The following is a 72,089-nucleotide window of genomic DNA, read 5'->3' as shown; positions in this document are numbered from 1 at the left end:
AAGCTTGGCAACCCCTTTCCATGAAAGTGATTTGTGCCAGTCTCTGCTTAGGGCTACATCAATAGGCAACAATCCATAGAGATAGAACTTGGAACTATTTTATTGTGTCAAGTTTCAAAGAGCTAGCACAAACCGTGTTTGATTTAGAGTTCCAACTACATGTATCCATATAGGAGAAAACAGAGTGATCCCTAATATTAAAACTGTTAATGCCAAAGAACGGTTTAACCTAGAAAAACGAAATTTGGTGACCAAGTGGGATTGGGGTACTGATCATTACCTGAAAGTGTCATCAAGTTTGGGTGAAACAATGTGTGCTGAGATTTCAGAAAACTCGTAGTTTTTTGGAAGCTTGGCAACCCCTTTCCATGAAAGTGATTTGTGCCAGTCTCTGCTTAGGACTATAGCAAGGGGAAACAATCCATAGAGATAGAACTTGGAACTATTTTATTGTGTCATGTTTCAAAGAGCTAGCACAAACTGTGTTTGATTTAGAGTTCCAACTACATGTATCCATATAGGAGAAAACAGATTGAAACCTAAAAATTAAAACTGTTACTGGAACGAATGGGTTAACCTAGAAGGACAAAATTTGGTGAGCCAAGTGGGATTGGGGTACTGATCATTACCTGAAAGTGTCATCAAGTTTGGGTGAAACAATGTGTGCTGAGATTTCAGGAAACTCGTAGTTTTTTGGTAGCTTGGCAACCCCTTTCCATGAAAGTGATTTGGGCCAGTCTCTGCTTAGGACTACATCAATAGGAAACAAACCAGAGAGATAGAACTTGGAACTACTTTATTGTGTCAAGTTTCAAAGAGCTAGCACAAACCGTGTTTGATTTAGAGTTGCAACTACATGTATCCATATAGGAGAAAACAGATTGAAACCTAAAAATTAAAACTGTTACTGCCAACGAACCGTTTAACCTAGAAGAACGAAATTTGGTGAGCCAAGTGGGATTGGGGTACTGATCATTACCTGAAAGTGTCATTAAGTTTTGGTGAAACAATGTGTGTTGAGATTTCATGAAACTCGTAGTTCTTTGGAAGCTTGGCAACCCCTTTCAATGAAAGTGATTTGCGCCAGTCTCTGCTTAGGGCTACATCAATAGGAAATAAACCATAGAGATAGAACTTGGAACTACTTTATTGTGTCAAGTTTCAAAGAGCTAGCACAAACCGTCTTTGATTTAGATTTCCAAATATATGTATCCATATAGGAGAAAACAGATTGAAACATAAAAATTAAAATTGTTACTGCCAATGAAAAGTTTAACTTAGAAGAACGAAATATGATGAGCCAAGTGGGATTGTGGTACTGATAATTACCTGCAAGTGTCATCAAGATTGGGTGAAACAATGTGTGCTGAGATTTCAGGAAAATCGTAGTTTTGGGGAAGCTTGGCAACCCCTTTCCATGAAAGTGATTTGCGCCAGTCTCTGCTTAGGGCTACATCAATAAGAAACAAACCTTAGAGAAAGAACTTGGAACTACTTTATTGTGTCAAGTTTCAAAGAGCTAGCACAAACCGTGTTTGATTTAGAGTTCCAACTACATGTATCCATATAGGAGAAAACAGAGTGAAACCTAAAAATTAAAACTGTTACTGCCAACGAATGGTTTAACTTAGAAGAACGAAATTTGGTGAGCCAAGTGGGATTGGGGTACTGATCATTGCCTGAAAGTGTCATCAAGATTGTGTGAAAAAATGTGTGCTGAGATTTCAGGAAACTCATAGTTTTTTGGAAGCTTGGCAACACCTTTCCATGAAAGTGATTTGCGTAGGTCTCTGCTTAGGGCTACATCAATAGGAAACAATCCATAGAGATAAAACTTGGAACTATTTTTGGTGTCAAGTTTCAAAGAGCTAGCACAAACCTTGTTTGATTTAGTGTTCCATCTACATGTATCCATATAGGAGAAAACAGAGTGAAACCTAAAAATTAAAACTGTTACTGCCAACGAACGGTTTAACCTAGAAGAACGAAATTTGGTGAGCCAAGAGGGAATGGGGTACTGATCATTTCCTGAAAGTGTCATCAAGATTGGGTGAAAAAATGTGTGCTGGGATTTCAGGAAACTCGTAGTTTTTTGGAAGCTTGGCAACACCTTTCCATGAAAGTGATTTGCGCCAGTCTCTGCTTAGGTCTACATCAATAGAAAACAAGCCATAGAGATAGAACTTGGAACTACTTTATTGAGTCAAGTTTCAAATAGCGAGCACAAACTGTCTTTGATTTAGAGTTCCAAATACATGTATCCATATAGGAGAAAAGAGAGTGAAACCTAAAAATTAAAACTGTTACTGCCAACGAACGGTTTAACCTAGAAGAACGAAATTTGGTGAGCCAAGTGGGATTGGGGTACTGATCATTATCTGAAAGTGTCATCAAGATTGGGTGAAAAAATGTGTGCTGAGATTTCAGGAAACTCGTAGTTTTTTGCAAACTTAGCAACCCCTGACCATGAAAGTGATTCGCGCCAGTCTCTGCTTAGGGCTACATCAATAGGAAAAAATCCACAGAGATAGAACTTGGAACTACTTTATTGTGTCAAGTATCAAAGAGCTAGCACAAACCGTGTTTGCTTTAGAGTTCCAACTACATGAATCCATATAGGAGAAAACAGAGTGAAACCTAAAAATTAAAACTGTTACTGGCAACGAACCGTTTAACCTAGAAGAACGAAATTTGGTGAGCCCAGTGGGATTGGGGTACTGATCATTACCTGAAAGTGTCATCAAATTGGGTGAAAAAATGTGTGCTGACATTTCAGGAAACTCGTAGTTTTTTGGAAGCTTGGCAATCCCTTTGCATGAAAGTGATTTGCGCCAGTCTCTGCTTAGGTCTACATCAATAGGAAACAATCCATAGAGATAGCATTATTCTGTCAAGTTTCAAAGAGCTAGCACAAACCGTCTTTGATTTAGAGTTCCAACTACATGTATCCATATAGGAGAAAACAGAGTGAAACCTAAAAATTAAAACTCTTACTGCCAACGAACGGTTGAACCTAGAAGAACGAAATTTGGTGAGCCAAGTGTGATTGGGGTACTGATCATTACCTGAAAGTGTCATCAAGATTGGGGGAAAAAATATGTGCTGTGATTTCAGGAAACTCGTAGTTTTTTGGAATCTTGGCAACCCATTTCAATGTAAGTGATTTGCGCCAGTCTCTGCCTAGGGCTACTTCAATAGGAATCAAACCATAGAGATAGATCTGGGAACTATTTTATTGTGTCAAGTTTCAAAGAGCTAGCACAAACCGTGTTTGATTTACAGATCCAACTACATGTATCTATATAGGAGAAAAAAGAATGAAACCTAAAAATTAAAACTGTTACTGCCAACGAACCGTTTAACCTAGAAGAACGAAATTTGGTGAGCCAAGTGGGAATGGGGTAGTGATCATTACCTGAAAGTGTCATCAAGATTGGGTCAAAAAATGTGTGCTGTGATTTCAGGAAACTCGTAGTTTTTTGGAAGCTTGGCAACCCATTTCCATGTAAGTGATTTGCGCCAGTCTCTGCCTAGGGCTACTTCAATAGGAATCAAACTAGAGAGATAGAACTTGGAACTACTTTATTGTGTCAAGTTTCAAAGAGCTAGCACAAACCGTGTTTGATTTACAGTTCCAACTACATGTATCCATATAGGAGAAAACAGAGTGAAACCTAAAAATTAAAACTGTTACTGCCAACGAACAGTTTAACTTAGAAGAACGAAATGTGGTGAGCCAAGTGGGATTGGGGTACTGATCATTACCTGAAAGTGTCGTCAAGATTGGGTGAAAAAATGTGTGCTGAGATTTCAGGAAACTCGTAGTTTTTTGGTAGCTTGGCAACCCCTTTCCATGAAAGTGATTTGCGCCAGTCTCTGCTTAGGACTACATCAATAGGAAACAAACCATAGAGATAGAACTTGGAACTACTTTTTTGTGTCAAGTTTCATAGAGCTAGCACAAACCCTGTTTGATTTAGAGTTGCAAATACATGTATCCATATAGGAGAAAACAGAGTGAAACCTAAAAATTAAAACTGTTACTGCCAACGAACGGTTGAAACTAGAAGAACGAAATTAGTTGAGCCAAGTGAGATTGGGGTACTGATCATTACCAGAAAGTGTCATCAAGTTTGGGTGAAAAAATGTGTGCTGTGATTTCAGGAAACTAGTAGTTTTTTGGAAGCTTGGCAACCAATTTCCATGTAAGTGATTTGCGCCAGTCTCTGCCTAGGGCTACTTCAATAAGAATCAAACTATAGAGATAGAACTTGGAACTACTTTATTTTGTCAAGTTTCAAAGAGCTAGCACAAACCTTCTTTGATTTAGAGTTCCAAATACAAGTATCCATACAGGAGAAAACAGAATGAAACCTAAAAATTAAAACTCTTACTGCCAACGAACGGTTGAACCTAGAAGAACGAAATTTGGTGAGACAAGTGAGATTGGGGTACTGATCATTACCAGAAAGTGTCATCAAGATTGAGTGAAAAAAATGTGTGCTGTGATTTCAGGAAACTCGTAGTTTTTTGGAAGCTTGGCAACGCATTTCCATGTAAGTGATTTGCGCCAGTCTCTGCTTAGGGCTACATCAATAGGAAACAAACCATAGAGATCGAACTTGGAACTACTTTATGGTGTCAAGTTTCAAAGAGCTAGCACAAACCCTCTTTGATTTAGAGTTCCAACTACATGTATCCATATAGTAGAAAGCAGAGTGAACCTAAAAATTTGAACTGTTACTGCCAACGAACGGTTTAACCTAGAAGAACGAAATTTGGTGAGCCATATGTGATTGGGGTACTGATCATTACCTGAAAGGTTCATCAAATTGCGTGAAAAAATGTGTGCTGACATTTCAGGAAACTCGTAGTTTTTTGGAAGCTTGGCAATCCCTTTGCATGAAAGTGATTTGCGCCAGTCTCTGCTTAGGGCTACATCAATAGGAAACAAACCATAGAGAGAGAACTTTGAACTACATTATTGTGTCACGTTTCAAAGAGCTAGCACAAACCGTGTTTGATTTACAGTTCCAACTACATGTATCCATATAGGAGAAAACAGAGTGAAACCTAAAAATTTAAACTGTTACTGCCAACGAACGGTTTAACCTAGAAGAACGAAATTTGGTGAGACAAGTGGGATTGGGGTACGGATCAATACCTGAAAGTGTCGTCAAGATTGGGTGAAAAAAATGTTTGCTGAGATTTCAGGAAACCCGTAGTTTTTTGGTAGCTTGGCAACCCCTTTCCATGAAAGTGATTTGCTCCAGTCTCTGCTTAGGGCTACATCAATAGGAAACAATCCATAGAGATAGAACTTGGAACTCTTTTATTGTGTCAAGTTTCAAAGAGCTAGCACAAACCGTGTTTGATTTAGAGTTTCATCTACATGTATCCATATAGGAGAAAACAGAGTGAAACCTAAAAATTTAAACTGTTACTGCCAACGAACGGTTTAACTTAGAAGAACTAAATTTGGTGAGCCAAGTGGGATTGGGGTACTGATCATTACCTGAAAGTGTCATCAAGATTGGTGAAAAAATGTGTGCTGAGATTTCAGGAAACTGGTAGTTTTTTGGAAGCTTGGCAACCCCTATCCATGAAAGTGATTTGCGCCAGTCTCTGCTTAGGCCTACATCAGTACGAAACAAACCATAGAGATCGAACTTGGAACTACTTTATGGTGTCAAGTTTCAAAGAGCTAGCACAAACCGTCTTTGATTTAGAGTTCCAACTACATGTATCCATATAGGAGAAAGCAGAGTGAACCTAAAAATTTAAACTGTTACTGCCAACGAACGGTTTAACCTTGAAGAACGAAATTTGGTGAGCCATGTGGGAATGGGGTACTGATCATTACCAGAAAGTGTCATCAAGATTGGGTGAAAAAATGTGTGCTGACATTTCAGGAAACTCGTAGTTTTCTGGAAGCTTGGCAATCTTTTTGCATGAAAGTGATTTGCGCCAGCCTCTGCTTAGGGCTACATCAATAGGAAACAAACCATAGAGATAAAACTTGGAACTAATTTATTGTGTCAAGTTTCAAAGAGCTAGCACAAACCGTGTTTGATTTACAGTTCCAACTACTTGTATCCATATAGGAGAAAACAGAGTAAAACCTAAAAATTAAAACTGTTACTGCCAACGAACGGTTTAATCTAGAAGAACGAAATTTGGTGAGCCAAGTGGGATTGCAGTACTGATCATTACCTGAAAGTGTCGTCAAGAATGGCTGAAAAAATGGGTGCTGAGATTTCAGAAAACTCATAGTTTTTTGGTAGCTTGGCAACCCCTTTCCATGACAGTGATTTGCGCCAGTCTCTGCTTAGGACTACATCAATACGAAACAAACTATAGAGATAGAACTTGGAAATAATTTATTGTGTCAAGTTTCAAAGAGCTAGCACAAACCGTGTTTGATTTAGAGTTGCAACTACATGTATCCATATAGGAGAAAACAGAGTGAAACCTAAAAATTAAAACTGTTACTGCCAACGAACGGTTTAACCTAGAAGAACGAAATTTGGTGAGCCAAGTGGGATTCGGGTACTGATCATTACCTGAAAGTGTCATCAAGATTGGGTGGAAAAATGTGTGCTGAGATTTCAGGAAACACATAGTTATTTGGAAGCTTGGCAACCCCTTTCCATGAAAGTGATTTGCGCCAGTCTCTCCTTAGGGCTACATCAATAGGAAACAATCCATAGAGATAGAACTTGGAACTATTTTATTGTGTCAACTTTCAAAGAGCCAGCACAAACCGTGTTTGATTTAGAGTTTCATCTACATGTATCCATATAGGAGAAAACAGAGTAAAACCTAAAAATTAAAACTGTTACTGCCAACGAACGGTTTAACTTAGAAGAACTAAATTTGGTGAGCCAAGTGGGATTGGGGTACTGATCATTACGTGAAAGTGTCATCAAGATTGGGTGAAAAAATGTGTGCTGAGATTTCAGGAAACTGGTAGTTTTTTGGAAGCTTGACCACCCCTTTCCATGAAAGTGATTTGCGCCAGTCTCTGCTTAGGGCTACATCAATAGGAAACAAACCATAGAGATCGAACTTGGAACTACTTTATGGTGTCAACTTTCAAAGAGCTAGCACAAACCGTGTTTGATTTACAGTTCCAACTACATGTATCCATATAGGAGAAAACAGAGTGAAACCTAAAAATTAGAACTGTTACTGCCAACGAACGGTTTAACCTAGAAGAACGAAATTCGGTGAGCCAACTGGGATAGGGGTCCTGATCATTACCTGAAAGTGTCGTCAAGATTGGGTGAAAAAATGTGTGCTGAGATTTCAGGAAACTGGTAGTTTTTTGGAAGCTTGACCACCCCTTTCCATGAAAGTGATTTGCGCCAGTCTCTGCTTAGGGCTACATCAATAGGAAACAATCCATAGAGATAGAACTTGGAACTACTTTATTGTGTCAAGTTTCAAAGAGCCAGCACAAACCGTCTTTGATTTAGAGTTCCATCTACATGTATTCATATAAGAGAAAACAGAGTGAAACCTAAAAATTTAAACTCTTACTGCCAACGAACGGTTGAACCTAGAAGAACGAAATTTCGAAAGCCAAGTGAGATTGGGGTACTGATCATTACCAGAAAGTGTCATCAAGATTGGGTGAAAAAATGTGTGCTGTGATTTCAGGAAACTCGTAGTTTTTTGGAAGCTTGGCAACCCATTTCCATGTAAGTGATTTGCGCCAGTCTCTGCCTAGGTCTACTTCAATAGGAATCAAACTATAGAGATAGAACTTGGAACTACTTTATTGTGTCAAGTTTCAAAGAGGTTGCACAAACCGTGTTTGATTTACAGTTCCAACTACATGTATCCATATAGGAGAAAACAGAGTGAAACCTAAAAATTAAAACTGTTACTGCCAACGAACGGTTTAACTTAGAAGAACGAAATGTGGTGAGCCAAGTGGGATTGGGGTACTGATCATTACCTGAAAGTGTCATCAAGATTGGGTGAAAAAATATATGCTGACATTTCAGGAAACTCGTAGTTTTTTGGTAGCTTTGCAACCCCTTTCCATGAAAGTGATTTGCGCCAGTCTCTGCATAGGACTACATCAATAGGAAAGAAACCATAGAGATAGAACTTGGAACTACTTTATTGTGTCAAGTATCAAAGAGCTAGCACAAACCGTGTTTGATTTAGAGTTGCAAGTACATGTATCCATATAGGAGAAAACAGACTGAAACCTAAAAATTAAAACTGTTACTGCCAACGAACGGTTTAACCTAGAAGAACGAAATTTGGTGAGCCAAGTGGGATTGGGGTACTGATCATTACCTGAAAGTGTCATCAAGATTGGGTGAAAAAATCTGTGCTGAGATTTCAGGAAACACATAGTTATTTGGAAGCTTGGCAACCCATTTCCATGAAAGTGATTTGCGCCAGTCTCTGCTTAGGACTACATCAATAGGAAACAACCCATAGAGATAGAACTTGGAACTATTTTATTGTGTCAAGTTTCAAAGAGCTAGCACAAACCGTGTTTGATTTAGAGTTTCATCTACATGTATCCATATAGGAGAAAACAGAGTGAAACCTAAAATTTAAACTGTTACTGCCAACGAATGGTTTAACCTAGAAGAACGAAATTTGGTGAGCCAAGTGGGATTGGGGTACTGATCATTACCTGAAAGTGTCATCAAGATTGGGTGAAAAAAATGTTTGCTGAGATTTCAGGAAACCCGTAGTTTTTTGGTAGCTTGGCAACCCCTTTCCATGAAAGTGATTTGCTCCAGTCTGTGCTTAGGGCTACATCAATAGGAAACAATCCATAGAGATAGAACTTGGAACTCTTTTATTGTGTCAAGTTTCAAAGAGCTAGCACAAACCGTGTTTCATTTAGAGTTTCATCTACATGTATCCATATAGGAGAAAACAGAGTGAAACCTAAAAATTAAAACTGTTACTGCCAACGAACGGTTTAACGTAGAAGAACAAATTTGGGGAGCCAAGTGGGATTGGGGTACTGATCATTACCTGAAAGTGTCATCAAGATTGGTGAAAAAATGTGTGCTGAGATTTCAGGAAACTGGTAGTTTTTTGGAAGCTTGGCAACCCATTTCCATGAAAGTGATTTGCGCCAGTCTCTGCTTAGGGCTACATCAGTAGGAAACAAACCATAGAGATCGAACTTCGAACTACTTTATGGTGTCAAGTTTCAAAGAGCTAGCACAAACCGTCTTTGATTTAGAGTTCCAACTACATGTATCCATATAGGAGAAAGCAGAGTGAACCTAAAAATTTAAACTGTTACTGCCAACGAACGGTTTAACCTTGAAGAACGAAATTTGGTGAGCCATGTGGGATTGGGGTACTGATCATTACCTGAAAGTGTCATCAAATTGGGTGAAAAAATGTGTGCTGACATTTCAGGAAACTCGTAGTTTTTTGGAAGCTTGGCAATCCCTTTGCATGAAAGTGATTTGCGCCAGCCTCTGCTTAGGGCTACATCAATAGGAAACAAACCATAGAGATAGAACTTGGAACTAATTTATTGTGTCAAGTTTCAAAGAGCTAGCACAAACCGTGTTTGATTTACAGTTCCAACTACATGTATCCATATAGGAGAAAACAGAGTAAAACCTAAAAATTAAAACTGTTACTGCCAACGAACGGTTTAATCTAGAAGAACGAAATTTGGTGAGCCAAGTGGGATTGCAGTACTGATCATTACCTGAAAGTGTTGTCAAGATTGGCTGAAAAAATGGGTGCTGAGATTTCAGAAAACTCGTAGTTTTTTGGTAGCTTGGCAACCCCTTTCCATGACAGTGATTTGCGCCAGTATCTGCTTAGGGCTACATCATAGGAAACAAACCATAAAGATAGAACTTGGAACTACGTTATTGTGTCAAGTTTCAAAGAGCTAGCACAAACCGTCTTTGATTTTGAGTACCAACTACATGTATCCATATAGGAGAAAACAGATTGAAACCTAAAAATTTAAACTGTTACTTCCAACGAAACGTTTAACCTAGAAGAACGAAATTTGGTGAGCCAAGTGGGATTGGGGTACTGATCTTTACCTGAAAGTGTCATAAAGATTGGGTGAAACAAGGTGTGCTGAGATTTCAGGAAACTCATAGTTTTTTTGGAATTTGGCAACCCCTTTCCATGAAAGTTATTTGCGCCAGTCTCCGCTTAGGGATACATCAATAGGAAACAATCCATAGAGATAGAACTTGGAACTTTTTTATTGTGTCAAGTTTCAAAGAGCTAGCACAAACCATGTTTGATTTAGAGTTCCAACTACATGTATCCATATAGGAGAAAATAGAGTGAAACCTAAAAATTAAAACTGTTACTGCCAACGAACGGTTTAACCTAGAAGAACAAAATTTCGTGAGCCAAGTGGGAATAGGGTACTGATCATTACCTGAAAGTGTCATCAAATTGGGTGAAAAAATGTGTGCTGACATTTCAGGAAACTCGTAGTTTTTTGGAAGCTTGGCAATCCCTTTGCATGAAAGTGATTTGCGCCAGCCTCTGCTTAGGGCTACATCAATAGGAATCAAACCATAGAGATAGAACTTGGAACTAATTTATTGTGTCAAGTTTCAAAGAGCTAGCACAAACCGTCTTTGATTTTGAGTACCAACTACATGTATCCATATAGGAGAAAACAGATTGAAACCTAAAAATTTAAACTGTTACTTCCAACGAAACGTTTAACCTAGAAGAACAAAATTTGGTGAGCCAAGTGGGATTGGGGTACTGATCTTTACCTGAAAGTGTCATAAAGATTGGGTGAAACAAGGTGTGCTGAGATTTCAGGAAACTCATAGTTTTTTTGGAATTTGGCAACCCCTTTCCATGAAAGTTATTTGCGCCAGTCTCCGCTTAGGGATACATCAATAGGAAACAATCCATAGAGATAGAACTTGGAACTTTTTTATTGTGTCAAGTTTCAAACAGCTAGCACAAACCATGTTTGATTTAGAGTTCCAACTACATGTATCCATATAGGAGAAAACAGAGTGAAACCTGAAAATTAAAACTGTTACTGCCAACGAACGGTTTAACCTAGAAGAACAAAATTTCGTGAGCCAAGTGGGAATAGGGTACTGATCATTACCTGAAAGTGTCATCAAGATTGGGTGAAAAAATATGTGCTGATTGTTCAGGAAACTCGTAGTATTTTGGAAGCTTGGCAACTTCTTTCCATGAAAGTTATTTGCGCCAGTTTCTGCTTAGGGCTATATCAATAGGAAACAAACCATAGAGAAAGAACTTGGAACTACTTTATTGTGTCAAGTTTGAAAGATCTAGCACAAACCGTCTTTGATTTAGAGTTCCAACTACATGTATCCATATAGGAGAAAACAGAGTGAAACCTAAAAATTAAAACTGTTACTGGCAACGAATGGTTTAAACTAGAAGAACGAAATTTGGTGAGCCAAGTGGGATTGGGGTACTGATCATTACCTGAATGTGTCATCACGATTGGATGAAAAAATGTGTGCTGATTGTTCAGGAAACTCGTAGATTTTTGGAGCTTGGCAACCCCTTTCCATGAAAGTGATTTGTGCCAGTCTCGGCTTAGGGCTACATCAATAGGAAACAAACCATAGAGATAGAACTTGGAACTATTTAATGTGTCAAGTTTCAAAGAGCTAGCACAAACCGTGTTTGATTTAGATTTCCAACTACATGTATCCTTGTAGGAGAAAACAGAGTGAAACCTAAAAAATAAACTGTTAATGCCAATGAACGGTTTCACCTAGAATAATGAAATTTGGTGACCAAGTGGAATTGGGGTACTGATCATTACCTGAAAGTGTTTTAAAGATTGGGTGAAAAAATATGTGCTGAGATTTCAGGAAACTCGTTGTTTTTTGGAAGCTTGGCAACCCCTTTCCATGAAAGTGATTTGTGCCAGTCTCTCCTTAGGGCTACATCAATAGGAAACAAACCATAGAGATAGAACTTGGAACTACTTCATTGTGTCAAGTTTCAAAGAGCTAGCACAAACCGTGTTTGATTTAGAGTTCCAAATACATGTATCCATATAGGAGAAAACAGAGTGAAACCTAAAAATTAAAACTGTTACTGCCAACGAACGGTTTAACCTAGAAGAACGAAATTTGGTGAGCCAAGGGGGATTGGGGTACTGATCATTACCTGAAAGTGTCATCAAGATTGGGTGTAAAAATGTGTGCTGAGATTTCAGGAAAATCGTACTTTTTTGGAATTTGGCAACCCATTTCCATGAAAGTGATTTGCGCCAGTCTCTGCTTAGGTCTACATCAATAGGAAACAAACCATAGAGATAGAACTTGGAACTACTTTATTGTGTCAAGTTTCAAAGAGCTAGCACAAACCGTGTTTGATTTAGAGTTGCAACTACATGTATCCATATAGGAGAAAACAGAGTGAAACCTAAAAATTAAAACTGTTACTGCCAACGAACCATTTAACCTAGAAGAACGAAATTTGGTGAGCCAAGTAGGATTGGTGTACTGATCATTACCTGAAAGTGTCATAAAATTGGGTGAAAAAATGTGTGCTGAGATTTCAGGAAACTGGTAGTTTTTTGGAAGCTTGGCAACCCCTTTCCGTGAAAGTGATTTGCGCCAGTCTCTGCTTAGGGCTACATCAATAGGAAAAAATGCATAGAGATAGAACTTGGAACTATTTTATTGTGACAAGTTTCAAAGAGCTAGCACAAACAGTGTTTGATTTAGATTTCCAACTACATATATCCATATAGGAGAAAACAGAGTGAAACCTAAAAATTAAAACTGTTACTGCCAAAGAACCGTTTAAACAAGAAGAACGAAATTTGGTGAGCCAAGTGGTCTTGGGGTACTGATCATTACGTGACAGTGTCATCAAGATTGGGTGAAAAAATGTGTGCTGAAATTTCAGGAAACTCGTAGTTTTTGGAAGCTTGGCAACCCTTTTCTATGAAAGTGATTTGCGCCAGTCTCTGCTTAGGGCTACATAAATAGGCAACAAACCCTAGAGATAGAACATGGAACTATGTTATTGTGTGAACTTTCAAAGAGCTAGCACAAACCGTGTTTTATTTAGAGTTCCAAATACATGTATCCATATAGGAGAAAACAGAGTGAAACCTAAAAATTAAAACTGTTACTGCCAACGAACGGTTTAACCTAGAAGAACGAAATTTGGTGAGCCAAGTGGGATTGGGGTACTGATCATTACCTGCAAGTGTCATCAAATTGGGTGAAAAAATGTGTGCTGAGATTTCAGGAAACTCGTAGGTTTTTGGAAGCTTGGCAACCCCTTTCCATGGAAGTGTTTTGTGCCAGTCTCTGCTTAAGGCTACATCAATAGGAATCAATCCATAGAGATAGAACTTGGAACTACTTTATTGTGTCAAGTTTCAAAGAGCTAGCACAAACCGTGTTTGATTTAGATTTCAAAGTAGATGTATTCATATAGGAGAAAACAGAGTGAAACCTAAAATTTAAAACTCTTAATGCCAACGAACGGTGTAACCTAGAAGAATGAATTTTGGTGACCATGTGGGATTGGGTTTCTGATCATTACCTGAAAGTGTCATCAAGATTGGGTGAAACAATGTGTGCTGAGATTTCAGGAAACTCGTAGTTTTTTGGAAGTTTGGCAACCCCTTTCCATGAAAGTGATTTGCGACAGTCTCTGCTTAGGACTACATCAATAGGAAACAAACCATAGAGATAGAACTTGGAACTACTTTATTGTGTCAAGTTTCAAAGAGCTAGCACAAACCGTCTTTGATTTAGAGTTCCAACTGCATGTATCCATATAGGAGAAAACAGAGTGAAACCTAAAAATTAAAACTGTTACTGCCAACGAACGTTTTAACCTAGAAGAACGAAATTTGGTGAGCCAAGTGGGATTGGGGTACTGATCACTACCTGAAAGTGTCATAAATATTGGGTGAAACAATGTGTGCTGAGATTTCAGGAAACTCATAGTTTTTTTGGAATTTGGCAACCCCTCTCCATGAAAGTGATTTGCGCCAGTCTCTGCTTAGGGCTACATCAATAGGAAAGAATCCATATAGATAGAACTTGGAACTATTTTATTGTGTCAAGTTTCAAACACCTAGCACAAACCGTGTTTGATTTAGAGTTCCAACTACATGTATCCATATAGGAGAAAACAGAGTGAAACCTAAAAATTAAAACTGTTACTGCCAACGAACGCTTTAACCTAGAAGAACGAAATTTGGTGAGCCAAGTGGGATTGGGGTACTGATCATTACCTGAAAGTATCATCAAGATTGTGTGAAAAAAGTGTGCTGAGATTTTAGGAAACTTGTTGCTTTTTGGAAGCTTGGCAACCCCTTTCATTTTAAGTGTTTTGTGCCAGTCTCTGCTTAGTGCTACATCAATAGGAAACAATCCATAGAGATAGAACTTGGAACTACTTTATTGTGTCAAGTTTCAAAGAGCTAGCACAAACCGTGTTTGATTTAGAGTTCCAAATACATGTATCCATATAGGAGAAAAAAGAGTGAAACCTAAAAATTAAAACTGTTACTGCCAACGAACCATTTAACCTAGAAGAACGAAATTTGGAGAGCCAAGTGGGATTGGGGTACTGATCATTACCTGAAAGTGTCATCAAGATTGGGTGAAAAAATGTGTACTCAGATTTCAGGAAACTCGTAGTTATTTGGAAGCTTGGCAACCCCTTTCTATGAAAGTGATTTGCGTCAGTCTCTGCTAAGGGCTACATCAATAGGAAACAAACCATAGAGATAGAACTTGGAACTACGTTATTGTGTCAAGTTTCAAAGAGCTACCACAAACCGTGTTTGATTTAGAGTTGCAACTACATGTATCCATATAGGAGAAAACAGAGTGAAACCTAAAATTTAAAATTGTTACTGCCAACGAACCGTTTAACCCAGAAGAACGAAATTTGGTGAGCCCAGTAGGATTGGTGTACTGATCATTACCTGAAAGTGTCATAAAATTGGGTGAAAAAATGTGTGCTGAGATTTCAGGAAACTGGTAGTTTTTTGGAAGCTTGGCAACCCCTTTCCATGAAAGTGATTTGCACCAGTCTCTAATTAGGGCTACATCAATAGGAAAAAATGCATAGAGATAGAACTTGGAACTATTTTATTGTGACAAGTTTCAAAGAGCTAGCAAAAACCGTGTTTGATTTAGATTTCCAACTACATGTATCCATATAGGAGAAAACAGAGTGAAACCTGAAAATTAAAACTGTTACTGCCAACGAACGGTTTAACCTAGAAGAACAAAATTTCGTGAGCCAAGTGGGAATAGGGTACTGATCATTACCTGAAAGTGTCATCAAGATTGGGTGAAAAAATATGTGCTGATTGTTCAGGAAACTCGTAGTATTTTGGAAGCTTGGCAACTTCTTTCCATGAAAGTTATTTGCGCCAGTTTCTGCTTAGGGCTATATCAATAGGAAACAAACCATAGAGAAAGAACTTGGAACTACTTTATTGTGTCAAGTTTGAAAGATCTAGCACAAACCGTCTTTGATTTAGAGTTCCAACTACATGTATCCATATAGGAGAAAACAGAGTGAAACCTAAAAATTAAAACTGTTACTGGCAACGAATGGTTTAAACTAGAAGAACGAAATTTGGTGAGCCAAGTGGGATTGGGGTACTGATCATTACCTGAATGTGTCATCACGATTGGATGAAAAAATGTGTGCTGATTGTTCAGGAAACTCGTAGATTTTTGGAGCTTGGCAACCCCTTTCCATGAAAGTGATTTGTGCCAGTCTCGGCTTAGGGCTACATCAATAGGAAACAAACCATAGAGATAGAACTTGGAACTATTTAATGTGTCAAGTTTCAAAGAGCTAGCACAAACCGTGTTTGATTTAGATTTCCAACTACATGTATCCTTGTAGGAGAAAACAGAGTGAAACCTAAAAAATAAACTGTTAATGCCAATGAACGGTTTCACCTAGAATAATGAAATTTGGTGACCAAGTGGAATTGGGGTACTGATCATTACCTGAAAGTGTTTTAAAGATTGGGTGAAAAAATATGTGCTGAGATTTCAGGAAACTCGTTGTTTTTTGGAAGCTTGGCAACCCCTTTCCATGAAAGTGATTTGTGCCAGTCTCTCCTTAGGGCTACATCAATAGGAAACAAACCATAGAGATAGAACTTGGAACTACTTCATTGTGTCAAGTTTCAAAGAGCTAGCACAAACCGTGTTTGATTTAGAGTTCCAAATACATGTATCCATATAGGAGAAAACAGAGTGAAACCTAAAAATTAAAACTGTTACTGCCAACGAACGGTTTAACCTAGAAGAACGAAATTTGGTGAGCCAAGGGGGATTGGGGTACTGATCATTACCTGAAAGTGTCATCAAGATTGGGTGTAAAAATGTGTGCTGAGATTTCAGGAAAATCGTACTTTTTTGGAATTTGGCAACCCATTTCCATGAAAGTGATTTGCGCCAGTCTCTGCTTAGGTCTACATCAATAGGAAACAAACCATAGAGATAGAACTTGGAACTACTTTATTGTGTCAAGTTTCAAAGAGCTAGCACAAACCGTGTTTGATTTAGAGTTGCAACTACATGTATCCATATAGGAGAAAACAGAGTGAAACCTAAAAATTAAAACTGTTACTGCCAACGAACCATTTAACCTAGAAGAACGAAATTTGGTGAGCCAAGTAGGATTGGTGTACTGATCATTACCTGAAAGTGTCATAAAATTGGGTGAAAAAATGTGTGCTGAGATTTCAGGAAACTGGTAGTTTTTTGGAAGCTTGGCAACCCCTTTCCGTGAAAGTGATTTGCGCCAGTCTCTGCTTAGGGCTACATCAATAGGAAAAAATGCATAGAGATAGAACTTGGAACTATTTTATTGTGACAAGTTTCAAAGAGCTAGCACAAACAGTGTTTGATTTAGATTTCCAACTACATATATCCATATAGGAGAAAACAGAGTGAAACCTAAAAATTAAAACTGTTACTGCCAAAGAACCGTTTAAACAAGAAGAACGAAATTTGGTGAGCCAAGTGGTCTTGGGGTACTGATCATTACGTGACAGTGTCATCAAGATTGGGTGAAAAAATGTGTGCTGAAATTTCAGGAAACTCGTAGTTTTTGGAAGCTTGGCAACCCTTTTCTATGAAAGTGATTTGCGCCAGTCTCTGCTTAGGGCTACATAAATAGGCAAACCCTAGAGATAGAACATGGAACTATGTTATTGTGTGAACTTTCAAAGAGCTAGCACAAACCGTGTTTTATTTAGAGTTCCAAATACATGTATCCATATAGGAGAAAACAGAGTGAAACCTAAAAATTAAAACTGTTACTGCCAACGAACGGTTTAACCTAGAAGAACGAAATTTGGTGAGCCAAGTGGGATTGGGGTACTGATCATTACCTGCAAGTGTCATCAAATTGGGTGAAAAAATGTGTGCTGAGATTTCAGGAAACTCGTAGGTTTTTGGAAGCTTGGCAACCCCTTTCCATGGAAGTGTTTTGTGCCAGTCTCTGCTTAAGGCTACATCAATAGGAATCAATCCATAGAGATAGAACTTGGAACTACTTTATTGTGTCAAGTTTCAAAGAGCTAGCACAAACCGTGTTTGATTTAGATTTCAAAGTAGATGTATTCATATAGGAGAAAACAGAGTGAAACCTAAAATTTAAAACTCTTAATGCCAACGAACGGTGTAACCTAGAAGAATGAATTTTGGTGACCATGTGCGATTGGGTTTCTGATCATTACCTGAAAGTGTCATCAAGATTGGGTGAAACAATGTGTGCTGAGATTTCAGGAAACTCGTAGTTTTTTGGAAGTTTGGCAACCCCTTTCCATGAAAGTGATTTGCGACAGTCTCTGCTTAGGACTACATCAATAGGAAACAAACCATAGAGATAGAACTTGGAACTACTTTATTGTGTCAAGTTTCAAAGAGCTAGCACAAACCGTCTTTGATTTAGAGTTCCAACTGCATGTATCCATATAGGAGAAAACAGAGTGAAACCTAAAAATTAAAACTGTTACTGCCAACGAACGTTTTAACCTAGAAGAACGAAATTTGGTGAGCCAAGTGGGATTGGGGTACTGATCACTACCTGAAAGTGTCATAAATATTGGGTGAAACAATGTGTGCTGAGATTTCAGGAAACTCATAGTTTTTTTGGAATTTGGCAACCCCTCTCCATGAAAGTGATTTGCGCCAGTCTCTGCTTAGGGCTACATCAATAGGAAAGAATCCATATAGATAGAACTTGGAACTATTTTATTGTGTCAAGTTTCAAACACCTAGCACAAACCGTGTTTGATTTAGAGTTCCAACTACATGTATCCATATAGGAGAAAACAGAGTGAAACCTAAAAATTAAAACTGTTACTGCCAACGAACGCTTTAACCTAGAAGAACGAAATTTGGTGAGCCAAGTGGGATTGGGGTACTGATCATTACCTGAAAGTATCATCAAGATTGTGTGAAAAAAGTGTGCTGAGATTTTAGGAAACTTGTTGCTTTTTGGAAGCTTGGCAACCCCTTTCATTTTAAGTGTTTTGTGCCAGTCTCTGCTTAGTGCTACATCAATAGGAAACAATCCATAGAGATAGAACTTGGAACTACTTTATTGTGTCAAGTTTCAAAGAGCTAGCACAAACCGTGTTTGATTTAGAGTTCCAAATACATGTATCCATATAGGAGAAAAAAGAGTGAAACCTAAAAATTAAAACTGTTACTGCCAACGAACCATTTAACCTAGAAGAACGAAATTTGGAGAGCCAAGTGGGATTGGGGTACTGATCATTACCTGAAAGTGTCATCAAGATTGGGTGAAAAAATGTGTACTCAGATTTCAGGAAACTCGTAGTTATTTGGAAGCTTGGCAACCCCTTTCTATGAAAGTGATTTGCGTCAGTCTCTGCTAAGGGCTACATCAATAGGAAACAAACCATAGAGATAGAACTTGGAACTACGTTATTGTGTCAAGTTTCAAAGAGCTACCACAAACCGTGTTTGATTTAGAGTTGCAACTACATGTATCCATATAGGAGAAAACAGAGTGAAACCTAAAATTTAAAATTGTTACTGCCAACGAACCGTTTAACCCAGAAGAACGAAATTTGGTGAGCCCAGTAGGATTGGTGTACTGATCATTACCTGAAAGTGTCATAAAATTGGGTGAAAAAATGTGTGCTGAGATTTCAGGAAACTGGTAGTTTTTTGGAAGCTTGGCAACCCCTTTCCATGAAAGTGATTTGCACCAGTCTCTAATTAGGGCTACATCAATAGGAAAAAATGCATAGAGATAGAACTTGGAACTATTTTATTGTGACAAGTTTCAAAGAGCTAGCAAAAACCGTGTTTGATTTAGATTTCCAACTACATGTATCCATATAAAAGAAAACAGAGTGAAACCTAAAAATTAAAACTGTTACTGCCAAAGAACCGTTTAAACTAGAAGAACGAAATTTGGTGAGCCAAGTGGTATTGGGGTACTGATCATTACCTGAAAGTGTCATCAAGATTGGGTGAAAAAATGTGTGCTGAAATTTCAGGAAACTCGTAGTTTTTTGGAAGCTTGGCAACCCCTTTCCATGAAATTTATTTGCGCCAGTCTCGCTTAGGGCTACATAAATAGGAAACAAACCCTAAGATAGAACTTGGAACTACTTTATGGTGTCAAGTTTCAAAGAGCTAGCACAAACCGTGTTTGATTTAGAGTTTTAAATACATGTATCCATATAGGAGAAAACAGAGTGAAACCTAAAAATTAAAACTCTTACTGCCAATGAACGGTTTAAACTAGAAGAACGAAATTTGGTGAGCCAAGTTGGATTGGGGTTCTGACCATTACCTGAAAGTGTCATCAAGATTGGGTGAAAAAATGTGTGCTGAGATTTCAGGAAACTTGTAGTTTTGTGGAAGCTTGGCAACCACTTTCGATGAAAGTGATTTGCGCCAGTCTCTGCTTAGGGCTACATCAATAGGAAACAAACCATAGAGATAGAACTTGGAACTACGATATTGTGTCAAGTTTCAAAGAGCTAGCACAAACCTTGTTTGATTTAGAGTTCCAACTACTGTATCCATATAGGAGAAAACAGAGTGAAACCTAAAAATTAAAACTGTTACTGCCAATGAACGGTTTAACCTAGAAGAACGAAATTTGGTGAGCCAACTGGGAATATGGTACTGATCATTACCTGAAAGTGTCATCAAGATTGGGTGAAAAAATATGTGCTGATTCTTCAGGAAACTCGTAGTTTTTTGGAAGCTTGGCAACCCCTTTCCATGAAAGTGATTTGCGCCAGTCTCTGCTTAGGGCTATATCAATAGGAAACAAACCATAGAGAAAGAACTTGGAACTACTTTATTGTGTCAAGTTTCAAAGTTCTAGCACAAACCGTCTTTGATTTAGAGTTCAAACTACATGTATCCATATAGGAGAAAACAGAGTGAAACCTAAAAATTAAAACTGTTACTGCTAACGAACGCTTTAACTTATAAGAACGAAATTTGGTGAGCCAAGTGGGATTGGGGTACTGATCATTACCTGAAAGTATCATCAAGATTGTGTGAAAAAAGTGTTCTGAGATTTCAGGAAGCTCGTAGGTTTTTGGAAGCTTGGCAACCCATTTCCATGGAAGTGTTTTGTGCCAGTCTCTGCTTAAGGCTACATCAATAGGAAACAATCCATAGAGATAGAACTTGGAACTACTTTATTGTGTCAAGTTTCAAAGAGCTAGCACAAACCGTGTTTGATTTAGATTTCAAACTACATGTATCCATATAGGAGAAAACAGAGTGAAACCTAAAAATTAAAACTGTTAATGCCAAAGAACGGTGTAACCTAGAAGAACGAATTTTGGTGACCAAGTGGGATTGGGTTTCTGATCATTACCTGAAAGTGTCATCAAGATTGGGTGAAACAATGTGTGCTGAGATTTCAGGAAACTCCTAGTGTTTTGGAAGCTTGGCAACCCCTTTGCATGAAAGTGATTTGCGAGAGTCTCTGCTAAGGGCTACATCAAAAGGAAACAAACCATAGAGATAGAACTTGGAACTACTTTATTGTGTCAAGTTTCAAAGAGCTAGCACAAACCGTGTTTGATTTAGAGTTCCAAATACATGTATCCATATAGGAGAAAAAAGAGTGAAAACTAAAAATTAAAACTGTTACTGCCAACGAACCGTTTAACCTAGAAGAACGAAATTTGGTGAGCCAAGTGGGATTGGGGTACTGATCTTTACCTGAAAGTGTCATCAAGATTGGGTGAAAAAATGTGTGCTGAGATTTTGGGAAACTCATAGTTATTTAGAAGCTTGGCAACCCCTTTCTATGAAAGTGATTTGCGCCTGTCTCTGCTTAGGGCTACATCAATAGGAAACAAACCATAGAGATAGAACTTGGAACTACGTTATTGTGTCAAGTTTCAAAGAGCTACCACAAACCGTATTTGATTTAGAGTTCCAACTACATGTATCCATATAGGAGAAAACAGAGTGAAACCTAAAAATTAAAACTATTACTGCCAAAGAACAGTTTAACCTAGAAGAAAGAAATTTGGTGAGCCAAGTGGGATTGGGGTACTGATCATTACCTGAAATTGTCATCAAGTTTGGGTGAAAAAATGTGTGCTGAGATTTCAGGAAACTCGTAGTTTTTTGGTAGCTTGGCAACCCCTTTCCATGAAAGTGATTTGCGCCAGTCTCTGCTTAGGACTACATCAATAGGAAACAAACCATAGAGATAGAACTTGGAATTACTTTATTGTGTCAAGTTTCAAAGAGCTAGCACAAACCGTGTTTGATTTAGAGTTACAACTACATGTATCCATATAGGAGAAAACAGAGTGAAACCTAAAAATTAAAACTGTTACTGCCAACGAACAGTTTAACCTATAAGAACGAAATTTGGTGAGCCAAGTGGGATTGGGTTACTGATCATTACCTGAAAGTGTCATCAAAATTGGGTTAAAAAATGTGTGCTGAGATTTAGGAAACTCGTAGTTTTTTGGATTCTTGGCAACCCCTTTCCATGAAAGTGATTTGCGCAGGTCTCTGCTTAGAGCTACATAAATAGGAAACAATCCATAGAGATAGAACTTGGAACTATTTTATTGTGTCAAATTTCAAAGAGCTAGCACAAACCGAGTTTGATTTAGAGTCTTATCTACATGTATCCATATAGGAGAAAACAGAGTGAAACCTAAAAATTAAAACTGGTACTGCCAACGAACGGTTTAACCTAGAAGAACGAAATTTGGTGAGCCAAGTGGGATTGGGGTCCTGATCATTACCTGAAAGTGTCATCAAGATTGGGTGAAAAAATGTGTGCTGAGATTTCAGGAAACTCATAGTTTTTTGGAAGCTTGGCAACACCTTTCAATGGAAGTGATTTGCGCAGGTCTCTGCTTAGGGCTACATCAATAGGAAACAATCCATAGAGATAGAACTTTGAACTACTTTATTGTGTCAAATTTCAAAGAGCTAGCACAAAATGTGTTTGATTTAGAGTCTTATCTACATGTATCCATATAGGAGAAAACAGAGTGAAGCCTAAAAATTAAAACTGTTACTGCCAATGAACGGCTTAACCTAGAAGAACGAAATTTGGTAAGCCACGTGGGACTGGGGTACTGATCATTACGTGAAAGTGTCATCAAGTTTGGGTGAAAAAATGTGTGCTGAGATTTCAGGAGACTGGTAGTTTTTTGGAAGCTTGGCAAACCCTTTCCATGAAAGTGATTTGCGCCTGTATCTGCTTAGGGCTACATCAATAGGAAACAAACCATAGAGATAGAACTTGGAACTACTTTATTGTGTCAAGTTTCAAAGAACTAGCACAAACCGTGTTTGATTTAGAGTTGCAACTACATGTATCCATATGGGAGAAAACAGAGTGAAACCTAAAAATTAAAACTGTTACTGCCAACGAACGGTTTAACCTAGAAGAACGAAATTTGGTGAGCCAAGTGGGATTGGAGTACTGATCATTACCTGAAATTGTCATCAAGATGGGGTGAAAAAATGTGTACTGAGATTTTAGGAAACTCGTAGTTTTATGAAATTTGGCAACCCCTTTCCATGAAAGTTATTTGCGCCAATCTCTGCTTCGGGCTACATCAATAGGAAACAATCCATAGAGATAGAACTTGGAACTACTTTATTGTGTCAAGTTTCAAAGAGCTAGCACAAACCGTGTTTGATTTAGAGTTCCAACTACATGTATCCATATAGGAGAAAACAGAGTGAAACATAAAAATTAAAAGTGTTACTGCCAACGAACGGTTTAGACTAGAAGAACGAAATTTGGTGAGCCAACTGGGATTGGGGTACTGATGACTACCTGAAAGTGTCATCAAGATTGGGTGAAAAAATGTGTGCTGAGATTTCAGGAAACTCGTAGTTTTTTGGAAACTTGGCAACCACTTTCCATGAAAGTGATATGCGCCAGTCTCTGCTTAGGGCTACATCAATAGGAAACAAACCATAGTGATAGAACTTGGAACTACTTTCTTGTGTGAACTTTCAAAGAGCTAGCACAAACGGTGTTTGATTTAGAGTTGCAACTACATTTATCCATATAGGAGAAAACAGAGTGAAACCTAAAAATTAAAACTGTTACTGCCAACGAACGGTTTAACCTAGAAGAACGAAATTTGGTGAGCCAAGTGAGATTGGGGTACTGATCATTACCTGAAAGTGTCATCAAGATTGGTTGAAAAAATGTGTGCTGAGATTTCAGGAATCTCGTATTTTTTTGGAAGCTTGGCAACCCATTTCCATGTAAGTTATTTGCGCCAGTCTCTGCCTAGGGCTACTTCAATAGGAATCAAACCATAGAGAAAGAACTTGGAACTATTTTATTGTGTCAAGTTTCAAAGAGCTAGCAGAAACCGTGTTTGATTCAGATTTCCAACTACATGTATTCATATAGGAGAAAACAGTGAAACCTAAAAATTAAAACTGTTACTGGCAACGAACGGTTTAAACATGAAGAACGAAATTTGGTGAGCCAAGTGGGATTGGGTTACTGATCATTACCTGAATGTATCATCACGATTGGGTGAAAAAATATGTGCTGATTGTTCAGGAAACTCGTAGATTTTTGGAGCTTGGCAACCCCTTTCCATGAAAGTGATTTGTGCCAGTCTCGGCTTATGGCTACATCAATAGGAAAAAAACTATAGAGATAGAACTTGGAAGTATTTAATGTGTCAAGTTTCAAAGAGCTAGCACAAACCGTGTTTGATTTAGATTTCAAACTACATGTATCAATATAGGAGAAAACAGAGAGTAACCTAAAAATTAAAACTGTTAATGCCAACGAACGGTGTAACCTAGAAGAACGAATTTTTGTGACCAAGTGGGATTGGGTCTCTGATCATTACCTGAAAGTGTCATCAAGATTGGGTGAAACAATGTGTGCTGAGATTTCAGTAAACTCGTAGTTTTTTAGAAGTTTGGCAACCCCTTTCCATGAAAGTGATTTGCGCCAGTCTCTGCTTAGGACTACATCAATAGGAAACAAACCATAGAGATAGAACTTGGAACTACTTTATTGTGTCAAGTTTCAAAGAGCTAGCACAAATCTTGTTTGATTTAGAGTTCCAACTACATGTATCCCTATAGGAGAAAACAGAGTGAAACCTAAAAATTAAAACTCTTACTGCCAACGAACCGTTTAACCTAGAAGAACGAAATTCGGTTAGCCAAGTGGGATTGGGGTACTGATCATTACCTGAATGTGTCATCAAGATTGGGTGAATAAATGTGTGCTGAGATTTCAGGAAACTCGTAGTTTTTTGGAAGCTTGGCAACCCCTTTCCATGAAAGGGATGTGCGCAGGTCTCTGCTTAGGGCTACATCAATAGTAAACAATACATGGAGATAGAACTTGGAATTTTTTATTGTGTCAAGTTTCAAAGAGCTTGGACAAACCGTGTTTGATTTAGAGTTCCATCTACATGTATCCGTATAGGAGAAGACAGAGTGAAACTTAAAAATTAAAACTGTTACTGCCAACGAACGGTTTAACCTAGAAGAACGAAATTTGGTGAGCCAAGTGGGATTGGGGTACTGATCATTACCTGAAAGTGTCATCAAGATTGGGTGAAAAAATGTGTGCTGACCTTTCAGGAAACTCGTAGTTTTTTGGAAGCTTGGCAACCCCTTTCCATGAAAGTGATTTGCCCCAGTCTCTGCTTAGGGCTATATCAATACGAAAGAAACCATAGAGAAAGAACTTGGAACTACTTTATTGTGTCAAGTTTCAAAGATCTAACACAAACCGTGTTTGATTTAGAGTTACAACTAAATGTATCCATATATGAGAAAACAGAGTGAAACCTAAAAATTTAAACTCTTACTGCCAACGAACGATTGAACCTAGAAGATCGAAATTTGGTGAGCCAAGTGGGATTGGGGTACTGATCATTACCTGAAAGTGTCATCAAGATTGGGTGAAAAAATATGTGCTGAGATTTCAGGAAATTCGTAGTTTTTTGGTAGCTTGGCAACTCCTTTCCATGAAAGTGATTTGCGCCAGTCTCTGCATAGGACTACATCAATAGGAAACAATCCATAGAGATAGAACTTGGAACTACTTTATTGTGTCAAGTTTCAAAGAGCTAGCACAAACCGTGTTTGATTTAGAGTTGCAACTACATGTATCCATATAGGAGAAAACAGAGTGAAACCTAAAAATTAAAACTGTTACTGCCAACGAACGGTTTAACCTAGAAGAACGAAATTTGGTGAGCCAAGTGGGATTGGGGTACTGATCATTACCTGAAAGTGTCATCAAGATTGGGTGAAAAAATGTGTGCTGAGATTTCAGGAAACACATAGTTATTTGGAAGCTTGGCAACCCCTTTACTTTAAAGTGATTTAGACCAGTCTCTGCTTAGGGCTACATCAATAGGAAACAATACATAGAGATAGAACTTGGAACTATTTCATTGTGTCAAGTTTCAAAGAGCTAGGACAAACCGTGTTTGATTTAGAGTTCCATCTACATGTATCCATATAGGAGAAAACAGAGTGAAAACTAAAAATTAAAACTGTTACTGCCAACGAACGTTTTAAACTAGAAGAACGAAATTTGGTGAGCCAAGTGGAATTGGGATAGTGATCTTTACCTGAAATTCTCATCAAGATTGGGTGAAAAAATGTGTGCTGAGATTTCAGGAAACTCGTAGTTTTTTGGAATTTGGCAACCCCTTTCCATGAAACTGATTTGCGCCAGTCTCTGCTTAGGGCTACATCAATAGGAAACAAACCATAGAGATAGAACTTGGAACTGCTTTATTGTGTCACGTTTCAAACAGCTAGCACAAACCGTGTTTGTTTTAGAGTTGCAGCTACATATATCCATATAGGAGAAAACAGAGTGAAACCTAAAAATTAAAACTGTTACTGCCAATGAACGGCTTAACCTAGAAGAACGAAATTTGGTGAGCCAAGTGGGACTGGGGTACTGATCATTACGTGAAAGTGTCATCAAGATTGGGTGAAAAAATGTGTGCTGAGATTTCAGGAGACTGGTAGTTTTTTGGAAGCTTGGCAAACCCTTTCCATGAAAGTGATTTGCGCCTGTATCTGCTTAGGGCTACATCAATAGGAAACAAACCATAGAGATAGAACTTGGAACTACTTTATTGTGTCAAGTTTCAAAGAACTAGCACAAACCGTGTTTGATTTAGAGTTGCAACTACATGTATCCATATGGGAGAAAACAGAGTGAAACCTAAAAATTAAAACTGTTACTGCCAACGAACGGTTTAACCTAGAAGAACGAAATTTGGCGAGCCAAGTGGGATTGTGGAACTGATCATTACCTGAAAGTGTCATCAAGATGGGGTGAAAAAATGGGTACTGAGATTTTAGGAAACTCGTAGTTTTATGAAATTTGGCAACCCCTTTCCATGAAAGTGATTTGCGCCAATCTCTGCTTCGGGCTACATCAATAGGAAACAATCCATAGATATAGAACTTGGAACTACTTTATTGTGTCAAGTTTCAAAGAGCTAGCACAAACCGTGTTTGATTTAGAGTTCCAACTACATGTATCCATATAGGAGAAAACAGAGTGAAACGTAAAAATTAAAACTCTTACTGCCAACGAACCGATTAACCTAGAAGAACGAAATTCGGTTAGCCAAGTGGGATTGGGGTACTGATCATTACCTGAATGTGTCATCAAGATTGGGTGAAAAAATGTGTGCTGAGATTTCAGGAAACTCGTAGTTTTTTGGAAGCTTGGCAACCCCTTTCCATGAAAGTGATTTGCGCAGGTCTCTGCTTAGGGCTACATCAATAGTAAACAATCCATAGAGATAGAACTTGGAATTATTATTGTGTCAAGTTTGAAAGAGCTAGGACAAACCGTGTTTGATTTAGAGTTCCATCTACATGTATCCGTATAGGAGAAGACAGAGTGAAACTTAAAAATTAAAACTGTTACTGCCAACGAACGGTTTAACCTAGAAGAACGAAATTTGGTGAGCCAAGTGGGATTGGGGTACTGATCATTACCTGAAAGTGTCATCAAGATTGGGTGAAAAAATGTGTGCTGACCTTTCAAGAAACTCGTAGTTTTTTGGAAGCTTGGCAACCCCTTTCCATGAAAGTGATTTGCCCCAGTCTCTGCTTAGGGCTATATCAATACGAAAGAAACCATAGAGAAAGAACTTGGAACTACTTTATTGTGTCAAGTTTCATAGATCTAGCACAAACCGTGTTTGATTTAGAGTTACAACTACATGTATCCATATAGGAGAAAACAGAGTGAAACCTAAAAATTTAAACTCTTACTGCCAACGAACGATGGAACCTAGAAGATCGAAATTTGGGGAGCCAAGAGGGATTGGGGTACTGATCATTACCTGAAAGTGTCCTCAAGATTGGGTGAAAAAATATGTGCTGAGATTTCAGGAAATTCGTAGTTTTTTGGTAGCTTGGCAACCCCTTTCCATGAAAGTGATTTGCGCCAGTCTCTGCTTAGGACTACATCAATAGGAAACAATCCATAGAGATAGAACTTGGAACTACTTTATTGTGTCAAGTTTCAAAGAGCTAGCACAAACCGTGTTTGATTTAGAGTTGCAACTACATATATCCATATAGGAGAAAACAGAGTGAAACCTAAAAATTAAAACTGTTACTGCCAACGAACGGTTTAACCTAGAAGAACGAAATTTGGTGAGCCAAGTGGGATTGGGGTACTGATCATTACCTGAAAGTGTCATCAAGTTTGGGTGAAACAATTGTGCTGAGATTTCAGGAAACTCGTAGTTTTTTGGTAGCTAGGCAACCCCTTTCCATGAAAGTGATTTGTGCCAGTCTCTGCTTAGGACTACATCAATAGGAAACAAACCATAGAGATAGAACTTGGAACTGCTTTATTGTGTCACGTTTCAAACAGCTAGCACAAACCGTGTTTGTTTTAGAGTTGCAGCTACATATATCCATATAGGAGAAAACAGAGTGAAACCTAAAAATTAAAACTGTTACTGCCAATGAACGGCTTAACTTAGAAGAACGAAATTTGGTGAGCCAAGTGGGACTGGGGTACTGATCATTACGTGAAAGTGTCATCAAGATTGGGTGAAAAAATGTGTGCTGAGATTTCAGGAGACTGGTAGTTTTTTGGAAGCTTGGCAAACCCTTTCCATGAAAGTGATTTGTGCCTGTATCTGCTTAGGGCTACATCAATAGGAAACAAACCATAGAGATAGAACTTGGAACTACTTTATTGTGTCAAGTTTCAAAGAACTAGCACAAACCGTGTTTGATTTAGAGTTGCAACTACATGTATCCATATGGGAGAAAACAGAGTGAAACCTAAAAATTAAAACTGTTACTGCCAACGAACGGTTTAACCTAGAAGAACGAAATTTGGCGAGCCAAGTGGGATTGGGGAACTGATCATTACCTGAAAGTGTCATCAAGATGGGGTGAAAAAATGTGTACTGAGATTTTAGGAAACTCGTAGTTTTATGAAATTTGGCAACCCCTTTCCATGAAAGTGATTTGCGCCAATCTCTGCTTCGGGCTACATCAATAGGAAACAATCCATAGAGATAGAACTTGGAACTACTTTATTGTGTCAAGTTTCAAAGAGCTAGCACAAACCGTGTTTGATTTAGAGTTCCAACAACATGTATCCATATAGGAGAAAACAGAGTGAAACATAAAAATTAAAAGTGTTACTGCCAACGAACGGTTTAGACTAGAAGAACGAAATTTGGTGAGCCAACTGGGATTGGGGTACTGATGACTACCTGAAAGTGTCATCAAGATTGGGTGAAAAAATGTGTGCTGAGATTTCAGGAAACTCGTAGTTTTTTGGAAGCTTGGCAACCACTTTCCATGAAAGTGATTTGCGCCAGTCTCTGCTTAGGGCTACATCAATAGGAAACAAACCATAGTGATAGAACTTGGAACTACTTTCTTGTGTGAAGTTTCAAAGAGCTAGCACAAACCGTGTTTGATTTAGAGTTGCAACTACATTTATCCATATAGGAGAAAACAGACTGAAACCTAAAAATTAAAACTGTTACTGCCAACGAACGGTTTAACCTAGAAGAACGAAATTTGGTGAGCCAAGTGGGATTGGGTCTCTGATCATTACCTGAAAGTGTCATCAAGATTGGGTGAAACAATGTGTGCTGAGATTTCAGTAAACTCGTAGTTTTTTAGAAGTTTGGCAACCCCTTTCCATGAAAGTGATTTGCGCCAGTCTCTGCTTAGGACTACATCAATAGGAAACAAACCATAGAGATAGAACTTGGAACTACTTTATTGTGTCAAGTTTCAAAGAGCTAGCACAAACCTTGTTTGATTTAGAGTTCCAACTACATGTATCCATATAGGAGAAAACAGAGTGAAACGTAAAAATTAAAACTCTTACTGCTAACGAACCGATTAACCTAGAAGAACGAAATTCGGTTAGCCAAGTGGGATTGGGGTACTGATCATTACCTGAATGTGTCATCAAGATTGGGTGAAAAAATGTGTGCTGAGATTTCAGGAAACTCGTAGTTTTTTGGAAGCTTGGCAACCCCTTTCCATGAAAGTGATTTGCGCAGGTCTCTGCTTAGGGCTACATCAATAGTAAACAATCCATAGAGATAGAACTTGGAATTATTATTGTGTCAAGTTTGAAAGAGCTAGGACAAACCGTGTTTGATTTAGAGTTCCATCTACATGTATCCGTATAGGAGAAGACAGAGTGAAACTTAAAAATTAAAACTGTTACTGCCAACGAACGGTTTAACCTAGAAGAACGAAATTTGGTGAGCCAAGTGGGATTGGGGTACTGATCATTACCTGAAAGTGTCATCAAGATTGGGTGAAAAAATGTGTGCTGACCTTTCAAGAAACTCGTAGTTTTTTGGAAGCTTGGCAACCCCTTTCCATGAAAGTGATTTGCCCCAGTCTCTGCTTAGGGCTATATCAATACGAAAGAAACCATAGAGAAAGAACTTGGAACTACTTTATTGTGTCAAGTTTCATAGATCTAGCACAAACCGTGTTTGATTTAGAGTTACAACTACATGTATCCATATAGGAGAAAACAGAGTGAAACCTAAAAATTTAAACTCTTACTGCCAACGAACGATTGAACCTAGAAGATCGAAATTTGGGGAGCCAAGAGGGATTGGGGTACTGATCATTACCTGAAAGTGTCCTCAAGATTGGGTGAAAAAATATGTGCTGAGATTTCAGGAAATTCGTAGTTTTTTGGTAGCTTGGCAACCCCTTTCCATGAAAGTGATTTGCGCCAGTCTCTGCTTAGGACTACATCAATAGGAAACAATCCATAGAGATAGAACTTGGAACTACTTTATTGTGTCAAGTTTCAAAGAGCTAGCACAAACCGTGTTTGATTTAGAGTTGCAACTACATATATCCATATAGGAGAAAACAGAGTGAAACCTAAAAATTAAAACTGTTACTGCCAACGAACGGTTTAACCTAGAAGAACGAAATTTGGTGAGCCAAGTGGGATTGGGGTACTGATCATTACCTGAAAGTGTCATCAAGTTTGGGTGAAACAATTGTGCTGAGATTTCAGGAAACTCGTAGTTTTTTGGTAGCTAGGCAACCCCTTTCCATGAAAGTGATTTGTGCCAGTCTCTGCTTAGGACTACATCAATAGGAAACAAACCATAGAGATAGAACTTGGAACTGCTTTATTGTGTCACGTTTCAAACAGCTAGCACAAACCGTGTTTGTTTTAGAGTTGCAGCTACATATATCCATATAGGAGAAAACAGAGTGAAACCTAAAAATTAAAACTGTTACTGCCAATGAACGGCTTAACTTAGAAGAACGAAATTTGGTGAGCCAAGTGGGACTGGGGTACTGATCATTACGTGAAAGTGTCATCAAGATTGGGTGAAAAAATGTGTGCTGAGATTTCAGGAGACTGGTAGTTTTTTGGAAGCTTGGCAAACCCTTTCCATGAAAGTGATTTGCGCCTGTATCTGCTTAGGGCTACATCAATAGGAAACAAACCATAGAGATAGAACTTGGAACTACTTTATTGTGTCAAGTTTCAAAGAACTAGCACAAACCGTGTTTGATTTAGAGTTGCAACTACATGTATCCATATGGGAGAAAACAGAGTGAAACCTAAAAATTAAAACTGTTACTGCCAACGAACGGTTTAACCTAGAAGAACGAAATTTGGCGAGCCAAGTGGGATTGGGGAACTGATCATTACCTGAAAGTGTCATCAAGATGGGGTGAAAAAATGTGTACTGAGATTTTAGGAAACTCGTAGTTTTATGAAATTTGGCAACCCCTTTCCATGAAAGTGATTTGCGCCAATCTCTGCTTCGGGCTATATCAATAGGAAACAATCCATAGAGATAGAACTTGGAACTACTTTATTGTGTCAAGTTTCAAAGAGCTAGCACAAACCGTGTTTGATTTAGAGTTCCAACAACATGTATCCATATAGGAGAAAACAGAGTGAAACATAAAAATTAAAAGTGTTACTGCCAACGAACGGTTTAGACTAGAAGAACGAAATTTGGTGAGCCAACTGGGATTGGGGTACTGATGACTACCTGAAAGTGTCATCAAGATTGGGTGAAAAAATGTGTGCTGAGATTTCAGGAAACTCGTAGTTTTTTGGAAGCTTGGCAACCACTTTCCATGAAAGTGATTTGCGCCAGTCTCTGCTTAGGGCTACATCAATAGGAAACAAACCATAGTGATAGAACTTGGAACTACTTTCTTGTGTGAAGTTTCAAAGAGCTAGCACAAACCGTGTTTGATTTAGAGTTGCAACTACATTTATCCATATAGGAGAAAACAGACTGAAACCTAAAAATTAAAACTGTTACTGCCAACGAACGGTTTAACCTAGAAGAACGAAATTTGGTGAGCCAAGTGGGATTGGGTCTCTGATCATTACCTGAAAGTGTCATCAAGATTGGGTGAAACAATGTGTGCTGAGATTTCAGTAAACTCGTAGTTTTTTAGAAGTTTGGCAACCCCTTTCCATGAAAGTGATTTGCGCCAGTCTCTGCTTAGGACTACATCAATAGGAAACAAACCATAGAGATAGAACTTGGAACTACTTTATTGTGTCAAGTTTCAAAGAGCTAGCACAAACCTTGTTTGATTTAGAGTTCCAACTACATGTATCCATATAGGAGAAAACAGAGTGAAACGTAAAAATTAAAACTCTTACTGCCAACAAACCGTTTAACCTAGAAGAACGAAATTCGGTTAGCCAAGTGGGATTGGGGTACTGATCATTACCTGAATGTGTCATCAAGATTGGGTGAAAAAATGTGTGCTGAGATTTCAGGAAACTCGTAGTTTTTTGGAAGCTTGGCAACCCCTTTCCATGAAAGTGATTTGCGCAGGTCTCTGCTTAGGGCTACATCAATAGTAAACAATCCATGGAGATAGAACTTGGAATTTTTTATTGTGTCAAGTTTGAAAGAGCTAGGACAAACCGTGTTTGATTTAGAGTTCCATCTACATGTATCCGTATAGGAGAAGACAGAGTGAAACTTAAAAATTAAAACTGTTACTGCCAACGAACGGTTTAACCTAGAAGAACGAAATTTGGTGAGCCAAGTGGGATTGGGGTACTGATCATTACCTGAAAGTGTCATCAAGATTGGGTGAAAAAATGTGTGCTGACCTTTCAGGAAACTCGTAGTTTTTTGGAAGCTTGGCAACCCCTTTCCATGAAAGTGATTTGCCCCAGTCTCTGCTTAGGGCTATATCAATACGAAAGAAACCATAGAGAAAGAACTTGGAACTACTTTATTGTGTCAAGTTTCAAAGATCTAGCACAAACCGTGTTTGATTTAGAGTTACAACTACATGTATCCATATAGGAGAAAACAGAGTGAAACCTAAAAATTTAAACTCTTACTGCCAACGAACGACTGAACCTAGAAGATCGAAATTTGGTGAGCCAAGTGGGATTGGGGTACTGATCATTACCTGAAAGTGTCCTCAAGATTGGGTGAAAAAATATGTGCTGAGATTTCAGGAAATTCGTAGTTTTTTGGTAGCTTGGCAACCCCTTTCCATGAAAGTGATTTGCGCCAGTCTCTGCTTAGGACTACATCAATAGGAAACAATCCATAGAGATAGAACTTGGAACTACTTTATTGTGTCAAGTTTCAAAGAGCTAGCACACACCGTGTTTGATTTAGAGTTGCAACTACATGTACCCATATAGGAGAAAACAGAGTGAAACCTAAAAATTAAAACTGTTACTGCCAACGAACGGTTTAACTTAGAAGAACGAAATTTGGTGAGCCAAGTGGGATTAGGGCACTGATCATTACCTGAAAGTGTCATCAAGATTGGGTGAAAAAATGTGTGCTGAGATTTCAGGAAACTGATAGTTTTTTGGAAGCTTGTCAACCCCTTTCCATGAAAGTGATTTGCGCGAGTCTCTGCTTAGGGCTACATAAATAGGAAACAAACCATAGAGATAGACCTTGGAAATACTTTATTGTGTCAAGTTTCAAAGAGCTAGCACAATCCGTGTTTGATTTAGAGTTACAACCACATGTATCCATATAGGAGAAAGCAGAGTGAACCTAAAAATTTAAACTGTTACTGCCATCGAACGGTTTAACCTAGAAGAACGAAATTTGGTGAGCCATGTGGGATTGGCGTACTGATCATTTCCTGAAAGTGTCATCAAGATTTGGTGAAAAAATGTGTGCTGAGATTTCAGGAAAATCGTAATTTTTTGGAATTTGGCAACCCATTTCCATGAAAGTGACTTGCGCCAGTCTCTGCTTAGGGCTACATAAATAGGAAACAAACCATAGAGATAGACCTTGGAAATACTTTATTGTGTCAAGTTTCAAAGAGCTAGCACAATCCGTGTTTGATTTAGAGTTACAACCACATGTATCCATATAGGAGAAAACAGAGTGAAACCTAAAAATTTAAACTCTTACTGCCAACGAACGATTGAACCTAGAAGATCGAAATTTGGTGAGCCAAGTGGGATTGGGGTACTGATCATTACCAGAAAGTGTCATCAAGATTGGGTGAATAAATGTGTCCTCTGATTTCAGGAAACTCGTAGTTTTTTGGAAGCTTGGCAACCCCTTTCCATGAAAGTGATTTGCGCCAGTCTCTGCTTAGGGCTACATCAATAGGAAACACTCCATAGAGATAGAACTTGGAACTACTTTATTGTGTCAAGTTTCAAAACGCTAGCACAAACCGTGTTTGATTTAGATTTCCAACTACATGTATCCATATAAGAGAAAACTGAGTGAAACCTAAAAAATAAAACTGTTAATGCCAATGAACGGTTTCACTTAGAAGAACGAAATTTAGTGACCAAGTGGAATTGGGGTACTGATCATTACCTGAAAGTGTCATCAAGATTGGGTGAAAAAATATGTGCTAAGATTTTAGGAAATTCATAGTTTTTGGAAGCTTGGCAACCCCTTTCCATGAAAGTGATTTGCGCCAGTCTCTGCTTAGGGCTATATCAATACGAAACAAACCATAGAGAAAGAACTTGGAACTACTTTATTGTGTCAAGTTTCAAAGATCTAGCACAAACCGTCTTTGATTTAGAGTTACAACTACATGTATCCATATAGTAGAAAACAGAGTGAAACCTAAAAATTTAAACTCTTACTGCCAACGAATGATTGAACCTAGAAGAACGAAATTTGGTGAGCCAAATGGGATTGGGGTACTGATCATTACCTGAAAGTGTCATCAAGATTGGGTGAAAAAATGTGTGCTGAGATTTCAGGAAACTGTTAGTTTTTTGGAAGCTTGGCACCCCCTTTCCATGAAAGTGATTTGCGCCAGTCTCTGCTTAGGGCTACATCAATAGGAAACAAACCATATAGATAGAAGTTGGAACTACTTTATGGTTTGAAGTTTCAAAGAGCTAGCACAAACCGTCTTTGATTTAGAGTTCCAACTACATGTATCCACATCGGAGAAAGCAGAGTGAACCTAAAAATTTAAACTGTTACTGCCAATGAACGGTTTAACCTAGAAGAACGAAATTTGGTAAGCCAAGTGGGATTGGGGTACTGATCATTACCTGAAAGTGTCATCAAGATTGGGTGTAAAAATGTGTGCTGAGATTTCAGGAAAATCGTAGTTTTTTGGAATTTGGCAACCCATTTCCATGAAAGTGATTTGCGCCAGTCTCTGCTTAGGTCTACATCAATAGGAAACAAACCATAGAGATAGAACTAGGAACTACTTTATTGTGTCAAGTTTCAAAGAGCTAGCACAAACCGTGTTTGATTTAGATTTCCAACTACATGTATCCATATAGGAGAAAACAGAGTGAAACCTCAAAATTAAAACTCTTACTGCCAATGAACGGTTTAAACTAGAAGAACGAAATTTGGTGAGCCAAGTGGGATTGGGGTTCTGATCATTACCTGAAAGTGTCATCAGGATTGGGTGAAAAAATGTGTGCTGAGATTTCAGGAAACTTGTAGTTTTGTGGAAGCTTGGCAACCCCTTTCGTTGAAAGTGATTTGCGCCAGTCTCTGCTTAGGGCTACATCAATAGGAAACAAACCATAGAGATAGAACTTGGAACTACTATATTGTGTCAAGTTTCAAAGAGCTAGCACAAACCGTCTTTGATTTAGAGTTCCAACTACATGTATCCATATAGGAGAAAACAGAGTGATACCTACAAATTAAAACTGTTACTGCCAACGAATGGTTTAACCTAGAAGAACAAAATTTGGTGAGCCAAGTGGGATTGGGGTATTGATCATTATTGAAAGTGTCATCAAGATTGGGTGAAAAAATGTGTGCTGAGATTTCAGGAAACTCGTAGTTTTTTGGAAGCTTGGCAACCCCTTTCCATGAAAGTGATTTGCGCCAGTCTCTCCTTAGGGCTACATCAATAGGAAACAAACCATAGAGATAGAACTTGGAACTAATTTATTGTGTCAAGTTTCAAAGAGCTAGCACACACTGTGCTTTATTTAGAGTTCCAAATACATGTATCCATATAGGAGAAAACAGAGTGAAACCTAAAAATTAAAACTGTTACTGCCAACGAACGGTTTAACCTAGAAGAACGAAATTTGGTGAGCCAAGTGGGATTGGGGTACTGATCATTACCTGCAAATGTCATCAAATTGGGTGAAAAAATGTGTGCTGACACTTCAGGAAACTCATTGTTTTTTGGAAGCTTGGCAACCCCTTTACATGAAAGTGATTTGCGCCAGTCTCTGCTTAGGGCTACATCAATAGGAAACAATCCATAGAGATAGAACTTGGAACTACGTTATTGTGTGAACTTTAAAGAGCTAGCACAAACCGTGTTTGATTTAGATTTCCAACTACATGTATCCATATAGGAGAAAACAGAGTGAAACCTAAAAAATAAACTGTTAAGGCCAATGAACGGTTTCACCTAGAAGAATGAAATTTGGTGACCAAGTGGAATTGGGGTACTGATCATTACCTGAAAGTGCCATAAAGATTGGGTGAAACAATGTGTGCTGAGATTTCAGGAAACTCGTAGTTTTTTGGAATTTGGCAACCCTATTCCATGAAAGTGATTTATGCCAGTCTCTGCTTAGGGCTACATCAATAGGAAAAAATCCATATAGATAGAACGTGGAACTATTTTATTGTGTCAAGTTTCAAACAGCTAGCACAAACCGTGTTGGATTTAGAGTTCCAACTACATGTATCCATATAGGAGAAAACAGAGTGAAACCTAAAAATTAAAACTGTTACTGCCAACGAACGCTTTAAATTATAAGAACGAAATTTGGTGAGCCAAGTGGGATTGGGGTACTAATCATTACCTGAAATTATCATCAAGATTGTGTTAAAAAAGTGTGCTGAGATTTCAGGAAACTCGTAGGTTTTTGGAAGCTTGGCAACCCCTTTCCATGGAAGTGTTTTGTGCCAGTCTCTGCTTAAGGCTACATAAATAGGAAACAATCCACAGAGATAGAACTTGGAACTACTTTATTGTGTCAAGTTTCAAAGAGCTAGCACAAACCGTGTTTGATTTAGATTTCAAACTACATGTATTCATATAGGAGAAAACAGAGTGAAACCTAAAAATTAAAACTGTTAATGCCAACGAACGGTGTAACCTAGAAGAATGAATTTTGGTGACCATGTGGGATTGGGTTTCTGATCATTACCTGAAAGTGTCATCAAGATTGGGTGAAACAATGTGTGCTGACCTTTCAGAAAACTCGTAGTTTTTTGGAAGCTTGGCAACCCCTTTCCATGAAAGTGATTTGCCCCAGTCTCTGCTTAGGGCTATATCAATACGAAAGAAACCATAGAGAAAGAACTTGGAACTACTTTATTGTGTCAAGTTCAAAGATCTAGCACAAACCGTGTTTGATTTAGTGTTACAACTACATGTATCCATATAGGAGAAAACAGAGTGAAACCTAAAAATTTAAACTCTTACTGCCAAGGAACGATTGAACCTAGAAGATCGAAATTTGGTGACCCAAGTGGGATTGGGGTACTGATCAATACCTGAATGTGTCATCAAGATTGGGTGAAAAAATATGTGCTGAGATTTCAGGAAATTCGTAGTTTTTTGGTAGCTTGGCAACCCCTTTCCATGAAAGTGATTTGTGCTAGTCTCTGCTTAGGACTACATCAATAGGAAACAAACCATAGAGATAGAACTTGGAACTACTATATTGTGTCAAGTTTCAAAGAGCTAGCACAAACCATCTTTGATTTAGAGTTCCAACTACATGTATCCATATAGGAGAAAACAGATTGATACCTACAAATTAAAACTGTTACTGCCAACGAATGGTTTAACCTAGAAGAACAAAATTTGGTGAGCCAAGTGGGATTGGGGTATTGATCATTATTGAAAGTGTCATCAAGATTGGGTGAAAAAATGTGTGCTGAGATTTCAGGAAACTCGTAGTTTTTTGGAAGCTTGGCAACCCCTTTCCATGAAAGTGATTTGCGCCAGTCTCTCCTTAGGGCTACATAAATAGGAACAATCCCTAGAGATAGAACTTGGAACTACTTTATGGTGTCAAGTTTCAAAGAGCTAGCACAAACCGTGTTTGATTTAGAGTTTTAAATACATGTATCCATATAGGAGAAAACAGAGTGAAACCTAAAAATTAAAACTCTTACTGCCAATGAACGGTTTAAACTAGAAGAACGAAATTTGGTGAGCCAAGTGGGATTGGGGTTCTGATCATTACCTGAAAGTGTCATCAAGATTGGGTGAAAAAATGTGTGCTGAGATTTCAGGAAACTTGTAGTTTTGTGGAAGGTTGGCAACCCCTTTCGTTGAAAGTGATTTGCGCCAGTCTCTGCTTAGGGCTACATCAATAGGAAACAAACCATAGAGATAGAACTTGGAACTACTATATTGTGTCAAGTTTCAAAGAGCTAGCACAAACCGTCTTTGATTTAGAGTTCCAACTACATGTATCCATATAGGAGAAAACAGAGTGATACCTACAAATTAAAACTGTTACTGCCAACGAATGGTTTAACCTAGAGGAACGAAATTTGGTGAGCCAAGTGGGATTGGGGTATTGATCATTATTGAAAGTGTCATCAAGATTGGGTGAAAAAATGTGTGCTGACATCTCAGGAAACTCGTAGTTTTTTGGAAGCTTGGCAACCCCTTTCCATGAAAGTGATTTGCGCCAGTCTCTCCTTAGGGCTACATCAATAGGAAACAAACCATAGAGATAGAACTTGGAACTAATTTATTGTGTCAAGTTTCAAAGAGCTAGCCCAAACCGTGTTTTATTTAGAGTTCCAAATACATGTATCCATATAGGAGAAAACAGAGTGAAACCTAAAAATTAAAACTGTTACTGCCAACGAACGGTTTAACCTAGAAGAACGAAATTTGGTGAGCCAAGTGGGATTGGGGTACTGATCATTACCTGCAAATGTCATCAAATTGGGTGAAAAAATGTGTGCTGACATTTCAGGAAACTCGTAGTTTTTTGGAAGCTTGGCAACCCCTTTCCATGAAAGTGATTTGCGCCAGTCTTTGCTTAGGGCTACATCAATAGGAAACAATCCATAGAGATAGAACTTGGAACTACGTTATTGTGTGAACTTTCAAAGAGCTAGCACAAACCGTGTTTGATTTAGATTTCCAACTACATGTATCCATGTAGGAGAAAACAGAGTGAAACCTAAAAAATAAACTGTTAATGCCAATGAACGGTTTCACCTAGAAGAATGAAATTTGGTGACCAAGTGGAATTGTGTTTCTGATCAATACCTGAAAGTGTCATAAAGATTGGGTGAAACAATGTGTGCTGAGATTTCAGGAAACTCGTAGTTTTTTGGAATTTGGCAACCCCTTTCCATGAAAGTGATTTATGCCAGTCTCTGGTTAGGGCTACATCAATAGGAAAAAATCCATATAGATAGAACGTGGAACTATTTTATTGTGTCAAGTTTCAAACAGCTAGCACAAACCGTGTTGGATTTAGAGTTCCAACTACATGTATCCATATAGGAGAAAACAGAGTGAAACCTAAAAATTAAAACTGTTACTGCCAATGAATGCTTTAAATTATAAGAACGAAATTTGGTGAGCCAAGTGGGATTGGGGTACTGATAATTACCTGAAAGTGTCATCAAGATTGGGTGAAAAAATGTGTGCTGAGATTTCAGGAAACTGGTAGTTTTTTGGAAGCTTGGCAACCCCTTTCCATGAAAGTGATTTGCGCCAGTCTCTGCTTAGGGCTATATCAATACGAAACAATCCATAGAGATAGAACTTGGAACGATTTTTTTGTGTCAAGTTTCAAAGAGCTAGCACAAACCGTGTTTGATTTAGATTTCAAACTACATGTATCCATATAGGAGAAAACAGAGTGAAACCTAAAAATTAAAACTGTTAATGCCAATGAAAGGTGTAACCTAGAAGAACGAATTTTGGTGACCAAGTGGGATTGGGTTTCTTATCATTACCTGAAAGTGTCACCAAGATTGGGTGAAAAAATATGTGCTAAGATTTTAGGAAACTCATAGTTTTTGGAAGCTTGGCAACCCCTTTCCATGAAAGTGATTTGCGCCAGTCTCTGCTTAGGGCTATATCAATACGAAACAAACCATAGAGAAAGAACTTGGAACTACTTTATTGTGTCAAGTTTCAAAGATCTAGCACAAACCGTCTTTGATTTAGAGTTACAACTACATGTATCCATATAGGAGAAAACAGAGTGAAACCTAAAAATTTAAACTCTTACTGCCAACGAATGATTGAACCTAGAAGAACGAAATTTGGTGAGCCAAATGGGATTGGGGTACTGATCATTACCTGAAAGTGTCATCAAGATTGGGTGAAAAAATGTGTGCTGAGATTTTAGGAAACTGGTAGTTTTTTGGAAGCTTGGCAACCCCTTTCCATGAAAGTGATTTGCTCCAGTCTCTGATTAGGGCTACATCAATAGGAAACAAACCATATAGATAGAAGTTGGAACTACTTTATGGTTTGAAGTTTCAAAGAGCTAGCACAAACCGTCTTTGATTTAGAGTTCCAACTACATGTATCCACATAGGAGAAAGCAGAGTGAACCTAAAAATTTAAACTGTTACTGCCAATGAACGGTGTAACCTAGAAGAACGAATTTTGTTGACCAAGTGGAATTTTGTTTCTGATCAATACCTGAAAGTGTCATCAAGATTGGGTGAAACAATGTGTGCTGAGATTTCAGGAAACTCGTAGTTTTGTGGAAGCTTGGCAACCCCTTTCGTCGAAAGTGATTTGCGCCAGTCTCTGCTTAGGTCTACATCAATAGGAAACAAACCATAGAGATAGAACTTGGAACTACTTTATTGTGTCAAGTTTCAAAGAGCTAGCACAAACCGTGTTTGATTTAGAGTTGCAACTACATGTGTCCATATAGGAGAAAACAGATTGAAACCTAAAAATTAAAATTGTTACTGCCAACGAACCGTTTAACCTAGAAGAACGAAATTTGGTGAGCCAAGTAGGATTGGTGTACTGATCATTACCTGAAAGTGTCATAAAATTGGGTGAAAAAATGTGTGCTGAGATTTCAGGAAACTGGTAGTTTTTTGGAAGCTTGGCAACCCCTTTCCATGAAAGTGATTTGCGCCAGTCTCTGATTAGGGCTACATCAATAGGAAAAAATGCATAGAGATAGAACTTGGAACTATTTTATTGTGACAAGTTTCAAAGAGCTAGCACAAACCGTGTTTGATTTAGATTTCCAACTACATATATCCATATAAAAGAAAACAGAGTGAAACCTAAAAATTAAAACTGTTACTGCCAAAGAACCTTTTAAACTAGAAGAACGAAATTTGGTTGGCCAAGTGGTCTTGGGGTACTGATCATTACCTGAAAGTGTCATCAAGATTGGGTGAAAAAATATGTGCTGAAATTTCAGGAAACTCGTAGTTTTTTGGAAGCTTGGCAACCCCTTTCCATGAAAGTGATTTGCGCCAGTCTCTGCTTAGGGCTACATAAATAGGAAACAAACAGTAAGATAGAACTTGGAACTACTTTATGGTGTCAAGTTTCAAAGAGCTAGCACAAACCGTGTTTGATTTAGAGTTTTAAATACATGTATCCATATAGGAGAAAACAGAGTGAAACCTAAAAATTAAAACTCTTACTGTCAATGAACGGTTTAAACTAGAAGAACGAAATTTGGTGAGCCAAGTGGGATTGGGGTTCTGACCATTACCTGAAAGTGTCATCATGATTGGGTGAAAAAATGTGTGCTGAGATTTCAGGAAACTTGTAGTTTTGTGGAAGCTTGGCAACCCCTTTCGTTGAAAGTGATTTGTGCCAGTCTCTGCTTAGGGCTACATCAATAGGAAACAAACCATAGAGATAGAACTGGGAACTACTATATTGTGTCAAGTTTCAAAGAGCTAGCACAAACCTTGTTTGATTTAGAGTTCCATCTACTGTATCCATATAGGAGAAAACAGAGTGAAACCTAAAAATTAAAACTGTTACTGCCAAAGAACGGTTTAACCTAGAAGAACGAAATTTGGTGAGCCAAGTGGGAATATGGTACTGATCATTACCTGAAAGTGTCATCAAGATTGGGTGAAAAAATATGTGCTGATTCTTCAGGAAACTCATAGTTTTTTGGAAGCTTGGCAACCCCTTTCCATGAAAGTGATTTGCGCCAGTCTCTGCTTAGGGCTATATCAATAGGAAACAAACCATAGAGAAAGAACTTGGAACTACTTTATTGTGTCAAGTTTCAAAGATCTAGCACAAACCGTCTTTGATTTAGAGTTCCAACTACATGTATCCATATAGGAGAAAACAGAGTGAAACCTAAAAATTAAAACTGTTACTGGCTATGAACGGTTTAAAGTAGAAGAACGAAATTTGGTGAGCCAAGTGGGATTGGGGTACTGATCATTATCTGAATATGTCATCACGATTGGATGAAAAAATGTGTGCTGATTGTTCAGGAAACTCGTATATTTTTGGAGCTTGGCAACCCCTTACCATGAAAGTGATTTGTGCCAGTCTCGGCTTAGGGCTACATCAATAGGAAACAAACCATAGAGATAGAACTTGGAACTATTTAATGTGTCAAGTTTCAAAGAGCTAGCACAAACCGTGTTTGATTTAGATTTCCAACTACATGTATCCATATAGGAGAAAACAGAGTGAAACCTAAAAAATAAACTGTTAATGCCATTGAACGGTTTCACCTTGAAGAATGAAATTTGGTGACCAAGTGGAATTGGGGTACTGATCTTTACCTGAAAGTGTCATAAAGATTGGGTGAAACAATGTGTGCTGAGATTTCAGGAAGCTCGTAGTTTTTTGGAATTTGGCAACCCCTTTCCATGAAAGTGATTTATGCCAGTCTCTGCTTAGGGCTACATTAATAGGAAACAATCCATATAGATAGAACTTGGAACTATTTTATTGTATCAAGTTTCAAACAGCTAGCACAAACCGTGTTTGATTTAGAATTCCAACTACATGTATCCATATAGGAGAAAAGAGAGTGAAACCTAAAAATTAAAACTGTTACTGCTAACGAACGCTTTAACTTATAAGAACGAAATTTGGTGAGCCAAGTGGGATTGGGGTACTGATCATTACCTGAAAGTATCATCAAGATTGTGTGAAAAAAGTGTTCTGAGATTTCAGGAAGCTCGTAGGTTTTTGGAAGCTTGGCAACCCCTTTCCATGGAAGTGTTTTGTGCCAGTCTCTGCTTAAGGCTACATCAATAGGAAACAATCCATAGAGATAAAACTTGGAACTACTTTATTGTGTCAAGTTTCAAAGAGCTAGCACAAACCGTGTTTGATTTAGATTTCAAACTACATGTATCCATATAGGAGAAAACAGAGTGAAACCTAAAAATTAAAACTGTTAATGCCAAAGAACGGTGTAACCTAGAAGAACGAATTTTGGTGACCAAGTGGGATTGGGTTTCTGATCATTACCTGAAAGTGTCATCAAGATTGGGTGAAACAATGTGTGCTGAGATTTCAGGAAACTCCTAGTTTTTTGGAAGCTTGGCAACCCCTTTGAATGAAAGTGATTTGCGAGAGTCTCTGCTAAGGGCTACATCAAAAGGAAACAAACCATAGAGATAGTACTTGGAACTACTTTATTGTGTCAAGTTTCAAAGAGCTAGCACAAACCGTGTTTGATTTAGAGTTCCAAATACATGTATCCATATAGGAGTAAACAGAGTGAAACCTAAAAATTAAAACTGTTACTGCCAACGAACCGTTTAACCTAGAAGAACGAAATTTGGAGAGCCAAGTGGGATTGGGGTACTGATCATTACCTGAAAGTGTCATCAAGATTGGGTGAAAAAAGGTGTGCTCCGATTTCAGGAAACTCGTAGTTATTTGGAAGCTTGGAAACCCCTTTCTATGAAAGTGATTTGCGTGAGTCTCTGCTAAGGGCTACATCAAAAGGAAACAAAGCATAGAGATAGAACTTAGAACTACTTTATTGTGTCAAGTTTCAAACAGCTACCACAAACCATATTTGATTTAGAGTTCCAACTACATGTATCCATATAGGAGAAAACAGAGTGAAACCTAAAAATTTAAACTGTTACTGCCAACGAATCGTTTAACCTAGAAGAACGAAATTTGGTGAGCCAAGTGGGATTGGGGTACTGATCTTTACCTGAAAGTGTCATTAAGATTGGGTGAAAAAATGTGTGCTGAGATTTCGGGAAACTCATAGATATTTGGAAGCTTGGCAACCCCTTTCCATGAAAGTGATTTGCGCCAGTCTCTGCTTAGGGCTACATCAATAGGAAACAAACCATAGAGATAGATCTTGGAACTACGTTATTGTGTCAAGTTTCAAAGAGCTACCACAAACCGTATTTGATTTAGAGTTCCAACTACATGTATCCATATAGGAGAAAACAGAGTGAAACCTAAAAATTAAAACTATTACTGCCAAAGAACAGTTTAACCTAGAAGAAAGAAATTTGGTGAGCCAAGTGGGATTGGGGTACTGATCATTACCTGAAATTGTCATCAAGTTTGGGTGAAAAAATGTGTGCTGAGATTTCAGGAAACTCGTAGTTTTTTGGTAGCTTGGCAACCCCTTTCCAAGAAAGTGATTTGCGCCAGTCTCTGCTTAGGACTACATCAATAGGAAACAAACCATAGAGATAGAACTTGGAATTACTTTATTGTGTCAAGTTTCAAAGAGCTAGCACAAACCGTGTTTGATTTAGAGTTACAACTACATGTATCCATATAGGAGAAAACAGAGTGAAACCTAAAAATTAAAACTGTTACTGCCAACGAACGGTTTAACCTATAAGAACGAAATTTGGTGAGCCAAGTGGGATTGGGTTACTGATCATTACCTGAAAGTGTCATCAAAATTGGGTGAAAAAATGTGTGCTGATATTTAGGAAACTCGTAGTTTTTTGGATTCTTGGCAACCCCTTTCCATGAAAGTGATTTGCGCAGGTCTCTGCTTAGAGCTACATAAATAGGAAACAATCCATAGAGATAGAACTTGGAACTATTTAATTGTGTCCAGTTTCAAAGATCTAGCAAAAACCGTGTTTGCTTTAGAGTTCCAACTACATGTATCCATAAAGGAGAAAACAGAGTGAAACCTAAAAATTAAAACTCTTACTGCCAACGAACGGTTTATCCTAGAAGAACGAAATTTGGTGAGCCAAGTGGGATTGGGGTACTGATCATTACCTGAAAGTGTCATCAAGATTGGGTGAAAAAATGTGTGCTGAGATTTCAGGAAACTCGTAGTTTTTTGGTAGCTTGGCAACCCCTTTCCATGAAAGTGATTTGCGCCAGTCTCTGCTTAGGGCTACATCAATAGGAAACAATCCATAGAGATAGAACTTGGAACTACTTTATTGTGTCAATTTTCAAAGAGCTAGCACAAACCGTCTTTGATTTAGAGTTCCAACTACATGTATCCATATAGGAGAAAACAGATTGAAACCTAAAAATTAAAACTGTTACTGCCAACGAAACGTTTAACCTAGAAGAATGAAATTTGGTGAGCCAAGTGGCATTGGGGTAATGATCATTACCTGCAAGTGTCATCAAGATTGGGTGAAAAAATGTGTGCTGAGATTTCAGGAAACTCGTAGTTTTTTGGAAGCTTGGCAACCCCTTTCCATGAAAGTGATTTCCGCCAGTCTCTGCTTAGGGCTACATCAATAGGAAACAATCCATAGAGATAGAACTTGGAACTACTTTATTGTGTCAAATTTCAAAGAGCTAGCACAAAACGTGTTTGATTTAGAGTCTTATCTACATGTATCCATATAGGAGAAAACAGAGTGAAGCCTAAAAATTAAAACTGTTACTGCCAATGAACGGCTTAACCTAGAAGAACGAAATTTGGTGAGCCAAGTGGGACTGGGGTACTGATCATTAAGTGAAAGTGTCATCAAGATTGGGTGAAAAAATGTGTGCTGAGATTTCAGGAGACTGGTAGTTTTTTGGAAGCTTGGCAAACCCTTTCCATGAAAGTGATTTGCGCCTGTATCTGCTTAGGGCTACATCAATAGGAAACAAACCATAGAGATAGAACTTGGAACTACTTTATCGTGTCAAGTTTCAAAGAACTAGCACAAACCGTGTTTGATTTAGAGTTGCAACTACATGTATCCATATGGGAGAAAACAGAGTGAAACTTAAAAATTAAAACTGTTACTGCCAACGAACTGTTTAACCTAGAAGAACGAAATTTGGCGAGCCAAGTGGGATTGGGGTACTGATCATTACCTGAAAGTGTCATCAAGATGGGGTGAAAAAATGTGTACTGAGATTTTAGAAAACTCGTAGTTTTATGAAATTTGGCAACCCCTTTCCATGAAAGTGATTTGCGCCAATCTCTGCTTCGGGCTACATCACTAGGAAACAATCGATAGAGATAGAACTTGGAACTACTTTATTGTGTCAAGTTTCAAAGAGCTAGCACAAACCGTGTTTGATTTAGAGTTCCAACTACATGTATCCATATTGGAGAAAACAGAGTGAAACATAAAAATTAAAAGTGTTACTGCCAACGAACGGTTTAGACTAGAAGAACGAAATTTGGTGAGCCAACTGGGATTGGGGTACTGATGACTACCTGAAAGTGTCATCAAGATTGGGTGAAAAAATGTGTGCTGAGATTTCAGGAAACTCGTAGTTTTTTGGAAGCTTGGCAACCACTTTCCAGGAAAGTGATTTTTGCCAGTCTCTGCTTAGGGCTACATCAATAGGAAACAAACCATAGTGATAGAACTTGGAACTACTTTCTTGTGTGAAGTTTCAAAGAGCTAGCACAAACCGTGTTTGATTTAGAGTTGCAACTACATTTATCCATATAGGAGACAACAGAGTGAAACCTAAAAATTAAAACTGTTACTGCCAACGAACGTTTTAACCTAGAAGAACGAAATTTGGTGAGCCAAGTGAGATTGGGGTACTGATCATTACCTGAAAGTGTCATCAAGATTGGTTGAAAAAATGTGTGCTGAGATTTCAGGAATCTCGTATTTTTTTGGAAGCTTGGCAACCCATTTCCATGTATGTTATTTGCGCCAGTCTCTGCCTAGGGCTACTTCAATAGGAATCAAACCATAGAGATAGAACTTGGAACTATTTTATTGTGTCAAGTTTCAAAGAGCTAGCAGAAACCGTGTTTGATTCAGATTTCCAACTACATGTATTCATATAGGAGAAAACTGTGAAACCTAAAAATTAAAACTGTTACTGGCAACGAACGGTTTAAACATGAAGAACGAAATTTGGTGACCCAAGTGGGATTGGGGTACTGATCATTACCTGAATGTATCATCACGATTGGGTGAAAAAATGTGTGCTGATTGTTCAGGAAACTCGTAGATTTTTGGAGCTTGGCAACCCCTTTCCATGAAAGTGATTTGTGCCAGTCTCGGCTTAGGGCTACATCAATAGGAAAAAAACCATAGAGATAGAACTTGGAAGTATTTAATGTGTCAAGTTTCAAAGAGCTAGCACAAACCGTGTTTGATTTAGATTTCAAACTACATGTATCAATATAGGAGAAAACAGAGTGAAACCTAAAAATTAAAACTGTTAATGCCAACGAACGGTGTAACCTAGAAGAACGAATTTTTGTGACCAAGTGGGATTGGGTCTCTGATCATTACCTGAAAGTGTCATCAAGATTGGGTGAAACAATGTGTGCTGAGATTTCAGTAAACTCGTAGTTTTTTGGTAGCTAGGCAACCCCTTTCCATGAAAGTGATTTGCGCCAGTCTCTGCTTAGGACTACATCAATAGGAAACAAACCATAGAGATAGAACTTGGAACTACTTTATTGTGTCAAGTTTCAAAGAGCTAGAACAAACCTTGTTTGATTTAGAGTTCCAACTACATGTATCCATATAGGAGAAAACAGAATGAAACGTAAAAATTAAAACTCTTAGTGCCAACGAACGGTTTAACCTATTAGAACGAAATTCGGTTAGCCAAGTGGGATTGGGGTACTGATCATTACCTGAATGTGTAATCAAGATTGGGTGAAAAAATGTGTGCTGAGATTGCAGGAAACTCGTAGTTTTTTGGAAGCTTGGCAACCCCTTTCCATGAAAGTGATTTGCGCAGGTCTCTGCTTAGGGCTACATCAATAGTAAAAATCCATGGAGATAGAACTTGGAATTTTTTATTGTGTCAAGTTTCAAAGAGCTAGGACAAACCGTGTTTGATTTAGAGTTCCATCTACAAGTATCCGTATAGGAGAAGACAGAGTGAAACTTAAAAATTAAAACTGTTACTGCCAACGAACGGTTTAACCTAGAAGAACGAAATTTGGTGAGCCAAGTGGGATTGGGGTACTGATCATTACCTGAAAGTGTCATCAAGATTGGGTGAAAAAATGTGTGCTGACCTTTCAAGAAACTCATAGTTTTTTGGAAGCTTGGCAACCCCTTTCCATGAAAGTGATTTGCCCCAGTCTCTGCTTCGGGCTATATCAATACGAAAGAAACCATAGAGAAAGAACTTGGAACTACTTTATTGTGTCAAGTTTCAAAGATCTAGCACAAACCGTGTTTGATTTAGAGTTACAACTACATGTATCCATATAGGAGAAAACAGAGTGAAACCTAAAAATTAAAACTGTTACTGCCAACGAACGGTTTAACCTATAAGAACGAAATTTGGTGAGCCAAGTGGGATTGGGTTACTGATCATTACCTGAAAGTGTCATCAAAATTGGGTGAAAAAATGTGTGCTGATATTTAGGAAACTCGTAGTTTTTTTGGATTCTTGGCAACCCCTTTCCATGAAAGTGATTTGCGCAGGTCTCTGCTTAGAGCTACATAAATAGGAAACAATCCATAGAGATAGAACTTGGAACTATTTTATTGTGTCAAATTTCAAAGAGCTAGCACAAATCGTGTTTGATTTGGAGTCTTATCTACATGTATCCATATAGGAGAAAACAGAGTGAAACCTAAAAATTAAAACTGTTACTGCCAATGAACGGTTTAACCTAGAAGGATGACATTTGGTGATCCAAGTGAGATTGGGGTACTGATCATTACCAGAAAGTGTCATCAAGATTGGGTGAAAAAATGTGTGCTGAGATTTCAGGGAACTCGTAGTTTTTTGGAACCTTGGCAACCCATTTACATGTAAGTGATTCGTGCCAGTCTCTGCCTAAGGCTACATCAATAGGAAACAAACCATAGAGAGAGAACTTGGAACTACTTTATTGTGTCAAGTTTCGAAGAGCTAGCACAAACCGTGTTTGATTTAGAGTTGCAACTACATGTATCCATATAGGAGAAAACAGAGTGAAACCTAAAAATTAAAACTGTTACTGCCAACGAACGGTTTAACCTAGAAGAACGAAATTTGGTGAGCCAAGTGGGATTAGGGCACTGATCATTACCTGAAAGTGTCATCAAGATTGGGTGAAAAAATGTGTGCTGAGATTTCAGGAAACTGATAGTTTTTTGGAAGCTTGTCAACCCCTTTCCATGAAAGTGATTTGGGCCAGTCTCTGCTTAGGGCTACATAAATAGGAAACAAACCATAGAGATAGAACTTGGAACTACTTTATGGTGTCAAGTTTTAAAGAGCTAGCACAAACCGTCTTTGATCTAGAGTTCGAACTACATGTATCCATATAGGAGAAAGCAGAGTGAACCTAAAAATTTAAACTGTTACTGCCAACGAACGGTTTAACCTAGAAGAACGAAATTTGGTGAGCCATGTGGGATTGGGGTACTGATCATTTCCTGAAAGTGTCATCAAGATTTGGTGAAAAAATGTGTGCTGTGATTTCAGGAAAATCGTAATTTTTTGGAATTCGGCAACCCATTTCCATGAAAGTGATTTGCGCCAGTCTCTGCTTAGGGCTACATAAATAGGAAACAAACCATAGAGATAGACCTTGGAAATACTTTATTGTGTCAAGTTTCAAAGAGCTAGCACAAACCGTGTTTGATTTACAGTTCCAACTACATGGATCCATGTAGGAGAAAACATAGTGAAACCTAAAAATTAAAACTGTTACTGCCAACTAACGGTTTAACCTAGAAGAACGAAATTTGGTGAGCCAAGTGGGATTGGGGTACTGATCATTACCTGAAAGTGTCATCAAGATTGGGTGAAAAAATGTGTGCTGAGATTTCAGGAAACACATAGTTATTTGGAAGCTTGGCAACCCCTTTCCATGAAAGTGATTTGCGCCAGTCTCTGCTTAGGGCTACATCAATAGGAAACACTCCATAGAGATAGAACTTGGAACTACTTTATTGTGTCAAGTTTCAAAACGCTAGCACAAACCGTGTTTGATTTAGATTTCCAACTACATGTATCCATATAAGAGAAAACTGAGTGAAACCTAAAAAATAAAACTGTTAATGCCAATGAACGGTTTCACTTAGAAGAACGAAATTTAGTGACCAAGTGGAATTGGGGTACTGATCATTTCCTGAAAGTGTCATCAAGATTGGGTGAAAAAATATGTGCTGAGATTTTAGGAAATTCATAGTTTTTGGAAGCTTGGCAACCCCTTTCCATGAAAGTGATTTGCGCCAGTCTCTGCTTAGGGCTACATCAATACGAAACAAACCATAGAGAAAGAACTTGGAACTACTTTATTGTGTCAAGTTTCAAAGATCTAGCACAAAACGTCTTTGATTTAGAGTTACAACTACATGTATCCATATAGGAGAAAACAGAGTGAAACCTAAAAATTTAAACTCTTACTGCCAACGAATGATTGGACCTAGAAGAACGAAATTTGGTGAGCCAAATGGGATTGGGGTACTGATCATTACCTGAAAGTGTCATCAAGATTGGGTGAAAAAATGTGTGCTGAGATTTCAGGAAACTGGTAGTTTTTTGGAAGCTTGGCAACCCCTTTCCATGAAAGTGATTTGCGCCAGTCTCTGCTTAGGGCTACATCAATAGGAAACAAACCATATAGATAGAAGTTGGAACTACTTTATGGTTTGAAGTTTCAAAGAGCTAGCACAAACCGTCTTTGATTTAGAGTTCCAACTACATGTATCCACATAGGAGAAAGCAGAGTGAACCTAAAAATTTAAACTGTTACTGCCAATGAACGGTGTAACCTAGAAGAACGAATTTTGTTGACCAAGTGGAATTGTGTTTCTGATCAATACCTGAAAGTGTCATCAAGATTGGGTGAAACAATGTGTGCTGAGATTTCAGGAAACTCGTAGTTTTTTGGAAGTTTGGCAACCCCTTTCCATGAAAGTGATTTGCACCAGTCTCTGCTTAGGACTACATCAATAGGAAACAAACCATAGAGATAGAACTTGGAACTACTTTATTGTGTCAAGTTTCAAAGAGCTAGCACAAACCGTGTTTGATTTAGATTTCCAACTACATGTATCCATATAGGAGAAAACAGAGTGAAACCTAAAAATTAAAACTGTTACTGCCAAAGAACCGTTTAAACAAGAAGAACGAAATTTGGTGAGTCAAGTGGTCTTGGGGTACTGATCATTACCTGAAAGTGTCATCAAGATTGGGTGAAAAAATGTGTGCTGAAATTTCAGGAAACTCCTAGTTTTTTGGAAGCTTGGCAACCCCTTTCCATGAAAGTGATTTGCGCCAGTCTCTGCTTAGGGCTACATAAATAGGAAACAAACCCTAGAGATAGAACTTGGAACTACTTTATGGTGTCAAGTTTCAAAGAGCTAGCACAAACCGTGTTTGATTTAGAGTTTTAAATACATGTATCCATATAGGAGAAAACAGAGTGAAACCTAAAAATTAAAACTCTTACTGCCAATGAACGGTTTAAACTAGAAGAACGAAATTTGGTGAGCCAAGTGGGACTGGGGTTCTGATCATTACCTGAAAGTGTCATCAAGATTGGGTGAAAAAATGTGTGCTGAGATTTCAGGAAACTTGTAGTTTTGTGGAAGCTTGGCAACCCCTTTAGTTGAAAGTGATTTGCGCCAGTCTCTGCTTAGGGCTACATCAATAGGAAACAAACCATAGAGATAGAACTTGGAACTACTATATTGTGTCAAGTTTCAAAGAGCTAGCACAAACCGTCTTTGATTTAGAGTTCCAACTACATGTATCCATATAGGAGAAAACAGAGTGATACCTACAAATTAAAACTGTTACTGCCAACGAATGGTTTAACCTAGAAGAACAAAATTTGGTGAGCCAAGTGGGATTGGGGTATTGATCATTATTGAAAGTGTCATCAAGATTGGTGAAAAAATGTGTGCTGAGATTTCAGGAAATTCGTAGTTTTTTGGAAGCTTGGCAACCCCTTTCCATGAAAGTGATTTGCGCCAGTCTCTCCTTAGGGCTACATAAATAGGAAACAATCCATAGAGATAGAACTTGGAACTATTTAATTGTGTCCAGTTTCAAAGAGCTAACACAAACCGTGTTTGCTTTAGAGTTCCAACTACATGTATCCATATAGGAGAAAACAGAGTGAAACCTAAAAATTAAAACTCTTACTGCCAACGAACGGTTTATCCTAGAAGAACGAAATTTGGTGAGCCAAGTGGGATTGGGGTACTGATCATTACCTGAAAGTGTAATCAAGATTGGGTGAAAAAATGTGTGCTGAGATTTCAGGAAACACGTAGTTTTTTGGTAGCTTGGCAACCCCTTTCCATGAAAGTGATTTGCGCCAGTCTCTGCTTAGGACTACATCAATAGGAAACAAACCATAGAGATAGAACTTGGAACTACTTTATTGTTTCAAGTTTCAAAGAGCTAGCACAAACCGTGTTTGATTTAGAGTTGCAACAACATATATCCATATAGGAGAAAACAGAGTGAAACCTAAAAATTAAAACTGTTACTGCCAACGAACCGTTTAACCTAGAAGAACGAAATTTGGTGAGCCAAGTGGGATTGGGGTACTGATCATTAACTGAAAGTGTCATCAAGTTTGGGTGAAACAATGTGTGCTGAGATTTCAGGAAACTCGTAGTTTTTTGGAAGCTTGGCAACACCTTTCCATGAAAGTGATTTGTACCAGTCTCTGCTTAGGGCTACATCAATAGGAAACTATCCATACAGATAGAACTTGGAACTACTTTATTGTGTCAATTTTCAAAGAGCTAGCACAAACCGTCTTTGATTTAGAGTTCCAACTACATGTATCCATATAGGAGAAAACAGATTGAAATCTAAAAATTAAAACTGTTACTGCCAACGAAACGTTTAACCTAGAAGAACGAAATTTAGTGAGCCAAGTGGGATTGGGGTACTGATCCTTACTTGCAAGTGTCATCAAGTTTGGGTGAAAAAATGTGTGCTGAGATTTCAGGAAACACGTAGTTTTTTGGAAGCTTGGCAACCCCTTTCCATGAAAGTGATTTGTGCCAGTATCTGCTTAGGGCTACATCAATAGGCAACAATCCATAGATATAGAACTTGGAACTCTTTTATTGTGTCAAGTTTCAAAGAGCTAGCACAAACCGTGTTTGATTCAGATTTCCAACTACTTGTATCCATATAGGAGAAAACAGTGAAACCTAAAAATTAAAACTGTTAATGCCAACGAACAGTGTAACCTAGAAGAACGAATTTTGGTTACCAAGTGGGATTGGGGTACTGATCATTACCTGAAAGTGTCATCAAGATTGGGTGAAAAAATGTGTGCTGTGATTTCAGGAAACTCATAGTTTTTTGGAAGCTTGGCAACCCCTTTCCATGAAAGTGATTTGCGCCAGTCTCTGCTTAGGGCTACATCAACAGAAAACAAACCCTAGAGATAGAACTTGGAACTACTTTATGGTGTCAAGTTTCAAAGAGCTAGCACAAACCGTGTTTCATTTAGAATTCCAACTACATGTATCCATATAGGAGGAAACAGAGTGAAACCTAAAAATTAAAACTGTTACTGCCAACGAACGGTTTAACATAGAAGAACGAAATTTGGTGAGCCAAGTGGGATTTGGGTACTGATCATTACCTGAAAGTGTCATTAAGATTGGGTGAAAACATGTGTGCTGAGATTTCAGGAAACTCGTAGTTTTTTGGAAGCATGGCACCCCTTTCCATGAAAGTGATTTGCGCCAGTCTCTGCTTAGGGCTACATCAATAGGAAACGAACCATAGAAAAAGAACATGGAACTACTTATTGTGTCAAGTTTCTAAGAGCTATCACAAACCGTGTTTGATTTAGAGTTCCAACTACATGTATCCATATAGGAGAAAACAGAGTGAATCCTAAAAATTAAAACTGTTACTGCCAACGAATGGTTTAACCTAGAAGAACGAAAATTGGTGAGCCAAGTGGGATTGGGGAACTGATCATTACCTGCAAGTGTCATCAAGATTGGGTTAAAAAATGTGTGCTGAGATTTCAGGAAATTCGTAGTTATTTGGAAAATTGGCAACCCCTTTACATGAAAGTGATTTGCGCCAGTCTCTGCTTAGGGCTACATCATAGGAAACAAACCAAAGAGATAGAACTTGGAACTACGTTATTGTGTCAAGTTTCAAAGAGCTAGCACAAACCGTCTTTGATTTAGAGTACCAACTACATGTATCCATATAGGAGAAAACAGATTGAAACCTAAAAATTTAAACTGTTACTGCCAACGAAACGTTAAACCTAGAAGAACAAAATTTGGTGAGCCAAGCGGGCTTGGGGTACTGATCATTACCTGCAAGTGTCATCAAGTTTGGGTGAAAAAATGTGTGCTGAGATTTCAGGAAACTCGTAGTTTTTTGGAAGTTTGGCAACCCCTTTCCATGAAAGTGATTTGTGCCAGTCTCTGCTTAGGGCTACATCAATAGGCAACAATCCATAGAGGTAGAACATGGAACTATTTTATTGTGTCAAGTTTCAAAGAGCTAGCACAAACCGTGTTTGATTTAGATTTCCAAATACATGTATCCATATAGGAGAAAACAGAGTGATCCCTAAAAATTAAAACTGTTAATGCCAAAGAACGGTTTAACCTAGAAGAACGAAATTTGGTGACCAAGTGGGATTGGGGTACTGATCATTACCTGAAAGTGTCATCAAGATTGGGTGAAACAATGTGTGCTGAGATTTCAGAAACCTCGTAGTTTTTTGGAAGTTTGGCAACCCCTTTCCATGAAAGTGATTTGTGTCAGTCTCTGCTTAGGACTACAGAAAGAGGAAACAATCCATAGAGATAGAACTTGGAACTATTTTATTGTGTCAAGTTTCAAAGAGCTAGCACAAACCGTGTTTGCTTTAGAGTTCCAACTATATGTATCCATATAGGAGAAAACAGAGTGAAACCTAAAAATTAAAACTCTTACTGCCAACGAACGGTTTATCCTAGAAGAACGAAATTTGGTGAGCCAAATGGGATTGGGGTACTGATCATTACCTGAAAGTGTCATCAAGATTGGGTGAAAAAAATGTGTGCTGAGATTCCAGGAAACTCGTAGATATTTGGAATTTGCAACCCCTTTCCATCAAAGGGATTTGCGCCAGTTTCTGCTTAGGGCTACATCAATAGGCAACAATCCATAGAGACAGAACTTGGAACTATTTTATTGTTTCAAGTTTCAAAGAGCTAGAACAAACCATGTTTGATTTAGAGTTCCAACTACATGTATCCATATAGGAGAAAACAGAGTGAAACCTAAAAATTAAAACTCTTACTGCCAACGAACGGTTAACCTAGAAGAATGAAATTTGGTGAGCCAAGTGGGATTGGGCTACTGATCATTACCTTCAAGTGTCATCAAGATTGGGTGAAAAAATGTGTGCTGAGATTTCTGTAATCTCGTAGTTTTTTGGAAGCTTGGCAACCCCTTTCCATGAAAGTGATTTGCGCCGGTCTCTTCTAGGGCTACATCAATAGGAAACATACCATAGAGATAGAACTTGGAATTACTTTATTAGGTCAAGTTTCAAGAGCTAGCACAAACAGTGTTTGATTTAGAGTTCCAACTACATGTATCCATATAGGAGAAAACAGAGTGAAACCCAAAAATTAAAACTGTTACTACCAACGAACGGTTTAACCTAGAAGAACGAAATTTGGTGAGCCAAGTGGGATTCGCGTACTGATCTTTACCTGAAACTGTCATCAAGAATGGGTGAAAAAATGTGTGCTGAGATATCAGGAAACTCATAGTTTTTTCGAAGCTTGGCAACCCTTTCCATGAAAGTGATTTGCGCATGTCTCTGCTTAGGGCTATATCAATATGATACAAAAAATAGAGATAGAACTTGGAACTATTTATTGTGTCAAGTTTCAAAGAGCTAGCACAAACCGTCTTTGATTTAGAGTTCCAACTACATGTATCCATATAGGAGAAAGCAGAGTGAAACCTAAAAATTAAAACTGTTGATGCCACCGAACGGTTTAACCTAGAAGAACGAAATTTGGTTAGCGAAACGGGATTGGTGTACTGATCTTTACCGGAAAGTGTCATCAAGATTGGTTGAAAATATGTGTGCTGAGATTTCAGGAAACTCGTAGTTTTTTGGAAGTTTGGCAACCCCTTTTCATGAAAGTGATTTGTGTCAGTCTCTGCTTAGGACTACAGAAAGAGGAAACAATCCATAGAGATAGAACTTGGAACTATTTTATTGTGTCAAGTTTCAAAGAGCTAGCACAAACCGTGTTTGCTTTAGAGTTCCAACTATATGTATCCATATAGGAGAAAACAGAGTGAAACCTAAAAATTAAAACTCTTACTGCCAACGAACGGTTTATCCTAGAAGAACGAAATTTGGTGAGCCAAATGGGATTGGGGTACTGATCATTACCTGAAAGTGTCATCAAGATTGGGTAAAAAAATGTGTCCCAATATTTCAGGAAATACGTAGTTTTTTGGAATTTGGCAACCCCTTTCCATGAATGTGATTTCAGCCAGTCTCTGCTTAGGGCTACATAAATAGGAAACAATCCATAGAGATAGAACTTGGAACTATTTAATTGTGTCCAGTTTCAAAGAGCTAGCAAAAACCGTGTTTGCTTTAGAGTTCCAACTACATGTATCCATAAAGGAGAAAACAGAGTGAAACCTAAAAATTAAAACTCTTACTGCCAACGAACGGTTTATCCTAGAAGAACGAAATTTGGTGAGCCAAGTGGGATTGGGGTACTGATCATTACCTGAAAGTGTCATCAAGATTGGGTGAAAAAATGTGTGCTGAGATTTCAGGAAACTCGTAGTTTTTTGGTAGCTTGGCAACCCCTTTCCATGAAAGTGATTTGCGCCAGTCTCTGCTTAGGGCTACATCAATAGGAAACAATCCATAGAGATAGAACTTGGAACTACTTTATTGTGTCAATTTTCAAAGAGCTAGCACAAACCGTCTTTAATTTAGAGTTCCAACTACATGTATCCATATAGGAGAAAACAGATTGAAACCTAAAAATTAAAACTGTTACTGCCAACGAAACGTTTAACCTAGAAGAATGAAATTTGGTGAGCCAAGTGGCATTGGGGTAATGATCATTACCTGCAAGTGTCATCAAGATTGGGTGAAAAAATGTGTGCTGAGATTTCAGGAAACTCGTAGTTTTTTGGAAGCTTGGCAACCCCTTTCCATGAAAGTGATTTCCGCCAGTCTCTGCTTAGGGCTACATCAATAGGAAACAATCCATAGAGATAGAACTTGGAACTACTTTATTGTGTCAAATTTCAAAGAGCTAGCACAAAACGTGTTTGATTTAGAGTCTTATCTACATGTATCCATATAGGAGAAAACAGAGTGAAGCCTAAAAATTAAAACTGTTACTGCCAATGAACGGCTTAACCTAGAAGAACGAAATTTGGTGAGCCAAGTGGGACTGGGGTACTGATCATTAAGTGAAAGTGTCATCAAGATTGGGTGAAAAAATGTGTGCTGAGATTTCAGGAGACTGGTAGTTTTTTGGAAGCTTGGCAAACCCTTTCCATGAAAGTGATTTGCGCCTGTATCTGCTTAGGGCTACATCAATAGGAAACAAACCATAGAGATAGAACTTGGAACTACTTTATTGTGTCAAGTTTCAAAGAACTAGCACAAACCGTGTTTGATTTAGAGTTGCAACTACATGTATCCATATGGGAGAAAACAGAGTGAAACCTAAAAATTAAAACTGTTACTGCCAACGAACTGTTTAACCTAGAAGAACGAAATTTGGCGAGCCAAGTGGGATTGGGGTACTGATCATTACCTGAAAGTGTCATCAAGATGGGGTGAAAAAATGTGTACTGAGATTTTAGGAAACTCGTAGTTTTATGAAATTTGGCAACCCCTTTCCATGAAAGTGATTTGCGCCAATCTCTGCTTCGGGCTACATCAATAGGAAACAATCGATAGAGATAGAACTTGGAACTACTTTATTGTGTCAAGTTTCAAAGAGCTAGCACAAACCGTGTTTGATTTAGAGTTCCAACTACATGTATCCATATTGGAGAAAACAGAGTGAAACATAAAAATTAAAAGTGTTACTGCCAACGAACGGTTTAGACTAGAAGAACGAAATTTGGTGAGCCAACTGGGATTGGGTTACTGATGACTACCTGAAAGTGTCATCAAGATTGGGTGAAAAAATGTGTGCTGAGATTCCAGGAAACTCGTAGTTTTTTGGAAGCTTGCCAACCCGTTTCCATGAAAGTGATTTGTGCCAGTCTCTGCTTAGGGCTACATCAATAGGAACAATCCATAGAGATATAACTTGGAACTATTTTATTGTGTCAATTTTCAAAGAGCTAGCACAAACCGTGTTTGATTTAGAGTTCTAAATACATGTATCCATATAGGAGAAAACAGAGTGAAACCTAAAAATTAAAACTCTTACTGCCAACGAAACGTTTAACCTAGAAAAACGAAATTTGGTGAGCCAAGTGGGATTGTGGTACTGATCATTACCTGAAAATGTCATCCACATTGGGTGAAAAAATGTGTGCAGAGATTTCAGGAAACTCGTAGTTTTTGGAAGCTTGCCACCCTTTTCCATGAAAGTGATTTGCGACAGTGTCTGCTTAGGGCTACATCAATAGGAAACAATCCATAGAGATAGATCTTGGAACTATTTTATTGTGTCAAGATTCACAGAGCTACCACAAACCGTGTGGGATTTAGAGTTCCAACTACATGTATCCATATAGGAGAAAGCAGAGTGAAACCTAAAAATTAAAACTGTTGATGCCACCAAACGGTTTAACCTAGAAGAACGAAATTTGGTTAGCGAAACGGGATTGGTGTACTGATCTTTACCGGAAAGTGTCATCAAGATTGGTTGAAAATATGTGTGCTGAGATTTCAGGAAACTCGTAGTTTTTTGGAATCTTGGCAACCCCTTTCCATGAAAGTGATTTCCGCCAGTCTCTGCTTTGGGCTACATCAATAGGACACAAAACATAGAGATAGAACTTGGAACTACTTTATTGTGTCAAGTTTCAAAAAGCTAGCACAAACTATCTTTGATTTAGAGTTCCAACTACATGTATCCATATAGGAGAAAACAGAGTGAAACCTAAAAATTAACACTGGTACTGCCAACAAACGGTTTAACCTAGAAGAATGAAATTTGGTGATGCAAGTGGGATTGGGGTACTGATCATTACCTGAAAGTGTCATCAAAATTGGTTGAAAAAATGTGTGCTGACATTTCAGGAAACTCATACTTTTTTGTAAGCTTGCCAAGCCATTTCTATGAAAGTGAATTGCGCCAGTGTCTGCTTAGGGCTAAATCAATAGGAAAGAATCCATAGAGATAGATCTTGGAACTATTTTATTGTGTCAAGTTTCAAAGAGCTAGCACAAACAGTGTTTGATTTAGAGTTCCAACTACATGTATCCATATAGGAGAAAGCAGCGTGAAACCTAAAAATTAAAACTGCTACTGCCAACGAACGGTTTAACCTAGAAGAACGAATTTTGGTGAGCCAACCGGGATTGGGGTACTGATCATTACCTGAAAGTGTCATCAAGATTGGGTGCAAAATGTGTGCTGAGATTTAAGGAAACTCATAGTTTTATGAAGCTTGGCAAACCCATTCCATGAAAGTGATATGCGCCAGTCTCTGCTTATGGCTACATCAATAGGAAAAAAACCATAGAGATACAACTTGGAACTACTTTATTGTGTCAAGTTACAATGAGCTAGCACACACCGTTTTTGATTTAGAGTTCCAAATATATGTATCCATATAGGAGAAAACAGAGTGAAACCTGAAAATTAAAACTGTTACTGTCAACGAACCGTTTAAACTAGGAGAACGAAATTTGGTGACCCAAGTGGGATCGGGGTACTGATCATTACCTGAAAATGTCATCAAGATTGGGTGAAAAAATGTGTGATTAAATTTCAGGAAACTCGTAGTTTTTTGGAGCTTGGCAACCCCTTTCCATGACAGTGATTTCCGCCAGTCTCTGCTTAGGGCTACATCAATAGGAAACAAACCATAGAGATAGAACTTGGAACTACTTTATTGTGTCAAGTTTCAAAGAGCTAGCACAAACCGTGTTTGGTTTACAGTTCCAACTACATGTATCCATATAGGAGAAAACAGAGTGAAACCTGAAAATTAAAACTGTTACTGCCAACGAAATGTTTAACCTAGAAGAACGAAATTTGGTGAGCCTAGTGGGATTGGGGTGCTGATCATTACCTGAAAGTGTCATCAAGATTGGGTGAAAAAATGTGTGCTGAGATTTCAGGAAACTCGTAGTTTTTTGGAAGGGAGCTTGGGAATCCCTTTCCATGAATGTGATTTGTGCCTGTCTCTGCTTAGGGCTACATCAATAGGAAACAAACCATAGAGATATAACTTGGAACTACTTTATTGTGTCAAGTTTCAAAGAGCTAGCAGAAACCGTGTTTCATTTAGAGTTCCAAATACATGTATCCTTATAGGAGAAAACAGAGTGAAACCTAAAAATTAAAACCGTTACTGCCAACGAACCGTTTAACCTAGAAGAACAAAATTTGGTGAGCCAATTGGGATTGGGTTACTGATCATTACCTGAAAGTGTCATCAAGATTGGTTGAAAAAATGTGTGCTGACATTTCAGGAAACTCATAGTTTTTTGTAAGCTTGCCAACCCATTTCCATGAAAGTGATTTGCGCCTGCTTAGGGCTACATCAATAGGAAACAATCCATAGAGATAGATCTTGGAACTATTTTATTGTGTCAAGTTTCAAAGAGCTAGCACAAACAGTGTTTTATTTAGAGTTCCAAATACATGTATCCATATAGGAGAAAACCGAGTGAAACCTGAAAATTAAAACAGTTACTGCCAACGAACGGTTTAACCCAGAAGAACGAAATTTGGTGAGCTAAGCGGGATTGGGGTACTGATCATTACCTGAAAGTGTCATCAAGATTGGGTGCAAAATGTGTGCTGAGATTTCAGGAAACTCGTCGTGTTTAAAAGCTTGGCAACACCTTTCCATGAAAGTGATTTGCGCCAGTCTCTGCTTAGGGCTACATCAATAGGAAACAAACCATAGAGATAGAACTTGGAACTACTTTATTGTGTCAAGTATCACAGAGCTAGCACAAACCGAGTTTGATTTAGAGTTCCAATTACATGTAACCATATAGGAGAAAACTGAGTGAAACCTAAAAATTAAAACCGTTACTGCCAACGAACGGTTTAAACTAGAAGAATGAAATTTGGTGACCAAGTGGGATTGGGGTACTGATCATTACCTGAAAGTGTCATCAAGATTGGGTGAAAAAATGTGTGCTGAGATATCAGGAAACTCGTAGTTTTTTGGAAGCTTGGCTACCCCTTTCCATGAATGTGATTTGCGCCAGTCTCTGCTTAGGGCTACATCAATAGGAAACAAACGATAGAGATAGAACTTGGAAGTACTATATTGTGTCAAGTTTCAAAGAGCTAGCACAAACCGTCTTTGATTTAGACTTCCAAGTACATGTATCCATATAGGAGAAAACAGAGTGAAACCTATAAATTAAAAATGTTACTGCCAACGAATGGTTTAACCTAGAAGAACAAAATTTGGGGAGCCAAGTGGGATTGGGGTACTGATCATTACCTGATAGTCCCATCAAGATTGGTTGAAAAAATGTGGGCTTGGATTTCAGGAAACTCGTAGTTTTTTGAAAGCTTGCAACCTTTTTCCATGAAAGTGATTTGCGCCAGTCTCTGCTTTGGGCTACATCAATAGGAAACAAACCATAGAGATAGATTTTGGAACTACTTTATTGTTTCAAGTTTCAAAGAGCTAGCACAAACCATGTTTGATTTAGAATTCCAAATACATGTATTTATATAGGAGAAAACAAAGTGAAACCTAACAATTAAGACTGTTACTGAGAACGAAAGGTTTAACATAGACGAACGAAATTTGGTGAGCCAAGTGGGATTGGGGTACTGATCAATACCTGAAAGTGTCATCAAGATTGGGTGAAAAAATGTGTGCTGATATTTCAGGAAACTCGTAGTTTTTTGGAAGCTTGGCAACCCGTTTCCATGAAAGTGATTTGCGCCAGCCTCTGCTTAGGGCTACATCAATAGGAAACAAACCATAGAGATAGAACTTGGAACTACTTTATTGTGTCAAGTTCAAAGAGCTAGCACAAAACGTGTTTGATTTAGAGTTCCAACTACATGTATCCATATAGGAGAAAACAGAGTGAAACCTAAAAATTTAAACTGTTACTGCCAACGAACGGTTTAACGTAGAAGAACGAAATTTGGTGAGCCAAGTGGGATTGGGGTACTGATCATTACCTGAAAGTGTCATCAAGATTGGGTGAAAAAATGTGTGCTGAGATTTCAGGAAACTCGTAGTTTTTTGAAAGCTTGCAAATCCTTTCCATATAAGTTATTCGCGCCACTTTCTGCTTAGGGCTATATCAATAGGAAAGAAACCATAGAGATAGAACTTGGAACTACTTTATTGTGTCAAGTTTCAAAGAGATAGCACAAACCATCTTTGAATTAGAGTTCCAACTACATGTATCCATATAGGAGAATTCAGAGTGAAACCTAAAAATTTAAACTGTTACTGCCAACAAACGCTTTAACCTAGAAGAACGAAATTTGGTGAGCCAAGTGGGATTGGGGTACTGATCATCACCTGAAAGTGTCATCAAGATTGGGTGAAAAAATGTGTGCTGAGATTTCAGGAAACTCGTAGTTTTTTGGAAGCTTGGCAACCCCTTTCCATCAAAGTGATTTGCGCAAGTCTCTGCTTAGGGCTACATCAATAGGAAACAATCCATAGAGACAGAACTTGGAACTACTTTCTCGTGTCAATTTCAAAGAGCTAGCACAAACCGTGTTTGATTTAGAGTTCCAACTACATGTATTCATATAGGAGAAAACAGAGTGAAACCTAAAAATTAAAACTGTTACTGCCAACTTACGGTTTAACCAAAAAAACGAAATTTGGTGAGCCAAGTGAGATTGGGGTACTGATCATTTCCTGAAAGTGTCATCAAGATTGGGTGAAAAAATATGTGCTGAGATTTCAGGAAACTCGTAGTATTTTGAAAGCTTGCAACCACTTTCCATGAAAGTGATTCGCGCCAGTCTCTGCTTAGGGCTACATCAATAGGAAACAAACCATAGAGATAGAAATTGGAAGTACTTTATTGTGTCAAGTTTCGAAGAGCTAGCCCAAACCGTGTTTGATTTAGAGTTCCAACTACATGCATCCATATAGGAGAAAACAGAGTGAAACCTAAAATTTAAAACTGTTACTGCCAACGAATGGTTAAACCTAGAAGAACGAAATTTGGTGAGCCTAGGGGGATTGGGGTACTGATCATTTCCTGAAAGTGACATCAAGATTGGGTGAAAAAATGTATGCTGAGATTTCAGGAAACTCGTAGTTTTTTGGAAGCTTGGCATCCTCATTCCATGAAAGTGATTTGCGCCAGTCTCTGCTTAGGAGTACAGCAATAGGAAACAAACCATAGAGATAGAACTTGGAACTACTTTCTGGTGTCAAGTTTCAAAGAGCTAGCACAAACCATCTTTGATTTAGACTTCCAAAACATGTATCCATATAGGAGAAAACAGATTGAAACCTAAAAATCAAAACTGTTACTGCCAACGAACGGTTTAACCTAGAAGAACGAAATTTGGTGAGCCAAGTGGGATTGGGGTACTGATCATTACCTGAAAGTCTCATCAAGATTGGGTGAAAAAATGTGGGCTTAGATTTCAGGAAACTCGTAGTTTCTTGGAAGCTTGGCAACCCCTTTCCATGAAAGTGATTTGCGCCAGTCTCTACTTAGGGCTACATCAATAGGAAACAAACAATAGAGATAGATTTTGGAACTACTTTTTTGTGTCAAGTTTCAAAGAGCTAGCACAAACCATGTTTGATTTAGAATTCCAAATACATGTAACCATTAGGAGAAAAAAAAGTGAAACCTAACAATTAAGACTTTTACTGAGAACGAACGGTTTAACATAGAAGAACGAACTTTGGTGAGCCAAGTGGGATTGCGGTACTGATCATTACCTGAAAGTGTCATCAAGATTGGGTGAAAAAATGTGTGCTGATATTTCAGGAAACTCGTAGTTTCTTGGAAGCTTGGCAACCCGTTTCCATGAAAGTGATTTGCGCCAGCCTCTGCTTAGGTTACATCAATAGGAAACAAACCATAGAGACAGAACTTGGAACTACTTTATTGTGTCAAGTTTCAAAGACCTAGCACAAACCGTGTTTGATTTAGAATTCCAAATATATGTATCCATATAGGAGAAAACAGAGTGAAACCTAAAAATTAAAAATATTAATGCCAACGAACGATTTAACCTAGAAGAACGAAATTTGGTGAGCCAAGTGGGATTGGGTTACTGATCATCACCTGAAAGTGTCATCAAGATTGTTTGAAAAAATGTGTGCTGAGGTTTCAGGAAACTCGTAGTATTTTCGATGCTTGGGAACCCCTTTCCATGAAAGTGATTTGTGCCAGTCTCTGCTTAGTGCTACGTCAATAGGAAACAAACCATAGAGATAGAACTTGGAACTACTTTATTGTGTCAAGTTTCAGAGAGCTAGCAGAAACCGTGTTTGATTTAGAGTTCCATCTACATGTATCCATATAGGAGAAAAAAGAGTGAAACCTAAAAATTAAAACTGTTACTGCCAACGAACGGTTTAACCTAGAATAATGGAATTTGGTGAGATAAGTGGGATTGGGGTACTGATCATTACCTGAAAGTGTCATCAAGATTGGGTGAAAAAATGTGTGCTGAGAATTCAGGAAACTCGTAGTTTTTTGAAAGCTTGCAACCCCTTTCCATGAAAGTGATCTGCGCCAGTCTCTGCTTAGGGCTACATCAATAGGAAACAAACCATAGAGATAGAACTTGGAACTACTTTATTGTGTCAAGTTTCAAAGAGCCAGCACAAACCGTGTTTGATTTAGAGTTCCAACTACATGTATCCATATAGGAGAAAACAGAGTGAAACCTAAAAAGTTAAACTGTTACTGCCAACGAACGGTTTAACCTAGAAGAACGAAATTTGGTGAGCCAAGTGGGATTGGGGTACTGATCATTTCCTGAAAGTGTCATCAAGATTGGGTGAAAAAATGTGTGCTGAGATTTCAGGAAACTCGTAGTTTTTTAGAAGCTTCGCAACCCCTTTCCATGGAAGTGATTTGCGCCAGTCTCTGCTTAGGGCTACATCAATAGGAAACAAACCATAGAGATAGAACTTGGAACTACTTTATTGTGTCAAGTTCAAAGAGCTAGCACAAAACGTGTTTGATTTAGAGTTCCAACTACATGTATCCATATAGGAGAAAACAGAGTGAAACCTAAAAATTTAAACTGTTACTGCCAACGAACGGTTTAACGTAGAAGAACGAAATTTGGTGAGCCAAGTGGGATTGGGGTACTGATCATTACCTGAAAGTGTCATCAAGATTGGGTGAAAAAATGTGTGCTGAGATTTCAGGAAACTCGTAGTTTTTTGAAAGCTTGCAAATCCTTTCCATATAAGTTATTCGCGCCACTTTCTGCTTAGGGCTATATCAATAGGAAAGAAACCATAGAGATAGAACTTGGAACTACTTTATTGTGTCAAGTTTCAAAGAGATAGCACAAACCATCTTTGAATTAGAGTTCCAACTACATGTATCCATATAGGAGAATTCAGAGTGAAACCTAAAAATTTAAACTGTTACTGCCAACAAACGCTTTAACCTAGAAGAACGAAATTTGGTGAGCCAAGTGGGATTGGGGTACTGATCATCACCTGAAAGTGTCATCAAGATTGGGTGAAAAAATGTGTGCTGAGATTTCAGGAAACTCGTAGTTTTTTGGAAGCTTGGCAACCCCTTTCCATCAAAGTGATTTGCGCAAGTCTCTGCTTAGGGCTACATCAATAGGAAACAATCCATAGAGACAGAACTTGGAACTACTTTCTCGTGTCAATTTCAAAGAGCTAGCACAAACCGTGTTTGATTTAGAGTTCCAACTACATGTATTCATATAGGAGAAAACAGAGTGAAACCTAAAAATTAAAACTGTTACTGCCAACTTACGGTTTAACCAAAAAAACGAAATTTGGTGAGCCAAGTGAGATTGGGGTACTGATCATTTCCTGAAAGTGTCATCAAGATTGGGTGAAAAAATATGTGCTGAGATTTCAGGAAACTCGTAGTATTTTGAAAGCTTGCAACCACTTTCCATGAAAGTGATTCGCGCCAGTCTCTGCTTAGGGCTACATCAATAGGAAACAAACCATAGAGATAGAAATTGGAAGTACTTTATTGTGTCAAGTTTCGAAGAGCTAGCCCAAACCGTGTTTGATTTAGAGTTCCAACTACATGCATCCATATAGGAGAAAACAGAGTGAAACCTAAAATTTAAAACTGTTACTGCCAACGAATGGTTAAACCTAGAAGAACGAAATTTGGTGAGCCTAGGGGGATTGGGGTACTGATCATTTCCTGAAAGTGACATCAAGATTGGGTGAAAAAATGTATGCTGAGATTTCAGGAAACTCGTAGTTTTTTGGAAGCTTGGCATCCTCATTCCATGAAAGTGATTTGCGCCAGTCTCTGCTTAGGAGTACAGCAATAGGAAACAAACCATAGAGATAGAACTTGGAACTACTTTCTGGTGTCAAGTTTCAAAGAGCTAGCACAAACCATCTTTGATTTAGACTTCCAAAACATGTATCCATATAGGAGAAAACAGATTGAAACCTAAAAATCAAAACTGTTACTGCCAACGAACGGTTTAACCTAGAAGAACGAAATTTGGTGAGCCAAGTGGGATTGGGGTACTGATCATTACCTGAAAGTCTCATCAAGATTGGGTGAAAAAATGTGGGCTTAGATTTCAGGAAACTCGTAGTTTCTTGGAAGCTTGGCAACCCCTTTCCATGAAAGTGATTTGCGCCAGTCTCTACTTAGGGCTACATCAATAGGAAACAAACAATAGAGATAGATTTTGGAACTACTTTTTTGTGTCAAGTTTCAAAGAGGTAGCACAAACCATGTTTGATTTAGAATTCCAAATACATGTAACCATTAGGAGAAAAAAAAGTGAAACCTAACAATTAAGACTTTTACTGAGAACGAACGGTTTAACATAGAAGAACGAACTTTGGTGAGCCAAGTGGGATTGCGGTACTGATCATTACCTGAAAGTGTCATCAAGATTGGGTGAAAAAATGTGTGCTGATATTTCAGGAAACTCGTAGTTTCTTGGAAGCTTGGCAACCCGTTTCCATGAAAGTGATTTGCGCCAGCCTCTGCTTAGGTTACATCAATAGGAAACAAACCATAGAGACAGAACTTGGAACTACTTTATTGTGTCAAGTTTCAAAGACCTAGCACAAACCGTGTTTGATTTAGAATTCCAAATATATGTATCCATATAGGAGAAAACAGAGTGAAACCTAAAAATTAAAAATATTAATGCCAACGAATGATTTAACCTAGAAGAACGAAATTTGGTGAGCCAAGTGGGATTGGGTTACTGATCATCACCTGAAAGTGTCATCAAGATTGTTTGAAAAAATGTGTGCTGAGGTTTCAGGAAACTCGTAGTATTTTCGATGCTTGGGAACCCCTTTCCATGAAAGTGATTTGTGCCAGTCTCTGCTTAGTGCTACGTCAATAGGAAACAAACCATAGAGATAGAACTTGGAACTACTTTATTGTGTCAAGTTTCAGAGAGCTAGCAGAAACCGTGTTTGATTTAGAGTTCCATCTACATGTATCCATATAGGAGAAAAAAGAGTGAAACCTAAAAATTAAAACTGTTACTGCCAACGAACGGTTTAACCTAGAATAATGGAATTTGGTGAGATAAGTGGGATTGGGGTACTGATCATTACCTGAAAGTGTCATCAAGATTGGGTGAAAAAATGTGTGCTGAGAATTCAGGAAACTCGTAGTTTTTTGAAAGCTTGCAACCCCTTTCCATGAAAGTGATCTGCGCCAGTCTCTGCTTAGGGCTACATCAATAGGAAACAAACCATAGAGATAGAACTTGGAACTACTTTATTGTGTCAAGTTTCAAAGAGCCAGCACAAACCGTGTTTGATTTAGAGTTCCAACTACATGTATCCATATAGGAGAAAACAGAGTGAAACCTAAAAAGTTAAACTGTTACTGCCAACGAACGGTTTAACCTAGAAGAACGAAATTTGGTGAGCCAAGTGGGATTGGGGTACTGATCATTTCCTGAAAGTGTCATCAAGATTGGGTGAAAAAATGTGTGCTGAGATTTCAGGAAACTCGTAGTTTTTTAGAAGCTTCGCAACCCCTTTCCATGGAAGTGATTTGCGCCAGTCTCTGCTTAGGGCTACATCAATAGGAAACAAACCATAGAGATAGAACTTGGAACTACTTTATTGTGTCAAGTTTCAAAGAGCTAGCACAAACCATCTTTGATTTAGACTTCCAACTACATGTATCCATATAGGAGAAAACAGAGTGAAACCTAAAAATTAAAACTGTTACTGCCAACAAACGGTTTAACCTAGAAGAACGAAATTTGGTGAGACAAGTGGGATTGGGGTACTGATCATTACCTGAAAGTGACATCAAGTTTGGGTGAAAAAATGTGTGCTGATATTTCAGGAAACTCGTAGTTTCTTGGAAGATTGGCAACCCTTTTCCATGAAAGTGATTCACAGCAGTCTCTGCTTAGGCTACATCAATAGGAAGCAAACCATAGAGATAGAACTTGGAACTACTTTATTGTGTCAAGTTTCAAAGAGCTAGCACAAACCGTGTTTGATTTAGAGTTCCAACTACATGTATCCATATAGGAGAAAACAGAGTGAAACCTAAAAATTAAAACTGTTATTGCCAACGAACGATTTAACCTAGAAGAGCGAATTTTGGTGAGTCAAGTGGGATTGGGGTATTGATCATCACCTGAAAGTGTCATCAAGTTTGTTAAAAAAAATGTGTGCTGAGATTTTAGGAAACTCGTAGTTTTTTGGAAGCTTTGCAACTCCTTTCCATGAAAGTGATTTGCGCCAGTCTCTGCTTAGGGCTACATCAATAGGAAACAAACCATAGAGATAGAACTTTGAACTACTTTATTGTGTCAAGTTTCAAAGAGCTAGCACAAACCGTCTTTGATTTAGACTTCCAAAACATGTATCCATATAGGAGAAAACAGAGTGAAACCTAACAATTAAGACTGTTACTGAGAACGAACGGTTTAACCTAGAAGAAAGAAATTTGGTGAGCCAAGTGGTATTGGGCTACTGATCATTACCTGAAAGTGTCATCAAGATTGGGTGCAAAAATGTTTGCTGAGATTTCAGGAAACTCGTAGTTTCTTGGAAGATTGGCAACCCTTTCCATGAAAGTGATTTGTGCCAGTCTCGGCTTAGGGCTACATCAATAGGAAACAAACCATAGAGATACAACTTGGAACTACTTTATTGTGTCAAGTTTCAAAGAGCTAGCAGAAACCGTGTTTGATTTAGAGTTCCAACTACATGTATCCATTTAGGAGAAAAAAGAGTGAAACCTAAAAATTAAAACTGTTACTGCCAACGAACGGTTTAACCTAGAATAAGGAAATATGGTGAGCCAAGTTGTATTGGGCTACTGATCATTACCTGAAAGTGTCATCAAGATTGGGTGCAAAAATGTTTGCTGAGATTTCAGGAAACTCGTAGTATTTTCGATGCTTGGGAACCCCTTTCCATGAAAGTGATTTGTGCCAGTCTCTGCTTAGTGCTACGTCAATAGGAAACAAACCATAGAGATAGAACTTGGAACTACTTTATTGTGTCAAGTTTCAGAGAGCTAGCAGAAACCGTGTTTGATTTAGAGTTCCATCTACATGTATCCATATAGGAGAAAACAGATTGAAACCTAAAAATTTAAACTGTTACTGCCAACGAAACGTTAAACCTAGAAGAACAAAATTTGGTGAGCCAAGCGGGCTTGGGGTACTGATCATTACCTGCAAGTGTCATCAAGTTTGGGTGAAAAAATGTGTGCTGAGATTTCAGGAAACTCGTAGTTTTTTGGAAGTTTGGCAACCCCTTTCCATGAAAGTGATTTGTGCAAGTCTCTGCTTAGGGCTACATCAATAGGCAACAATCCATAGAGGTAGAACTTGGAACTATTTTATTGTGTCAAGTTTCAAAGAGCTAGCACAAACCGTGTTTGATTTAGATTTCCAAATACATGTATCCATATAGGAGAAAACAGAGTGATCCCTAAAAATTAAAACTGTTAATGCCAAAGAACGGTTTAACCTAGAAGAACGAAATTTGGTGACCAAGTGGGATTGGGGTACTGATCATTACCTGAAAGTGTCATCAAGATTGGGTGAAACAATGTGTGCTGAGATTTCAGAAACCTCGTAGTTTTTTGGAAGTTTGGCAACCCCTTTCCATGAAAGTGATTTGTGTCAGTCTCTGCTTAGGACTACAGAAAGAGGAAACAATCCATAGAGATAGAACTTGGAACTATTTTATTGTGTCAAGTTTCAAAGAGCTAGCACAAACCGTGTTTGCTTTAGAGTTCCAACTATATGTATCCATATAGGAGAAAACAGAGTGAAACCTAAAAATTAAAACTCTTACTGCCAACGAACGGTTTATCCTAGAAGAACGAAATTTGGTGAGCCAAATGGGATTGGGGTACTGATCATTACCTGAAAGTGTCATCAAGATTGGGTGAAAAAAATGTGTGCTGAGATTCCAGGAAACTCGTAGATATTTGGAATTTGCAACCCCTTTCCATCAAAGGGATTTGCGCCAGTTTCTGCTTAGGGCTACATCAATAGGCAACAATCCATAGAGACAGAACTTGGAACTATTTTATTGTTTCAAGTTTCAAAGAGCTAGAACAAACCATGTTTGATTTAGAGTTCCAACTACATGTATCCATATAGGAGAAAACAGAGTGAAACCTAAAAATTAAAACTCTTACTGCCAACGAACGGTTAACCTAGAAGAATGAAATTTGGTGAGCCAAGTGGGATTGGGCTACTGATCATTACCTTCAAGTGTCATCAAGATTGGGTGAAAAAATGTGTGCTGAGATTTCTGGAATCTCATAGTTTTTTGGAAGCTTGGCAACCCCTTTCCATGAAAGTGATTTGCGCCGGTCTCTTCTAGGGCTACATCAATAGGAAACATACCATAGAGATAGAACTTGGAATTACTTTATTAGGTCAAGTTTCAAGAGCTAGCACAAACAGTGTTTGATTTAGAGTTCCAACTACATGTATCCAT

The sequence above is a fragment of the Spermophilus citellus genome (genome assembly GCF_964194105.1).
Source record: "Spermophilus citellus genome assembly, chromosome: 1".
Lineage (NCBI taxonomy): Eukaryota > Metazoa > Chordata > Mammalia > Rodentia > Sciuridae > Spermophilus > Spermophilus citellus.
The sequence above is the reverse complement of the archived record's forward strand: the minus strand, read 5'-3'. Positions refer to the sequence as shown.